This window comes from Bidens hawaiensis, unplaced genomic scaffold (assembly GCF_021521415.1).
Source record: "Bidens hawaiensis isolate Kalapana, Puna unplaced genomic scaffold, B.hawaiensis_p1.1 tig00004109_1, whole genome shotgun sequence".
Taxonomy (NCBI): Eukaryota; Viridiplantae; Streptophyta; class Magnoliopsida; order Asterales; family Asteraceae; genus Bidens; species Bidens hawaiensis.
Genome location: NW_027491243.1, coordinates 1,014,297 through 1,086,385, shown reverse-complemented (window position 1 = coordinate 1,086,385; position 72,089 = coordinate 1,014,297). Strand labels below are relative to the sequence as shown.

At 37.2% G+C, this 72,089-nt stretch overlaps 2 protein-coding genes across 2 annotated transcripts; one reads left to right on the top strand and one right to left on the bottom strand.

Annotated features, from left to right (window-relative positions):
* Positions 1–13,862: 13,862 nt before the first annotated feature.
* LOC143625560 (uncharacterized) lies at positions 13,863–21,038 on the top strand. The gene is made up of 9 exons (XM_077095863.1): positions 13,863–14,340; positions 14,426–14,499; positions 15,451–15,513; positions 15,588–15,689; positions 16,578–16,643; positions 17,300–17,374; positions 18,070–18,144; positions 19,751–19,823; positions 20,673–21,038. The coding sequence occupies exons 1-9, from the start codon at positions 13,863–13,865 to the stop codon at positions 20,999–21,001; spliced, it is 1,335 nt and encodes a 444-aa protein (XP_076951978.1). The 3' UTR covers positions 21,002–21,038.
* Positions 21,039–38,644: 17,606 nt separating this feature from the next.
* Positions 38,645–39,469, bottom strand: LOC143625559 (uncharacterized). The gene has a single exon (XM_077095862.1). It carries the CDS (start codon positions 39,467–39,469, stop codon positions 38,645–38,647), a length of 825 nt encoding a protein of 274 aa, XP_076951977.1.
* Positions 39,470–72,089: the final 32,620 nt, after the last annotated feature.

The following is a 72,089-nucleotide window of genomic DNA, read 5'->3' as shown; positions in this document are numbered from 1 at the left end:
AGCAAATCTGATATGACTTGTGAACAACGCGTCGTTGTCTGACTCAGATAGATTGACCAGCTACATTGGATCAATTACACATAACGTCTTCGTGTGTGACCCCTAGCTATAAACAATAACCGCTTCACCTGTACGATTATCATAATACCAATAATTAAATGAGGTGAAAAGACTCTGAGGGAATATCTTCATCGAAACTCTCTTCATCGTCTTTAGCGGTTTCACTATTAAAATTAACTTCCTCCATCCTGTGCGTGCATCTATCTCGTCAATATATTTATGTTTCGGCACCTGAGGCTGAAAGAATTTGAAACCAAAACGGGTTTCATGCAACAACTGCCTGTAGAACCAGCTAGCCCATTTATCGTCTCCACGATTAACAAACGGACGATTAGCTAAGGTTCGTACATCCCATCGAGGCATAGATAAAATATCGTGTGGGCGTTTGAAATAATAAATTCCATGCTCCCACTTAACGATATATACCTTACGATCTGAATCGTACTGCCATGCCACCATATCACCTTTAACGTCTTTAGCAGGCTTATACTCCTTCATCTGGTATGCAGATTCTCGAGCTTTCTTAACTTTCACATCTTCTCGGTCATAATATCTGAAATTCTCGATCATCTTATTCATATTTTCAACGTTATGCTCAAACATACCATCAAAAGCACGTTTCCTCTTCTTCTCTGTAGTGGACACATAGCTCGATTCAGCAGCTTTTAACTTAACTTTTTCTTCCTGTAATCGATGCTCTGCTGCATTGAAATGCTCAGTTGTAAAGAACGGAATACCCGAGTCATTGTTATTATCTGTGTAAAACTCAGTATATTCTTCAGCAGTAACATCTTCCACTTCCACTTCTTCAAAATCAGGTACATTCCCGTGAGGAAAACCTGTATCAGTACTATCTTCCATCTCCACATTCACATTTTTACCCAATTCCTCAATCTCATCATCATTTAGATCCAGAAGTAAGGCAATTTGTTCTTTTGTTAACCAATGATCAACAAATTCACCTTCTTCGATCTCATCAGCATTCACCATACTGTAAACAATCCCATCCATTCCTACAAACAGAAGCATACTAGCCGGAATAACATCTATTGGCTTGGCTCTCGTGTAATCTTTATATGGAACTATCTGTAGATTACTCGCTTCTGATCCACCACCAACACCAGCATCAGTCTTATTACCCGCCGACGGTGTAAAACTTCCGCCCGGTTGCTGATCTACCCCACCCCCTGCACCATCCTGGTCATCTTCATTATTTTTCAACTTCTTTAATTCATCTTCTTTGCATGTCAGTTGAAGAATAATCTCCTCTTGTTTGTCTAACCTCTCCCCCTGAGCAGCAACAAGGGCTCGAAGTTCTTTATTATCACGCTGAGCTGTAAGAAGATGTCTCAGTAAGTTTCGTTGCGCTAGCTCATTTGCAGCTCGATCTGCTTGCATTTGTGTGTGTTGTAAATGCAACAGATTCATCATATGAAACCATTGAGCGTGAGGAGCCATAAGACAAAAATTAGGATGTATTGGTTGCATAGGACCCTGAGGACGACTGAATGTCATAAAGGAATGCTCAGGCCTCGGCAACGATAAAGGTGTAATAGGAGTAACAGGTGTAGTTGGCTGCGGTGTAGGCATCTGGGCCAATACATTATGTAATATATCTCCAAACTGAATATCAGGCCTCATAGTAGTAAGAGTTGGAGGCATTGGAGACGTAGGCATTTGCACAGGTGTTGGAGAACGAGGAAAATCTGGTATAATATTAGGAGTAGGAGATCGTGGAATCTGTGCACCTGGAATTGGAGAAGCAGTAGAAGAAATAATAGGAGTAGAAACGGCAGTAGAAGGTACAAAAGGCTGGCTTGGTATCTCAATATCCGAACCCCTTCTAACTCTTTCTTTCTTGACTTTCTACCCTTCTGTCATTGGTTCTTTACCTTTACGCTTACGCTTCTGGTCATAATTTAACTCAGCTTGTGGTCCTGAACCACCATCACCACCATCATCTCCACCGTCATTACCATCACCATCTTCACGTTCCGAATCGGAATCGTCATGAATCCAACGATCATTAGATGGCGCGACATAATCCACATCTGCTAAATGACCAATCAAACGTTTATACCTTGGTCGATCTTCCAAACTCTGACCTCTATAAGATCTCAACCGTCTCATAGTTTCTTCGTTCATATGTTCAAGCTTCATAACATCAGCTTGATCTTTCTTCAAGTCTGGCACCAAGTCGTTGATCATCATTTGCAGAAAACAAGGATACATTAAGAATTTGTGTCTGCTGGTGATATTCTCCTTCAGATGATAGTAAACCAATTCAGAGAAATTGAATGGTTTATTCAGCACTAGGGCCACGAAAGCAGATTGTAACATCACCCTACACTCGTCGAAACCTCCTTTCCGACCACCCAGGCAATGTATAAGAACATGAAGCAGATACTTGTATTGTTCACACAAGTTCGCTTTGTTGTACATTGATTTACCTAAATCTCCATTACACTTTACTTGGTCGAATAATCCTCTTATCAACACTCGATCGAACTCACACATATCATCAATAGTATCATGAAAACCCAGTGAGTCTCGAATAACTCCAACATCTATCACAACCCGCTTATTCAGAACAACTGCTTCAATCTGATTTTCTGCTTCATTAAAGCTGGCAGTATACCAGAATTCCCTTATAATCGTCTGATATACAACTGTTCGGGTGGAGATGGCCTTGTAGATTCTCGAGCGGATGAGAAAACGAATCATACCCCCAAAGATAGGAGTATCTTCAAAGTTCGGCTCTACAAATGCACAAATGTTGTGGCTCTTATTCCAAGACAGTGCCATATCTGTTTAGAACAACCATACATTAGTAAAATATTTCAAAAAAAAAAATTGTTTAACAAATGACAATCACATTCGTTAAACACTGTAAACGAATGAGACATTCGTTAAACATGAAAAGGTTTATTTGTTATCTTTGACGAATTATCCTTAATCGTTAACCTATTCGTTACAAGTAACGAATCAAATATAACGAATCACTCTTAACAAAACCAATCTGATTCGTTATGACTTTAAACTATCCATTCGTTACTTTAACGAATCATACAGTCATTCGTTAACTGTCTTAACGAATCAAGATACATTCGTTATAAAGATAACGAATCATGCTTCATTCGTTATAAAACTAACAAATCAGTTTAGAGTGTCTGTTTGACTAATCTGAAAGTCAAAATACAAACAATTTTGACTAATATTAGTCAAAATCGTCGTGTTCATGTTAGAAACTGTTGAAATTTCAAACAATCTATATGATTAATCATTGAGTTTGTGTTTGGAAACTAAAAGCATGTAATCATCAATCAATTATCAATGCAAAAGTAATCTCATGTTTGAATATCATCGATTTCTTTATTCGATTATTTAATGAATCAGTTTGACACTTAAACCACCGATGAATCTTCATGAAACACATATAGTTATGATCGCCATTACCTGCCCACAAAGATAACAACCAATTAGGCAAATATGCAAGTAACAGATTTTGAGAAAATTTTGGCAGAGGTTTGTTAGAGAAGACAATGTAATAGGAATTAGGCGAATGAACCGTCATTCGTCTAACATTGGGATTATATACAATAATTTCACGTGAATCAAGGTCATTCGTTTAAAATTTGAACTAACGAATGAACTCATTCGTTAACTGTGAATCTCATTCGTTAAAAAAAAATTGTAACAAATCTTCTCTCATTCGTTAAATTGTTAACGAATAACTAAGTCATTCGTTAATCTTTAACGAATAATACATTAATCATTCTTATTCTTTAAGTGTTTAAACGAATGTCTTCCATTCATTATGCACAACGGAAGCGAATGTCTTTATAACGAATGAGAAACTCATTCGTTATGTTTAAATAACGAATGGCTTTACATTCGTTAAACATGTTAACGAATCACCAAGTTCCTTAGCGAATGAGACAAAATTCTCATTTTAAGGAATTAAATAATCATTAAAACCAATTAGGGTTTTAATCAATGAATTAAGTAATCAATTAAATCCAAGTTAGGGTTTAATTGCATACATTAAAATACCCGATCACCGTGGATCGGTAATACTTAACTTAAACGGATTTTTACATTAAAACATCAATGATTTAATTCTTTTTCCTGTTCCTCAATGATTTAATTCGCAAGCTTGGCAAATCAAAACTAAAGAAGAAGAATAAAAAGAATATAAAATCTTTTTGTATATTTTGAAAATTTTCAAGTAGCAAAGAACTAAACACAGTAAATGAAAAGCAGTACATATTTTTGTGAGCTGAGCAGGGAATCATATTGACTAATAACGTCCTAGACTACACTTCAATTTTGACATTATAATGCATGTAACCCAAAGATGATTGCAGATATAATTGTCCATTTTAAACTTTAGACAGATCCATCCGTAACTTTACGATACATTTTAAGGTTCAATTAAGCACAAATCTTATGTAAAACCCACCTGTTAGACACAGTTTCACATCTCTTATACAGTGAATTTCACATGTACATTTTTCAGTTTTCTTTGAATTGATTTGCTGTGACTCATACAAAAAAAAAAGTTAAAATTTTCTTTTAAGATCGGTATTACTACACGCAGATAAGGTTCCATTTTAACAAATTAAAAGATAAAATAAGTTGAAGTTGCATAAAATCTTAACTCTCAATTCGGATAATCCCGTATTATCGCGCTGAGAAAGTCCAAGATTTTATACGAAACACCAAGAAAATAAAGCAGAATATCCAAATCTTAACCCTCAGGTTGGATAATCTTATCGCGCAGGAGATGATCCAAGATTTGAATAAAAATAAAGAAAAAATGAAGTTGAATTTCTTTGCAAAATTAAAAATAAAATAAAACATAATTTTCTTCAAAAATAAATGCATGCACACACAGCAATCTTAAAATATTTTGATACTTAATACAGATATTAACTATGCATCAAGATGTAACACCACTAGATTTGACAAGCATTTAGGTTTATATCTTTTCAGTACTTATACGATCTGTTAAGCCTATCATACATATCATACAATTGATCTTACGGCACTTTTTAGTCTACTTTATTCATGTGTTAGGTCCGCTAAGTCAATGTACTATCATTTTCCCTTTTTGCTTCAAAACTCATTTTTGAGGAGCATTTTTTAATGTTTTTGGATTTTTCAATATTTGAATGTTTTTGGAGTTTATAAAATTTTTCTGTACAAACTAAAACAATATTTTTGTATTTTTCTATTTTCTCCCCCTAAAAACAGTAAAATTTGAAATAACAAACAAAACAAAATGATTTAACCAAGCTTTTGAATTTCTGTGAAAGATTTTAAACCGTTTATACCAAGCAAGTATTGAAAACACGTCTTGTCAAAAGCTTTGGTATAAAGGTGAGCCTTTTGAAAATCCGTATGAATTTTATCAATTGATATTAATTTCTTTTCATAACAATCACGAATAAAGTGATAACGGATTTCAATATGTTTTGTTTTTGAATGTTGAACCGGATTTTTGGTGATAGAAATTGCAGCAGAATTATCAATAAAAATAGGAGTAGTAAGAAACTTCAAACCGTAATCCCGCAAATGTTGCTGGATCCAGAGAACCTGTGAACAGCAACTCGAGGCCGCCACATACTCCGCTTCGGCTGTTGAAGTTGAGACCGCTATCTGCTTCTTACACTGCCAGGAAACAAGCTGGTTTCCTAAGAATTGACATCCCACCGTTGTCAATTTGAAATTGATCTTGCAACCTCCATAGTCCGAGTCAGTAAAGGCGGTGAGATCAAAGTTGTCGTCTTTGGGGTACCATAACCCGATGTCTGGAGTTCCCCGCAGATAATGTAAGATACGCCTTACTGCTGCCAGGTGAGTCACTCGGGGACTCGATTGATACCTAGCACACAAACAAACAGCAAACATAATGTCCGGTCGAGAAGCAGTCAAATACATGAGTGATCCAATCATAGCTCGATATAGGGTCGGATCTACAGTATCCTCCAATTCATCCGGTGATAAATTGTGACCCATGGGAAGAGGAGTAGAGGGAATTTTGCCATCGGATATCTTGAATCGTCTCAAGACATCGTTCACATATTTTGTCTGATGGATAAAGATCCCGGCGTCAGACTGGTGAACTTGCAAACCTAGAAAGAAACTCATTTCTCCCATCGAACTCATCTCGAATTTTGTCTGCATTGTTTTCTCGAAGTCTTTGCATAAACTATCGTTTGTCGAACCAAAAATAATATCGTCCATGTAAATTTGGACGAGGAGCAGATCATCACCCATATTCTTGTAAAATAACGTACAATCCACAGTTCCCCTCTTGAATCCACTTTCAATCAGATGATCGGCCAACGTGCTGTACAAGGCTCTCGGGGCCTGATGCAAACCATATAGAGCTTTGTTTAAACGGTAAACACGCTCAGGAAAGTCTGGATCCTCAAAGCCAGGAGGCTGTTTCACGTACACTTCTTCATGAATTGCTCCATTCAAGAATACCGATTTAACATCCATTTGATAAATTTTGAAGTTTTTGTAGGCTGCATAGGCAAGAAAGATTCGTATAGCCTCCAGTCGTGCCACCGGAGCATACACTTCTGTATAATCTATGCCTTCCTGTTGATTGTAACCAAGAACGACCAAACGCGCCTTATTTTGCACGATAACCCCACGATCGTCCTTCTTGCACTTAAAAACCCATTTTGTAGGAATCGCCTTTTTAACGCGATCGGGTTTGTCGATTAAGTCCCATACACCCAGTCTAACAAACTGTTGCAGCTCTTCCTGCATAGCTTCAACCCATGATGGTTCCTTGAGTGCCATTGCGACACTTGTTGGTTCTATCTGTGATAAAAAGCAGGTGTATTGTGCGATACTAAGGATACCCGAAGAGTGCAAATCCGCATAAGCACAAACAATCGAATCCTCAGTAGGAGATACATTATGATCAGATTGATCATCACATATGTTAGCCAATTGGTGCCTTGTGCGAACCCCGTCGTTCACATCACAAATTATCTGATCCTGTGGATGTTGCGAATGAATCCGTAAAATAGGATTCGCAGGAAAACAGATACATTATTACCCAAATTAGTAAAATTCTCCTCCGCAGTGTCTAAAGAGACAGATGATGAATCATCACTGATTAGAATAGGCTCGGTAGATTCTTGAGCGTCATCTACCAGTACAGACGATGAATCAACAAAATCAGCATCATCAGAATATTCAGAAGCATCGTTTGACATTTCAGATACATTAGAAGAGACTTGCATCAACCGAAGAAAACCTTGGACTTGGAAGACATTGGTCCTCCAAATACGATCTAACGAGATCTTCTGGTATGTCATTAACTGTTGATGTAAATGAATTAAATAATCGATCGTAGTCGAACATCCAATCGGGACCTGTACCAGTTGGTGGAGTCGTATAACTTTGACAATCAACGTGATACCATTCCTCTACGCAACCAGAAGAAAGATTGAAAATCTGCTTCTTCGAAGAGTTATAACCCAAGAAATAATCCTCAAAAGCTTTCTCATCGAACTTTCCAACATCTTTCTTCAACACAGTACATGGACACCCAAATGGTTCCAAATACTTTAATTTTGGCTTACAATTATGTAGAAGCTCATAACAAGTCTTCTTGAGCTTCTTTACTGTTTGTATGCGATTCAATGTGTAGCAGGCTGTATTCACAGCTTCGTTCCATAATTGAATAGGTAGCTTTGAATCAGCCAACATTGTACGTGCAGCTTCAATCAACGTACGATTCTTTCGCTCAGACACACCATTCTGTTGAGGAACATAAGGTGCACTGAATTCCCGATGAATTCCTTTCTGTATATAGAAGAAATCCAATACATTATTCCTGAACTCAGTTCCATTGTCACTACGAATTCGTCTCACTTTCAGGTTGTAAAGTGATTCGATCTTTGTAATAAGGTTTTGAATCAGCACAGGAGTTTGATCTTTCGATCCCATAAATAACACCGTTGCTTTAGACACGAAGCAAGTAGATGAGGGCGAAACTTTGATATCGTAACTCATGTCAAGTACATAAATATCATTTTATCGAGGTGATCGCATGACAACCATGTCATCTGGAATTGTGAATCCTGGTTGAAGAATAACACATTCCTTGTCGGTAAAAATGGTGGTAAACTTCTTATCGCAAATCTGTGAAACACTCAACAGATTGTGATCCATCTTTTCACAATAATTAACCTTTTCAAACGTAATTCTACCGTTTGAAACTTCTCCTTCTTTTGTAATCATCCCTCCTTGATTACCAGCAAAAACCACATAACCCCCTTGAATATCTTTAATGTTGTGCAGAAGGTCTATGTTACCGGTTATATGCCGAGAACATCCGCTATCTAATATCCATTTTTGAGTTGATACGGACCTAGATGTACCCTGCATAATCAAGTAAAATGATTAGTTCAAAAAGGCAGCCCAAGCCTCAGTCTTGGGCTCTCCCTTTGAAACCTTTGGAGAACTTAATAAATTAACACACATATTTGGTACTTGAGAATAAGTGGCAGTTTTCTTAGATTTCTTCTTAAGATAACCATCACGGATTCTTCCCGAATCTGTGTTTGAACAAATGGGTTGAGCACGGTCAACACATGTGTTCAATACATTAAGTGCATCAATCCGAATAACTTTCCTCGGATTGATGTTTGAATACATTATCTAAGAATCATCAACTTTATTTTCTTTTATGTTAGAAAAATCATTTGTTTTGCAAGTTGAATAATTTTTGATATTATCGATCTTTGCTTTGCATCGTCTTGAGACGTGACCCGGTTCACCACACTTGAAACATAGTCGAGAGTCTAAACTTCGTTGTGATGATGTACCAGTCGGTTGTGATAACAAAGTTTTCAGATTATCAGATTTAGGTGTCTCAAAAGTGGCCTTTGATGACTCATGTTTTAAACCCTTCTTCGTTTTGTAAAATTCAAGATTTGTCAAATTCGATGAATTTTCCAAACCTGACGATTTGATGAATTTTATAGGTTTAGAAACATTTGTTTTTTGTTTTTGAACATTACTAGTTTTTGATTGAAGAAATTTCCTCTCAAGTTCAGTCATTTGAGTAGTTTCATCTTGAAATACACTTTCAATCAATTCTGGTTTAAGAAGATTTAATGGAACTTCTTTGTCTGAGAACACTTTTGAGAGACATTTTAATTTAAATACTTTTCCAGTTGAAGTTTTCAGTGGAGGATTAATAAATTGCATTAATTCCTCATCAGATACTGAAAGCTTGTCTGTAGAAGTTACATTAACTTTTTCCTTTGGAATTACTTTAGGAAGCTCATTAGGAACACTTGAATTGTTTAAAGAAACATTTGAAGATTTTGCATCATAAACAACTTTTTCAAAATCTTCTGGTTCACACAGAATGTGATTATCAATTGGAATGTCCTTATTTTTAACAATCACATCTGTTTCAGTCAACTCCTCAATTGAACCGTCCATTTCATTTTTGGTAAACACCTTTTTGCCTTCAATAATAGTTGGTTCACGAGTCGGTTCACATGACTCAACATTTTCAGGTTTAACAGTAGGCATATTTAAAGAATTTTCTGCCTTAGGAATGCTACTGTAATCCTGATTAAATGGAGGAGGAATTTCGACGTATCCCAAACCTGCTTTTCCGTTCTCATTCAAAAGAAAAGAAAAATCTCTAAATTTACTGATTTTATGATTTAATTCCATTTTTTCTTGTTCGAGTTTGGAAATGCAAGTTCGAAGACGAAGAATTTCCTTTAAATGTTGATCCACTTCAATAATTTTACAATGAACCTTTGCTTTAAGATCATGATTATTATCTGATAATTTCTGGATTTTCATATTAGCTTGTTCAAGCAATTTTGTTTTCTGCTTATAGCATTCCTTGATCGTAATGTAATCATTAGTAAATGTATTGTTTTGAGTTAATGTTGTTTCAAGTTTGGCTTTTAACACAGCACACTCAGAACAATCCACTATTATTGATGCAGATTCATTTATATTACTTTGAGGTGTAAGACATACCTCATCAATCTTAGCCATGCAGGCATAAGAAGCAGTTTCTTCAGGAGATGATTCTAGTGAAGATGACAGAGATTGATCACTGTCAATTTCCGAGTCAGAAGAATCACTACCTTCTAATACATTATCGCTACTTGCATCCTCAAACTTCTCCACAGGCTCAACGATAGAAACGTTTGCCTGGTTTCCCAATAAACGCTGAGACCAATCAACTCCATCATTTACCAATAAAGCTTGAGTAACTGGAGATTTTTCTTGATCACCAGAGCTAGTAGTGTTACTTTTATCTCCTCCAGATGAAGACTTTGTAGAAGAACAGTCAGATTGCGTGAGCTAGAAAAATCTTTCTTCGGCTTGTCACACTCTTTGGCAAAATGGCCAAATTCACTGCAATTATAACATTTGACTTTTAAGTTATCAAATCTAACCCTTTTGTTCAACGTGGAAAGATCTTTTCCCGTTCGTTGCATGAATCTTTTAACCTTTCGAACAATCATGGCCATGTTCCACTTCAAATCCATAAGCTTAAGATCATCTGGGTCGATTTGATCATAGTCCTCATCTGTGTGAGATCACTCGTAGCAATCTTACTTCCCACCAGTTGTTTATATGAAGTCATGAACGCACATACAAAAGCGAACTGTTGTTCAGCTTCTTGTAAATTAACCTTGGGTAGGCTTGAAGTATGAGCATTTGAGTTTCCAGTTGCACCACTCGCCATGAAACAGACATTAGGAGAATTGTTTACGTTAGGACCCTCTTGAGATTGAGCAAAGAATGCATTAATAGGCACTGAGCTTATCGCATTGTTTGCCAGTAATGCACCACTATAAAGTAACGGATTCTGAGTTGATGACTACTGATTTTGATTTTCTTTCAAGGTAGATTGATATTTAAGATCAAATTCCCTTTCTTCGATCTTGTTAATGAATTGTACAACAGTCAGTTCAGATTTCTGAAAGAAACCGTTCTCTTTAAGCACGAACAAGAAAGTTGAATAATCTGTAGGTAAAGCATTCTTTAAAGTATCAATCTTATCTTGTTCAATTGGCTCAAGATCAACAGATGACATTTCAACAATCAAATGGCTGAAACGGTTGATCATTTCTTCTACAGTTTCATTTTTCATCAGGATAAAATTTCTGAATTGAAATTTCACCAAAGTCTTCTTGCTTTCGAGAGTATTTCCCAAACTTCTCGTTTTCAAGGTAGTAAACAGTGAAGCACAGACTTTGATCGTACTATATTAATGAAAAATATGTTCCGGTAAAGCCATAGTGAGTGTAGAATATGCTTTTGTTTCACTTTCAAAGTCCTTCAACTCATATGTTTCATAATCCTTAAAAGGTTTCGGAGTCCAACTTGTATTGTCATTACCGATCAGTGGTGCAGCATAAACATCATCAAGAAAACGAACACTGCTAGGATGTACGGATCCCAGATGTGCACGGAATCTTGGTTCCCAACGGGCAAAGTCCGATAGTTTCAACAGCTTAGGACACTTAATATGACTGCCAATCTCGTTATCCATCGTTAGCATCTGTTGTAATAAGATATTCTGTGATGCTAATGCATAATAAGATGAATTCTGAGCAGCCATGATAAACTTCAAGGATTAAAATTGTCAAACTTTCAAAGGTTATTCGTTTACTGTTCACACGAATGAACCAGTAACGAATGGGATATTCGTTAATACTTTAACGAATGGGATATTCGTTAAAAATTGATTACTTTAACGAATGGGTTGTTCGTTAAAATTTTGCTAACGAATGACAGTTAACGTATGTGGCTTAACAAATCAGGCTTAACGAATAAGATTGAACAAATGAGTTTTGATCTTGACGAATGAGATTGAAATTGTAACGAATGAGTGGTTAGGTCTTAGCGAATGAGTGTAAACAGTATAACGAATCAGGCTTCATCCTAACGAATAAGACTTCATCATAACGAATAAGTCTTCAACGATTCAAACTTCCAATTTCAACTTCCAACTCGTCCGAATCTTGCTGAAACTACTCAAAACTTATATCAAAACAATCCAAAACCAAATCCGAACCTTAATTGCCTAGTCCGAACTCACAATCATAGAACAAACTGGTTATGTTTCTACAATTATCAATTTACCTTAAAACTCAATCAATTCATCATGAAACGAATCAATTGAATACGATTAAAACTCGATTATGTATCATAGATCAGATCCAAGGCTCTGATACCACTTGTAAGAACCTGGATACGGATCTAGATCTTGATAACAACGATACACATGTTGATTGTTATACGATTAAGCTGGAATCGTTATGGAGATGACAATTTGACAGAGTAACGAGAGAGAATGATCACTGAACTGAAAACCTTTTTTAATGAATAATTTACAGACTATATATAGGGGATGACCACATTCGTTAACTTAACAGTTAACGAATGTGTCATTCGTTACATTAATCATACGAATGAACTCCTCATTCGTTAATACTTTAACCTATAACGAATAGCTCTCATTCGTTATCTCATTCGTTAATCTGGGTTAACGAATAAGCTTTCAATCAGGTTTCAATCTGGGTTAAAAAAGGTTTCAATCAGACGAATGTGTTACATTCATTACAGGGTAACGAATGTAACATTACATTAGAGCGAATGGCTCATTTAGCCATATTTACATTAAGACCTCTATACTTTATACTAAATACATTAATGCCCTGATAAAGACTGAGACATACAAAACGTGTATCAACATGACCGTTGGAAGCTTGATTCATGGGCTGTTTACCATCTTTTGCACCATTTCCTTGTAAAGGCAAATTAAGCCTTAGTATTTAACTTCTTCTCATTCCCTATTGTAATTGTAGCAGAAATCTCAATAATATAAAATTGTTCAATCCATCTCTTCTTTCTTATATTATGATTATCATAACCATTATACCTAACCAACCCCCCCCCCCCCAACTCCAATCACATTCAATATATTTTGTAGATCGAAATATCCAAGTTCCTAAAATTCTTCATTTTTAATTGAGGGGTTTGAATTAGCAGATTAGATACTTTAGACCACTTAAAGACATTTTTGACATTCACAGGTAAATATAAAGCATAAGAGAAAGATGGTTTAGGCTATAGTTATGGTGGCTTGTTGGTGCTTATGGAAGGCCCGTAATAACTATATACACTCAAACATGGCGATTAAGGTGGAGAGCATACTTAAAGACCTAAATGTTTTAAGATTTCTTGATTAAAAACAGAGTGAAGCGTTTGTATTAGATTGAATTGTCGGTTCTATAATTGATGGTGTTTTGTTTTATTGCCTGGGCTGCTAGCTCCTTGTTAGCAGCTGATGACAATTGTTTTTTTATTTTCTGTTCTTTTAATGTTCAACAAAAAAATTTTCATTGACTCTTCAAACAAAGCGCTAGAAGCAAACAAAGTGCATCCGCCAAAAGAAACAAAACGAAACAACACCAAAAAAAAAAAAAGAGAAAAGCTAGATATCGCACTACACCCGAAACATACACCAATCCTTCCAAAAAAGACAGCTTTCTAACTTGTATTTTTAATCCAAAAAAAATCCAGTTATGATAATTGTTTTGAATGGAGAGATCCTTTAGACCACTTAACTTAAAAAAATGGCTTTTAAAAATCTTTAGACGAGTATCACACACACAAACACCCATGGTCTTCCCGCCTTTCACAAAAACCTAACAAAATTCAGTAGATTAAATTGGTTTTTAACTACACTACACTACACACCAAAGTCAAATCATGAGACAATGGAGGAGCAGCAGCATTGGCATGAATCCCTTGATGTAGACGATTCCGACCTCCAACTTCTTACCCTCCGCCCTTGCAAACAACAACGCTTCACTACTAATCAAACCACCACCACTGACGTCGTCACCACCACCACCACCACAACCACCGCCGCCGCCGGATATATTTCTCAATCTGAAACCCCAGATACCTCACCATCGCTATCACAGACCCTAACTGGCATCTCATCTCCTCTAAACCTAACTTCAGAACCTCAAGCTGAACCACCACCGCCACGTCACACAATTCCAGGTCCTGCCGGAGTAGTTCAGGCCGCGAAGCTCCGTAAAACATGCGACACCGTGAATCGTTTGGGGCAAAACGAGCATCCTATGGCGACACAGGAGTATATTCGGAAAGCGGTTGAAGATCCGGAGGAGGATGAGGATTTTAAGCGAAATCCGTGGTTGTCTGCGGTTGAATTTGTTAATTCGGACGGTAGTATAACTTGTTTACTCTTATTTTCGTGTTAACTTGATGCTAATTAATAATTATTGCTTGTACATTGTTTTGTTGAATGAAGGTATGTTTGATTCTGGTTTGATTGCACATTTGGGGGAAATAAACAAGTGTGACGAAACCGGCAAACTAGATCAGGTATCATCATAGTACGTGTATTTTATTGATTGAGGTTCCTCTGTATTATGTTGTAATTTAGATAGGGGAAAATTCTCAAAATGTCCGTTTTGAAGAGAGAGAATCCAATTATGTCCCCAAATTGAGTAAATCCAAAAATGTTCCCTCTTGAACAGGTCTTGCAGACCTGTTTGGCCTCTAAACAGGTCGTGAAGACGTGTTTGGTGTGCAAACACGTCAAGATGTGTTTGCCCCCCAAACACTTCTTCACGACCTGTTTGAGAGGGGACATTTTGGGATTTACTCGATTTGGGGACATATTTGTACTCTCTCTCTTTAAAATGGACATTTTTGGAATTTTCTCATTTAGATATTGGTCAATGCCAATTTTGGTTTGAACATTACAGTTATATCAATTGCATGAATGAGGGAAAATCGCTTCGATTGTCTGGATTTTAGTCAACATGTAACAGTTTTGATGATAAAATTGTAGGTAACGAATGCTAAGATAGATTAAAATTAGCAACAAAAATATGATGCATGTGCCAGCGTTCAAGTAGTTTCAGTCACCAATTGTAGTTGGGACTAATGTCACTAATGATCCTTTAATCACTTGTGGTCTTCTTAAGATCAGAAAAGAAAGACATCTAGCAAGACAATGGTTTAAAAAATAGAGTAATCTATGAAGGGAGACAATAGAGGTTAGGAAAAGTATAATATTAATTTTAGTGTCAAGCAAATCTCATATATTGATACTTAATTTGAGTGATACAAGATGTCTAGTGATCCAATATTAATCTCAAACCTCAACATCGAGCAAATCTCTTTTGATAGAAAGTGATATGCAGGACCAGATTGATGGTTACACGCTTGAGTAAAATGTCGTGTAATATGGTTTGATTGCAGGTTATATAAGCACAATTTGGTATTCTTTTGTTCAACTGTTAATAAGTTATATATGGAATGTAACAGGTTGTTGCTGTTATCAAGTCTTGTACTCCAAATGGGCTTGGTGATATGATGGTAACACTGAAAGTAAGGATTTGTTATATCTTATATATCAGCAGGTGAAATTATTCTGTTACTTATTTGTTTGCTATAAGCTTTAGGATCCAACAGGTACCGTTTCTGGTACTATTCATCACAAAGTACTTACAGAGGGAGACTTTAGAAAGTGTATTTGTGTAGGATCTGTTCTCATACTTTACAAGGTTTGTTATTTCTGGCTATTCATATCTCCTTCACATGCGCACTAGAGGTGGCAAAATGGGCAGGTTGGGTAACTGGTAAAATGTGTTTGAGTTAGAACATGTAGTTTTAATTACATGGTCAAAACGGGCCGGTTTGGATTGACTGAAAAAACCGTACCGAAACAAAAACTGACGGGGTGGTTTGATGTTTTCTTAAAAACCGAATATTTGGTTTCAGTTTTCCGTGTAATAAAAACCGAAAAACTGAATCAAACCAGATGTATGAATTTTCAGTTTTAATTTTGATTATTAGGTGATTTATAAGAACTTAATTAATAGTGTGGTCAAAATATTTTAGCCAAACGTATAATAATCAATTTTTTTCTGTTTCAATTATTTCAAGCCCAAATGGTAAAACCGAAAAAGTTGAACCTAAAACTGAAAAAATTGAAACCAAATGGTTTTCAGAAAACGAATTTCCGCCTTTTGGTTTGGTTTTCTCTTAAAACTTACCTAAATTGGTTTGGTCAGAACATGTAGCTATTAACATTATCACAGGTCGGGTTTGGTTTACCTACAATAATATTATAATAATGTCATGTTCCCTTTTTTCTGAATTTTGAAAATAATTAATGTATTAACTGTTAATATAGTTATCAAACATTCAAACCTATATTATCAAAATACTATTTTATTAATGATAGGGTTCATAAGAGGTTAAAAGTATTTGAATGCATGTTGGGGCACTTATAAGTTATAACTTGTCTTGTCCCAATTTTAACCGAGTTGTTAAGGTTACCATTTAACTTCTTAAAATTAAATATTACACTATTTAATTTATTTTCTAGATAATTGGTAAAACTATCTGTTCTAATCCAACTAAATTTATACTAGTTTTATGTGATCTAGGTTTCTGTAGTTTCCCCTTCGCGGTCAACTCATTATCTTAACATTACGAAGAGGAATTTGGTAAAGGTACATGCGTTTTTTCTCTGTAGTTATCTTGTTAATTTAAGTGCCTACATTCATTTGTTGTTTGGATTTACTGTTGTGACACCAAGCATGCATAGTTCAACTTTATGTTTTATATTATTTTAAGCCTTAAAAATAGCTGTTTTATGTTATAATGTTTATTGATCTATGATTTGTGATGTTTTTTGCATTATGTAATCATCATCCGTGTAATGTAGAAAACATTAGGAAAGGGATTCTAGCTTTCTTAGCCAAATTCCCATGTTGTTTGACCATGTCAACTATTGAGTTGACTTTTTTATACTGCTTGGTGAAACTATGTAATAAATTGGTACTATCTGATTTCGAAGGAAAGTTAAAAGAACTATGAATCTATGGTGGGATCAAACGGGTTGAAAGTTGTCCAATGCCTATTTTAAATGCATAAAATCTCGTAAGTTGGTTTATTCAAAGATTTAGATTGTTATTACCATAATATTGTTAATAAATTCATAATTGATTAATTAAAATTTAGTGTTTGGTAACAGAGATATAATTTAGTAATGAAAAGTCTTCTCACTGGCCTGTACCAATTTCTATAAACAAGTAAAGTTGTAAAACCAAATCTAATGTTAAAATATTGTGAACTTACATGCTTTTTAAGCCCTTATTACTGATAGGTATTCTACAAGGATGGTGGATCATCACATAAACAGACATTTCATGGAACCATAAATGCAGCTCTTCCTTCACAGGTATTTTCTGTAGACTTTATATGTATCGCTTTCTAAAATATCTTATGAAATTGGCACTATCTGATTTTGAAGTAAACTCAAAAGAATTATGAATATATAATTGAGTCAAAAGGGTTGAAAGTTGTACAAAGTTCAGTTTTAGTGCATAAAATTTCTTCAAGTTGTTTTATTAAAAGATTTAGATTGTTATTACTATAATAATGTCTTTTAATTCATAATTAACGCATTATTTATTTATAACTAAATAAATGGACTTAAGTGCTAGTGGGCCTTTACTTGTCTTCATCATGTCATGATCATTTTCTCATGTTTTGGACCTTAAATCTGATTTCCTTAGGCTTTCACCATTAGTCAGTTTGCTTGCTATGTCGATTGGTACATGTTTGTTTTTGCTCATTTCTGTTTAAGATTCTTTGGAGAAATAATGTTTGATAAATTTGATAAAACTGAGTATGAAAAGGGTTTTTGGGGTGTTTATTTTAACTGGGGTTGATGGAGCATGCTCTTTGCAAAATAGATTATAGGCCTCGAGGGAGTGATTGATGCCAAGTGTTTGTTAACAGCGATGTAATAATTTAGTAATGAAAAGTTTTCTCACTGGCTTCTACCAATTTCTATAAACAAGCAAAGTTGTAACAAATCTAGTGTTAAGATATTGTGAACTAACATGCTTACCAAACCATTATTATTGATAGGTATGCTACAAGGACGGTGGATCTTCACAAAGACAGACATTTCATGGGACCCTTAATGCAGCTCCTCATTCACAGGTATTTTTTGTAGTTGTCTTATTAGTTGTGTCTTCATTCACTCATTGTTATGGATTTACTGCTGCGACAACAAGCATGCATACTACAGTTTTATGTCTTAGAGTACTTGACGCTTTTGAACATTGTTTTTTTTGCTGTAATAATTAAGTTTTATTGCTCTGTGATTTGGATAATAGTCATAATACCAAATATGAAGAATCTGATGTAAATTCAGTGCATCTGTTGTTATGTAATAGATATTGCATAAATACACTAATTGACATAGTGACTGTTGTGATATGCATACATCACATAAATTAGAATAGAATATCCAAGGAATTATATTAAGGTTAAGAAAGATCTAGTTTGACTTAAAAAAAAATCAAGTTGTGAGCAATTGTTTGGAACAGGATTCATTAAAGCCCCCAAATGTTTAATACTAGTACTACATAATTTGGATGTGGTTTCAGAAAACATTAGGAGAGGGAATCGGGCTTCATTGGCCAAACATGTTGTTTGACTAAATCAACTAGTGAGTTGACTTTATTTTTACCGCTTTCCAAAACTTTGTTTGACAATGGTGCCATCTGGTTTTGAAGGAAAGCCAAAGAAACAATGATTATTCAAACTAGTTGAAAGTTGTTGGAAGTCTAAAACCTCATAATTCGTTTTATTCACAGATTTAGAATGCTATTTTATACTTGTTTTTGTATTCAAAAGTATCTCTTTAGTTAAATGAGGATTCATAATTATTAACAGGGATTCTACAAGGATGGTGGATCTTCACTAAAACAGACATTCCGTGAAACCATAAATGAAGCTCCTCATTCACAGGTATTTTCAATAGTTGTCTTATTAGCTGTGTCTTCATTCATTCATTGTTATGGATTTACTGCTGCGACAACAAACATGCATACTACCATTTTGTAACTTAGATTCCTTTATGCTTTTGAAAATTGTTTTATGCTGCAATAGTTAGGGTTTATTGCTCTGAGATTTGGATGATACAAATATGAAGTACTGATGAAAATTCAGTGCAGTATTTGTTGTTAGGGCTGTAAGAGATATTGTATAAAATAAATACATTAATTGACATAATAACCATTGTGATAGACGTACATCACATAAGCTAGAATAGAATATACAAGTAATCATATTGAGGTTAAGTAAGATTTGGTTACTTAAATAAAAAAACATCAACCCGTGGGCAATGGTTTGATACAGGATTCTTTAAAGTACCCAATTGTTGAATACTAAAATAATTTGGATGTGGCTTGTGAAAACATTATATAGAGAATCGGGTTTCCTTGTCCAACCTTCCATGTTGTTTTACTATGTCAACTCGTGAGTTCAGTTGACTATATTGTTACCACTTTCTGAAACTATTGAAAATGGTACCATCTGGTTTGAAATAAAGTGAAGAGAACTAATGATTGAGTCAAAGAGGTTGAAAGTCGTCATCTTCTAATTCATTTTGTGTGATTAATGTCAAAGAGTTTAGTAACAGATATTATAATTTAGTAACGGAAATTTTTGTCAGTAGCTTGTACCAGTTTCTATAGACAAGCAGAGTTGTAAAACGAAACTTTCTGTGTGATGTTAAACGAAGATTCATAATTATTGGCAGGCATTCTACAAGGATGGTGGATCTTCACAAAGACAGACATTCAATGAAACCATAAATGCAGCTCCTGGTTCTGGTATTTGTCCATTCTTTCTTTTAGAGGTGGAAATTTCGACCCTTTTACTTATAAAGGTGTTGATACGGGTTGTGTTTATTAGTTAAAAAGGTTGTGTCAGGATCTACTTATTTAATGTGTTTACTTAAAACATTACGACTAGTTCACCCATTTAAAACTAGAATAGAAAGAATTTTATACAAGGTCAACTCATTTAACCCATTTATGACAACCCGCCACTAACTTGTTTATAACTAACTACATTACAATTCATTTAGTTCACCGTTTGACTTGCTTAACGGTCACATTTGGGTTAGTGAGTGTGTAAACGAGCCGAGTTGAACTCGGATCGTTTTAAGAGCTCGAGTTTATATTTCTAAAGCTTGAGCTTGGCTTGTGAAGTTGTGAGGAGTTTTTCAAACAAAAGCTGAGCTTGGGGTTGGGCTCGACTCATTTGATATATTAAATATTTGACATATATATGTATCGTAATGCATTTTGATTGTTAATTTATATATAACGTAATATAATTATTATTCAGTTATTTTTATCATAACATTATATACAACAGTTCTTTTCATATAAATATATATTTAGTATATTAAATAAAAATTATAACAAATAACAGGCTTGTTTTGGCTCATGAGATAATTCGAGCTTGATAAGTGAAGCTCGGGCACGGGCTCATTTATTAAACAAACATATTTTTAGGCACAGGCTTGAGCTCGTTTAATCTCAGGTCGGTTCAAGCTTTAAGCAAACTGAGCCGATCTCGACTACATCACGATCAAGTTCTTTGGATCCATTGCACAAACCGGTCATCATTTTCTTTAGTTATTCTATTCTAAAAAATATTACAACATCTAACAGGTTACAAGTCTACAGACCTTTTTTCTCAAGATCCTGGACAGGGTACCCCATTATTAAGCAGCGTGTTTTCTCTTGAACGAGGAGCAGAAGGAATCGTGAGTAGAATGAAAAGAAGTAATACTAACAATGAAAAAGAAAACACTAGTTGCACCAGCACTACTATATCTAACAATGACACAAATCTGAAGATTGCCAAAGACAAGGAAATCTTAAAAGAAGCAAATGTTATAGAAAACGTTGGACCGGGGCAGCTGAAAGAAGGGCTTCCAAATGTATATGGATGGACAGATGAACAGATACAAGAAATCTCAGATTGGGATTTTAACTAGCTATTACATAGATCTTGGTATGTTTCTTTTTTGTTCTCTGTGACACTCATTGCAAATATGGCGTTTGGGGTCACGATTTAGAAATGTTTTCTTATACAATATATTCTGTTGCTTCACTAACTGGTGATAATTTGAGAGGTTAAACTACGATAAAACGAAATGTTGAATAAAGATTGCAATAGGTCTCTTTATGTAGACTACAGTATTACACCTTAGTAAAACCTATTCGGCTATATTTTGTTTTGATGAAAAAGTTTGGCCACTCCTTTGAGCCCATAAGGCCTGAGTCTGGTACTGCTGGTTCAGATTTTGGTCTTTTCAGCCTGATCTAATATTGAATACCTCTATCTGAGCCCATATGTGACATGAAACATACAAATGTTCTATCTCATACATAGCAGCGTTATTGGTACAGTCCATCAGAGTTGTACACACCAGTTTATTTTCCCTGGAAACAGAACTGGTTCTGTGTTTAATCAACAAAATCAAAGAACCGGGCCCGGGTATGGTCGGGTTTTCACCAGGTTTTGTGGGTTTTTATCGATTTTTGACTGGGTGGGGTCCGAATTTTGACCGGGTAGAGGTTGGACCGGTTCTGGTGGGTCTGGTTTTTCTGAGGAACTGAAACCTGTTATGTACCCGCGGGTTGAATTCTCTGCGGGGACACCTGGGTTGGGTCCGGAACCAGGTTTTACGCCCAAGTCTATGGTCTATGGAGGGTGAGCCTATATGCAAAATGATGGCAGCTTAACCTTTGTTGGTTTTACAATAAAAGCCAAGACATAATGTTAAACCAAATCCAAACCAAACCCTTTATTTCCTTAAAAGGAACCATCAAACAAACAAACATTGGAGTTGTTATTTAGACTAACATAATAAAAAAAAGAATGTGAAGTGTACAAAATCAAATATCAGAATACAACAGATTCTGATTCTGTAACAGAGAATCAGGAGTGTAAAACGTGAACCGGTGAGGTGTAGGACTAAAATATGGATCAAATCTGGCCACATTGTAAGGTGGTGGCGGAACCACAACACCACCATCAACCACACAAGAATCCCCCAGAGGGCTGCCATGCTCCTCGGTCACCACCGAGGACGACTCATTATCCTCTACATTCTCTAGATCTTGATTTTGTCTCTGATCTTGGGCCGGTGGAGGGGTGTATCCGGTGAGTTTTTGAACCAGCGCCATAAAATCGCATGGGCGCGTATGGATCACTTTTGGCGAATGTGTGTAGATGATGACGGGTGGCGGGGGTGGTGGTTGTTGGGTCATGGATGGTCCGGTGTGGCTGAAATTAGTGTCTACGTTAATATTGAGTGGCTTTTGATGGTTGTCATGTTTTGCATGAAATTGTGTAAGGCTCATGGTGGAATTGAAGTTTAAGATTAAGATTGGTGGTGGAAATTGGGAAATAAATGTGGTAAGTTATATAACGTGAAAGGGGGTAGTGTTTGTTTGAAATTTCCTTTTTGTAAGGCGGTTGTTATGAAATAAAAGAATATAAAAGTGTTTTAAGTATTAAAATATTATCTAAAGTTAAAGTTAACTGTATCATTTTAGAGCTAAAGAAAAGGGTTAGGTTCAAATAATAAGTTTGATTTTTCTAAGAAGACTAGAAAGGAGTGTATTTTAGTCTAACACTTAAATATCAAAACCCACTTACATTAATTTTAAAAACCCACTTACATAAAACCTAATTGCATATTTACTCTCTACAACCACCACCACTCCACCGCTCACTGCCACCACAACCGTCACCCACCGCCACCATCTCGCCAGAAAAGTCTGGAAAAACACAATGGAAAAAAAACACAATTGTATGACACAATGTAAAAAATACAATGGAAAAAACACAATGAAAAATACTATTGTATAACATAATTTTGTAAAACACAATTTGTAAAAAAACCCACTAATTTTTTTAAAATTTTATATTACAATATGGTACTCATATGAAAGATAAAAAAGTCACTCGTTATTATGGTGAATTTGTTTTTCAATAAAAACGTCGTAAAAAAAGTTATGGACGTTTTAAAATGATGAGGGAATTTGGTATGTGTCTTGCATGTGGAAAAAGAAAGTCAACAAATATGTTATTTCTTTTATGCCATTTCCTTGTGTTCACACTTGATTTCCTCCTAAACTAATCTCAACCCTCCATATTCAAAATCAATGGACAAGATTACTTCTTATCCTTCCTACAAAAACTATACTTTCTATTATAACCTAACCCATTGAGAACAAACATGATTTGATTAGTTGTTAATTTTTAAATATACTTAAGTTATAAATAGTGTTCTTTTTTAGTTGTTAGATCCAGATTAACATAACCCTTTATTATTTATTAGAGCATTCATAATCAGTTTCTCATTTTCAAATCTAAAAGTACCTTAAAAGGTACTAATTTCTTCTCATTTTCAATTAAATTATATATTTTTATACCTTTAATATTATATTTTAATTCTACTTAACTCATCACTTTCAGAAAATATGAAAAAATTATGGATGATGAACAATGTTTCTCTTTTCTTTTGATCAAAAGCCCTAAAACATTTCTTTTAAATTCGGGAAAAAAAAACTTAATGACGTTAAGTGTTTTTTAACGAAGTCCACTAAGAGAAAAATAGTCGAAAGATTGAACCGTTGACAGATACTTTTAAAGGTGAGATTATTATCGATCAATAAATAAATTGTGAGATTATTTATTTTTAGGCTTAACTATGTTCAATCCGTATTAGATTTTTCATTGTCCAACCAAAACTCACTCAGCATCCAACATCTCGAACTTCTTTTTAGTTATTATCACCAGATGACCAACAACATCAGTCGAGTAACAATGTGATTGGGAACTTGAAGAGGTAGGTCCCAGCAGAGCCCAGTTGGACCCGCAAGACTCACCTTGAACAGGGACGTCTGCGCAACGACCAACTGCTCCCGCAGGACCCACCATGCTCAGAGAAAACCTTACGCGCAGTACGCCAGCTGTACCCGCAGGGAAAGCCTCCCAATGGTGAAGTACCCCGCCTGTTCCGGCAGTTGCGGATACAAGCCATCAGGGAAGGCTACCCGCACTAACAGCAAGGCTACACGCACAAGGCACTAGCTACTTCAGTAGTCACATGAAGGAATGAGCAAGGCGGGAATACTCCCGCCTAAATGAGCCAGTCCGTATGATTCTGGAAGATCTTTTGTACTATACCTACTAAGGTATGGGCAGAACAGACGATCTGACCAGAACATCCCATGAACCAATCACAGGGTGACAGCTCACCGACAACAGTACGAGGAGGAGCACCCTCTAGTACTGTTTGTCATTATTAGCCGCTGCCTACTCACCAACCCTTACTATAGGACGTGCGCAGCCTACAGTTGGTGGAACAGTGCATAGCCGGCAGTAAAGGAACAGTGTACAGCCGACCTTGTTACTGTCGGCCGTAGTCTATCCACCAACCAGCATGGCCTGTGCGTAGACCACTGTTGGTAGAACAGGAATACTATTCAGCCGGCTGTACCTTCTAGGAAACCTACCTTCGGCTATAAATACTCCAACACCTTGGAATGGTAAGGACATCATCTGATATCTCATTCTTATCTAGCAATCTCTTAATATACACTTATATTCAGAGCAATCTAGTCTGATTCTCACGCCGGAGGGTGGTCACAAGGAGGAACCCCCCCCTTCTCAGTGACGAGCTTACGGTGTCTGTTTTGCAAGTCACCTGAAGAACAACCTTCTCTGCTGGACCTCATCCTCGTGGGAAACATTACTTAACCCCCAGATTATCCATAATCTGCCCCGGGTCACTTAGTGTTTCTTCATTGGCGCCATCCGTGCATAAAAGCTAGAACTAATTCTTATTTTTTTCAAAATTTCTGACTCCGGTCCCAAGGCCAGTAAGCGACCAAGAAACCCCGGTAACCATAACCCCAGCAACTGGGGGGAACACCGGCGGTTATACAAATCTTACGAACACTACCCCGGTTACCCAAGTCGGGGCAAGTGCAGTAAATATTCCACTAGGGTTCACTGATGCCCAGTTGGAGAAACGAACGAGGGTCCCTCGCCAAACACTAGATCAAGTTAAGGCGTGGGCCGAAGCACGTCAGAAAGAGTTCCAAGCTGAGTTGGATGAACGCTTGCGTTCAGTTCAACAGGCTGACGAATTCGGCAGTACTCGCCAACATCTCAATATGAACAGTGAGTGCGAGTACTCAGACGATGAGCGGGAAGAATCCGATACCGACGCAAACCCTCTCCATAAGGCAAAAGGGAAGCGTAAGGAAACGGACTTCCAACCAAGGAATTTTGGGGAAGCCTTTAAACCAACGAATGCGGAGAAAAACCCGCGTGACTTCTCCAAAACCTTTAGACCAACTGCTGCAAATGCAGGAAAGTCAAAGTTCGCAAGGGACATTGCGGAAGCAATCGCCCCGAGAAGTGCCAAACAAATGTCCAACATCGGCACTTATGATGGTCTATCCGACCCAGACGACCACTTGAACAGATTCATTGCGGGGGCAACCGTCAGTAACTGGACGGAACCCACGTGGTGTTATATGTTCCAGATGACTCTGGTTTGAGCGGCCAGGGCATGGTTCGATCGTTTACCGGTCCACCACATATATGATTGGGCGGACTTTCAGAACAAGTTCAGCCAGCACTTCAGCCAGCAAAGGAAATATACTGAAGAACAGTGGACAATCCTCAACTGCGTTAGAGAGGAGGATGAATCTTTACTAGACTTCATCACTCGCTTCAACTCCAAAAAGCTAAGTCTGGGCAACATAAGTGAAGATCTTGTTCGCGCCGCTTTCATCCAGGGCCCCGAATACCCAGAGCTTATCCGCACATTGACGGGTAAGGACGGCATGCCATCCACATGGGATGCCATCATGACGGCGGCCAAGCGCTTTGCCGAGACGGAGAAGCAACTGGGAAGGGATCTTCCCCAGAGTACACACCTCTACACGCAAAGGACTAGAGAAAATAATGTTCGGATCGCCCGGCAGAACAAAAAGAGGAAGCTAGGTATTTGGCAGTCAAGGGTAAACTTTGACACCTCATCCAGCTCTCACCCTCTTGTTGGCGGAAGAAATAACACACACCCTTCAAGCCAAAAACACCGGTGGACGCCACTCACCAAAAGCGTCACGGAGATATTTGCCACTGAAAAGCTACCATGGCCAAAAGCTCCAATGATCCGGCAGCGACCCAATGCGGATCAGAGTAAATCCTGTGACTTCCACGGGACAAAAGGTCATAGTACGGAAGAGTGTACATCCTTGAAGGATATTGTTGAAGCATTCGTCAAGGATGGAAGACTTGAACACCTGGTGGCATCAATCAAGAAGGGAGGAAGGAACGATAACCGGTACCGAGGCAACGGACGAAAGCCCGTTGACATCAGCATCAACATGGTTCATGGTAAGATCAGAGGAAGAAAAAGCCGAATGACAGAACCATGCGCGTGGAAGGAAGCTGAGGTGCGCTTCCCGCGAGTGCCAGGAGGACCCAGCAAAGAAGGCCCTATCGTCATCAAAAGCCAGCTGGGCCACTACATCACTTCTCGCACTCTTGCTGAGAACGGCGCCTCGTCAACGGTGATGTACAGGCAGTTCTTCGACAAGCTAGATGACGGAGACAAGGAACGCCTGGAAACGATCTGCGCCTCGATGGAAGGGTTCGATGGCAGCACAAACACCCCCATGGGTATCCTATCTTTCCCCGTCACTCTTACGGACGGGAATCACTCACGCACAGAAGACGTGGATTTTGTCGTAATGAGGAAGCCACACCACACATACGACATTCTCTTCGGAAGAGACGGGATGGCAAGATTTAACGCCGTGGTATCCTCAGTCCATGGCATGATGGGATGGCCAACAGCTGAGGGTGTAGCGATGATCACCGGCATTCCCCAGGTATGCATCGCATCTGTCTCATCTAAACCCAAACCAAAGATGGCTAAACCAACCATCACCGAACCAGAAAGATGGGCCTTCAACGGCAAATACCCTGACCAGGCCGTTTCCATTGGCCCAACAGTTGTTGATCCCACACGCACCTTACTCAAGCGCTTATTACAGAAAAACGCTGACATCTTCGCATGGACACCAGCTGACATGACTGGTGTACCCCGAAGTAAGGCAGAGCATAAGCTCAAATGCGATCCGGCTGTTACGCCAATCGTACAAAAGCGCAGAGTAATGGGGCCAGAACAAACTAACGCTTGTAGAACCCAAGTCAAGGAACTCCTTGACGCAGGCATCGTACGCGTTAGTAGATATCAAACATGGGTTGCAAATCCCGTTATGGTACCGAAGAATAACAAACAATGGCGCATGTGCATAGATTTCAAGGACTTGAACAAAGCATGCCCCAAAGATTGTTATCCGTTACCCGAAATTGATCTTAAGGTGAATTCGTTAGCACCGTTTCGCCTTAAATGCTTCCTGGACGCGTATAAGGGGTACCATCAAATCCACATGGCCGTTGATGATCAGGACAAAACCGCTTTTCGGACGCCCGATGGCACATTTTGTTACCAAATGATGCCATTCGGACTTAAGAATGCCGGGTCCACATACCAACGCCTGATGGACAACCAGTTTCATGCCCAAATTGGGAGGAACTTGGAAGTCTACATGGATGACTTGGTCATCAAAAGCCCTGACGCAGAAGCAATGTTGAAAGACATCGAAGAAACTTTCAACACGCTCAGGAAGATAAACATGAAGCTCAACCCGAGCAAGTGTGCCTTTGGAATGGAAGAAGGGAAGTTCTTGGGGGTCATCGTCACTAAAGATGGCTTCAGAGCGAACCCTGAAAAGGTCGAAGCCATTATCAAAATGGAATCACCTACTACCATCAAACAGGCTCAGACACTGAATGGACGACTAGTCGCACTTAATCGCTTTTTGGCAAACCATGCGGATAAGTCGTTTCCTTTCGTGTCAACGTTGAGAAACTGTTTAAAGAAAACGCACTTCCGCTGGACACCAGAAGCGGAAGCAGCTTTTCAGGAGATTCGGTCACGCTTGATCGAACTCCCAACGCTCACAGCACCAAAAGCGGGAGAGGAGTTAATCCTATACCTTTCCGCAACAGATAGAGCAACCGGGGCAGTCCTGCTAGTAGAGCGAAAAGGCATCCAGATGCCAATCTATTATGTCAGCCGTATCCTAACAGACGTAGAAACCCGGTACTCTACCCTCGAAAAATTAGTCTTAGCACTTATACACGCTTCACGCAGGTTAAGACGATATTTCCAGGGTCACCCAATCACCATTCTCTCCAACTTCAAACTTGCAAACGTTCTAGGCAAACCCGAGTTATCGGGACGCCTAGCCAAATGGGCAATTGAGTTGGGGGAGTACGCGATAAAGTATAAGCCAAGACCAGCCATAAAAGGCCAGGTTTTGGCCGACTTTATTGCAGAAGTACCTGCATCGCGGGAAAAAGAGTGCCAGGAAGAGGCTCAACCCTCTCCAGCACAAGACATCAATGATGTCTGGCGACTCTACACTGATGGAGCATCCAGTAACGAGGGTTCAGGCGTAGGGCTGAAACTAACCAACCCAGCAGGCCAAGAATACACTTATGCTATTCGACTGGATTTTCCAAGTACGAATAACGAAGCCGAGTATGAGGCATTCTTGGCTGGGCTGAGAATTGCGCGTAAGATGGGAGTGAAAAACTTGGAAGCCCACGTGGATTCCATGTTAGTAGCCAATCAAATCAACGGGACGTACACGGCCGTGAACGACACAATGGCCCTGTACCTCGCACAAGCAAAATCCCTTATGCGCGATTTCAACGACTGCAAAGTCATACACGTCATGCGAAGTGAAAACAAATCTGCGGATGCGTTAAGCAAGCTTGCATCATTAGCCTTCACCCACTTAGGAAAGGACATTCGCATTGAACTCCTCGAGACACCTTCGGTCCTGCACAAGGAAATTTGTGTCATCCAAACCGGCACAGAAACGTGGATGACACCAATAATAAAATACCTTGCGGCAGGTACACTACCAGAGTCAAAAACACAGGCAAGAAAACTACGCTGTAAAGCACTGAATTATCAACTCATCGATGACATCCTTTACAGACGTAACTTTCTTGGCCCACTCTTAAGATGCGTGGACAACCAAGATGCTGACTACCTCCTAAGGGAAGTACACGAAGGCATCTGTGGAGTACACGCAGATCCCCGCGCTGTTGTAGCTAAGCTAAACAACGCGGGATACTTTTGGCCGGGGATGCATACGGATGCGCTGGCATACATCAGAAAATGCAGGTCTTGCCAGCTCTACGCACCCAACACGCACCGCCCGAAGAATGAACTTGTTCCAGTCACCTCTTCATGGCCTTTTCAGAAGTGGGCCATCGATGTGACAGGCCCATTCAAGTCCACTGATTGATTTCTAACGAAATAAGTGTTAAAAACTTAAAATTGTAATTCTTTGTATTTTTATCCCCATTATTTATTTAAGATAGTAAATAACCATAAAACTAGCTACAACAGAACTCGCAACATATGATTAAAAAAAGGTGCATCATATCAATAATATCTATGTTTCTTGTTATTTCAAATCAACCAAACTATAAAGAATGCAATTGAATACGTACATAATAAGAGACCCTAGCCAAATCCCATACTAACAAAAAGTTTCCAAGTCATCAAAACGTTAAATCATAGTTAACACCTTTCACATTGGTCGACAAATCGGTCCAGCCGGTAACTTAAAAAACCCTTCAACAACTTCATCATAAACACACAAGTGAAACTCCGGCTTCACACATTTCTTATTCGCTTGCATACAATCCTCACACAAAGCTCGAGTTTCCACCTGGGTTTCCGCCTTCTCAACCGTCGGATGAGTTTCCAAGGGGGTTTCCAACCTCTCAACTGTCGGATACGCCTCGCTAATACTCGGAAAATTCTCATCATTGGAACCAAACTCTTTGTTCAAATTATCATGCGTCATGTTATTATGTTTTCCTTTCTCCATCTCCAACTCATGCAACCAATATTCGACCTTAGAAGAATAATCAGAATAATCTGGAATATGTGTTGTAACTCTTTCGTAATGTGGATAATCCAAACCATAATCAAACAAGTCCGCAGGCGATAACTCGACGTAGTTTTGGCGGTAACTTTTCCTCCTACGTTCTCTTCTTGAACGCTTTAGTACCACAAGGAAGAATGCATTCCTTTCTTGCATTAAAACCATCAAATCGACTTTACTTGTGATGAGAATCTTGCGGGGAGTCTCCGGTCGCTGGCTTTCGACAAAGTAAGTGGTGAGATTATTATAGGAAATACCGATCATCTGTTTCAGCATTGTTCGGAACTCTTGAAAGTTAATGGTGGGGTGGATCACGATCTTGCCGACGTTTGCTTGGCGCTCTCCGTTGTATAGAACCACCGGGAACTCAACGGCTTGAGACATATTCTCCGATCGATGAGTTTCTTGTGAATTAAGGTTTAGTGGTTTGTGATGTTTCCTTCCGTAGGGGGTTTACCATATGTATAGGGTTTGGGTTGGTTTTAATATGGTAAGTTCTTAAAATTTAGCCTCTGGATCCTTGGGGCTCAAGTTATTATTATTATTATTATTATTATATATTAAGGGAAAAGCGAATATGGGTTGCTAAGCACTGAAGTTTGCATATGAAACCATCAAAACTACGTAGTTTTGATTAATGCTTTCTAAAAAAATCTATTTTTTTTTATTTTTGTTTCTTCTCCATTGGATTGAGATGGTTAAGTCCATAATTAATAATTTAGAGATTTAGGTTAAATTCATAATTAATAATTTTTTATCGCATCAATTTTTAATCTTCATCCACAATTCTCATATTAAAAACTTTCAAATAATAATAATAATAATAATAATAATAATAATAATAATAATAATAATAATAATAATAATAATCTTTCACAGGTTCTGGACCTTTCGCCATGAACACAAACACAAATTCTTAAACGATTGATATTTTTAACTTTTTTAGTCTTGCAACAAAAATGATTTATTTGTATATCAAAACAATAAGAGAGAAAAAAATTTGAACAAGTGGAGATTCATGGTGGATCATACATAAGGAAGTCATCACTCATCATAATAGCATGACGTATCTAGATGAAATGGACTTAGGAGCTTCTTTAATATGAGAATGTATTTGAGATTCAGAAGATGATTTACCAGAACTGAAATATTGATAATCGATGATGTTACAATTAGGGATTCAATCTAATTTTGCTAAATTAGTGGAGAGGAAACCGAGATAAGAAAAGAATAAATTCAGTTTTTTTAAGAAATGTTAATAAAAACAATGTAGTTTTGATGGTTTATGGACTAAAATCCTTCAAACCGGCGTACCCTGGAATAAACGTAAATCTGTTTAAGGGAATTGGCTTAAAAACAAGCCCGGTTCATTGTTAATGTCTATTGTTTTATTTCGTCTTGATACAGGTTAACAACGTCTATTATTTTATTTCGTCCTGATACAGGATAAACAACAGAATGTTGGCATTTGATCGGTATTTGTAACAACTCGGGTTTTCCACATACAAATTTACACCTACTACCCGACCCGTTTTATGTTCGGAAAATTTTAACAACGAAGTAAGCACGTTTATCGAGACATTATTATAAAATTTTAATTGTTTATATATTTATTTAATATATATAGATAACTTTGGAAAATATACATTTATAGCCCAAAAATAAACTTTAATCCTATAATGTTTCCACCTTCAATCTCCAAGGATTGAATTGCAACTTCTGAATAATATCTTATTAACTCATTAGGTCCCTGACCCATAACCAGTGACCTGTAATCCATTAAACCGGAACCCGTGACCCGTTTATTTTGCTTGAGCCCTAATCTTCATCATAAATTAGGAATTGAATCAAGTTTTTGATTCTTCTTGCCATTATCGGCCTAACGGTCGTAGTTAATTTAGAAACAAGATCAAATATCATGCGTAATTGATATATTTATGAACCGACTTTACCTAAAATCGATTATATATTCTAGGCTTAACCATGATGCAATTAATCTCTTCTGCACAACACTAAGACCGTCGCCAGCCAAATCCCTATAGTTAATTGGATTTTCGAAGTCTGGAGATACCTCGTTCGTCGCCATCTTTTCCACACTGTTTACTCGCGATTGACCCGTGTATAATCAACGAACTAGGTAATAATTTATATGTTTGAGATCGTCGTGATGTGCTGCACAATAGCCCTAACATTAATTTGTCAAACGAGTAACGCATTGATCGATTTATGATCTAGGGTTTTTATTTCAAAATTGGGTTTGTTTAATTTCTGTATATATATTTCCGTTTACAACCATTAACCAACTGACACCCTAGCCTAGCTGGCTAGGGTGTGTGTGTTAGACTTATGACCGGCCGTCCACGCGGGTTCGAGTCCGGCCAGCCAATTTTTGGTATATATTTATATTTTTGTTATTTAACTCTTTTAAATGATTTACAAAGTATTAAAATTAATATTAAATATCAAATAAATGTTATTTATTTAAACCGACATCGTTGATTCGTCGTTTTCTTGTCGATCAATTTCATTACAAGTTTTCGTGTGTATATATATATATATATATTATTAATAATAAACCGTCACTATTTTATTAAAACCCGACACTAATATTGAGGTTTCTTGTTGTTAAAATATTTTTATAAATTTGCTTATATATATATATTGCTATTCGTTTTAAACAAAATTATATTAAACATAATAAACATGTTAATATATTTTTAACATCGGATCTCGTTAAAAATTCCAAGATATAAATCTTACGATAATTATATATTTAAACGTTTATTATAATAAATCTCAACTTATATTTATATAAACTAATTATACGTAAACCCGATTTTGTGACAAACAATGATTTTTATAATAAAATAGTAATAATAATTCGTAGAGATCAGTCGTTCAATCCATAACGTACCAATAATAATTGTAACTCAATCCGCATCGAACTCCTAAATTCATCATACGCGTTAATTTAACTAGGATTCTTGAAGGTAATTTTCGAAGAGTGTGATTTTCACTTTCTTGTCGTAATCATTCCCGTTTGGCTTATTCGATCAGGTGAGTTTATCATTCCCCTATTTTACTCAATTTTCTAAACGTTTTGGGGACATATGCGTACGTATCCGTATTTCATACTATATATATTCAAACAAATGCATACGTGTTATTGTGAGTGATTTAATCAAATATACGTGCTACTTGTTTACTTGTGTTACCATTCAATCAATCGTATATTGGGATTACTATTCAATTAATCATATAGCGGGTGTTCCTGCTGTTGACCAATGCCCGATTCGCTTGGCAACGGTTTACATACTTGTTTGTGTTTTGATTATATTTACCGCACTTATCACGTTATGTTTATTTATTGAATTGTGTCAAAACTGGTGATATTCTCACTCAACTTTATGTTGACAAAACTCCATTTTATACGCATATGCAGGTTGCTTATGTTGAAGATTGAAGCTTGGACACATAGACAAGACTTTAGGATATAATCAAGTTAAAACTTTATTGAGCTTATATTTGTTTATTTAAATTGTTTATTGTATTTGGATATTGTATGTATAATTGAAATCAAATAACTAATTAGATATTGTCACGTTTATATCATGATAGTATCTTCGAGCTGTGAGCCATCGGATCACTCCCCGACATTTCTGCCTTAGGTTAGGGTGTGACAGATTGGTATCAGAGCCAAAGGTTATAAGATAGGTCGTTTGAAATTTTCCTAGACATATGTTAGGAACCCTATACGTGCTTATCTGAACTGCCTTATGTGCTATTTAATAAATTGTTTGCATCTTGCTTAGATTAATTATTTAATCGTATTTATCTTATTTGTTTAATGCACACACACAAATTCCAAGGCTATGTATCACATTCAAAATATTTTTTCAAAATCTTTTAATTTTGGTAGATTATATTTTATTATGGGAAATTCCTTAAGAATTTCCGTGTTCTGTTTTGTTCTTTCACCTTGAAGCATGGGAGTATGACAAATGTCATGCAACCATAACTCCAAGTGGTACTCGTAATCGGCTAAACGGTTACGTGGTAAACATAACCGTCTAAACGGTTATACTTCCAAATTGTGTTTTTATTTATTCTAAGTTTATTTAATTCGTTGATTCGATATTTAGTTGAGTCGGTTAAATGCCATGTAACGCTCATGGTCTGAACAACTCTATTGATTCGATAATTCGTTAATTAGTTAGGTCAGTTAATGCCATGTACACTCTCATGGGCCGAACAACTCAATTGTTTATTACTCATTATTTGAATTGGGCCAACAAATTGCCATGGAACGCTCATGGGAGGCCAATTCACAAACTTTATGTTGTTTTATCTAGTTGGGTCATTCAAATTGCCATGGAAAGCTCATGGGATTTCAACTAGTTTGATATGCTTGATTATTTTATTTTTGAAAAATCTTATAAACATTGTTTATTTATTTAAATGCTTCAAACATATACATATTATTTTAATTCTCGACTCGTCCTCGAGTCTTCACTGACATTATTTCATACACATGCATACACATATACATACGCATCCCCATTATTTCATATCAACTCATTCCTACAACTCATCTGTCATGTTACGCATTTTCTTTGTTGATCCTCATAGAATGTCTTCTCAACCTCATCGTCGTAATCGCCGTGTCATTCGTCAACCCCTCATGATCGCCGCCTGGCTGCTAGAATCACTAAGGAGTTCACTACTGCTTTACCCGAGATCGTGGCTCAACTGCAAAATATCAACTCCAACGAATCCGCTACTTCCGCTACACCAAATCATTACCACTACAAAAACTTCACAAGTGCTAAAACCCCTTCTTATCTTGGCGAGGAGAATGCTACAAGCTCCTCCGCTGGTTTGAACAAATGGGGAACAAGTTTATCCACTGCGAATGTCCGGAAGATAAGCGTACTAGGTTCGCATCGAGCGTCTTTGAAGAACGAGCTCTTACTTGGTGGAATTATTATAAGGCTCTACATGGTGTTGAAGAAGTTTTGGCTATGTCTTGGGAGGAACTTAAGGATGTAATGAAGAGAGAGTTTTGTCCCGAGCATGAACTGCAAAGGCTCGAGACGGAGTTTTGGGAGCTCAAACAGATTGGTGGTGACAATTCGACTTACTCGAACCGTTTTAAGAAACTTAGCCTGATAGTACCTCACCTTGTAACCCCTTTGGCTAGTGGTATTGCAAGTACATTCGTGGATTGCTGACGATCTTCCGTGATGCTGTGTGTAGTCGAGACCCTCTCTCAATCGAGGAAGCTATTACTCTTGCTGCTTCACTGTCTGATGATCATGTTAGAGATGGAACCCTGCCTAGTAAGGATGCTAAACCTACCCTTGACAACTCTAAAGCTGATTCCTCAACCGATGCTAAGGCTGAACCCAAACCCACTGGTAACCCTTCTCACCACAAACGTAAAGCCAACCACCGCAACTATGCTATTAACAAAACCAACCCACAACCCTCTAACCAAGATACTCCTAACAAGAAGAACTACACCGGACCTTTTCTCGTTATGCTCTGTTTGCAACTACCATCACCCGCCCCAATCACCATGTCGCTTGTGCACCAATTGCAACCGTTATGGTCATCTTGCTAACAATTGCCATGCATCGTCCGATATTCAAACTGCCCTACCTGCTCAAATCGGTGTTCCTAAAACCCGTACTTGCTATAATTGTGGAGATCCTAGTCATCTTTGCAATGTGTGCCCTCAACTTATCCATGCACATCAAGCTCAAGCTATGACTGCCCCCTACTACACCCCTAATGCAAATCAAGTCCTAAACCATCAACCATATCCACTGCAAGCTCCTATCACCAACATGGCTCAACCTTACCAAACCCTCTACCCGCAAGCTCAAGTTTACCCAACTCACTTCAACCCGACCCCAATTATGCAAGCTGTTCAAGTTCAACCTATCCAAGCTATCCCAAATCCATCTGCCGCTACTACTCAAGTCATCATGGATCCAAGTACCTCAAGTGCTCCAATTCAAGGGAATCAAGCCAACCGTAACCGAAGATCTTTGAAGACCATGAAGTTTTTATTGCTTTATTTATTTCCATTTTAAGACTAACTTATCTTATCTTTTTTTGCATCGTATTGACTCTTTGGTTGTTTGTGACGTTGAGTGATTTTACATAGAACTATGTTGCACGTTTTATTTTATGAATGACGCTTCGTTTTATACTTTGTTAGGCTTTTGTGCTCTTATCTTATTTCTATCCATAATAATTCATTATGGCGTCTGTCTCAAGAAATCCATTTTCCTTCAGTTTTCTAAATTTTACTCTTAATAATCAGGATATACTAAGTATTTCATGGTTTTATTAATCAAACTCGGATAATTATCACCTTTTGGATTTTAATTTATCAAAATGTTTGTTTCTTTCAAAAGGAGGATTTTAAATGTTTATAACCCACAAGGTGAAACGAGTTATGCGGACCATCCGACGATAAGAGTAATATGGTCCGGAACATAATTATTCAAGTTCTCGCATGGAAAGCATAATACGTGAAATTGTGTGTCATGATTTAGAACCTAAGGAAGCTAGGGTAACGGTACAAATGATGAGATGATAAGGACATGGTAGATATGCCGCTGGTACATCCTATATATAAGTGCCCTTATCGGATTGTCATTTGAAGTGCTGCTTTGGTTATTAGAAGTTCTATGTTATGATATTTTCGTTAAAAGTATAATTGTTTTCAAAACGATGATGTTGTGGTTTTCCTAAATTTCGGGACGAAATTTCCTAAAGTAGGGGAGACTGTAACAACTCGGGTTTTCCATATACAAATTTACACCTACTACCCGACCCGTTTTATGTTCGGGAAATTTTAATAAATGAAAAGTAAGCACGTTTATCGAGACATTATTATAAAATTTATAATTGTGTATATATTTATTTAATATATATAGATAACTTTGGAAAATATACATTTATAGCCCAAAAATAAACTTTAATCCTATAATGTTTCCACCTTCAACCTCCAAGGACTGAATTGTAACTTCTGAATAATATCTTATTAACTCATTTGGTCCCTGACCCATAACCAGTGACCCGTAATCCATTAACCCGGAACCCGTGACTCGTTTATCTTGCTTGAGCCCTAATCTTCGTCATAAGTTAGGAATTGAATCAAGTTTTTGATTCTTCTTGCCATTATCGGCCTAACGGTCGTAGTTAATTTAGAAACAAGATCAAATATCATGCGTAATTGATATATTTATGAACCGACCTTACCTAAAATCGATTATATATTCTAGGCTTAACCATAATGCAATTAATCTCTTCTGCACAACACTAAGACCGTCGCCAGCCAAACCCCTATAGTTAATTGGATTTTCGAAGTCTGGAGATACCTCGCTCGTCGCCATCTTTTCCAGCACTGTTTACTCGCGATTGACCCGTGTATAATCAACGAACTAGGTAATAATTTTTATGTTTGAGATCGTCGTGATGTGCTGCACAATAGCCCTAACATTAATTTGTCAAACAAATAACGGATTGATAGATTTATGATCTAGGGTTTTTATTTCAAAATTGGGTTTGTTTAATTTCTGTATATAATATTTCCGTTTACAACCATTAACCAACTGATACCCTAGCCCAGCTGGCTAGGGTGTGCGTGTTAGACTTCTGACCGGCTGTCCACGCGGGTTCGAGTCCAGCTAGCCAATTTTTGGTATATATTTATATTTTTGTTATTTAACTCTTTTAAATGATTTACAAAGTATTAAAATTAATATTAAATATCAAATAAATGTTATTTATTTAAACCGACATCGTTGAGTCGTCGTTTTCTTGTCGATCAATTTCATTACAAGTTTTCGTGTGTGTGTGTGTGTGTATATATATATAATTAATAAACCGTCACTATTTTATTAAAACCCGACACTAATATTGAGGTTTCTTATTGTTAAAATATTTTTATAAATTTGCTTATAGTGAAGATTGCTTATAGTGAAGATTGAAGCTTGGACATGTAAACAAGACTTTAGGATATAATCAAGGTAAAACTTTATTGAGCTTATATTTGTTTATTTAAATTGTTTATTGTATTTGGATATTGTGTGTATAAATCAAATAATTAATTAGATATTGTCACGTTTATATCATGATAGTATCTTCGAGCTGTGAGCAATCGGATCATGCCCCGACATTTCCGTTAGGTTGCGGTGTGACATATTGGTAGGGAGTAGGGACCAAGAAAACTCCAATGGGCCATCCTCCATATATATTGATAACATTTAGGTTTAATAGAGTAGGGACCAAGAAAAATCCAATGTGCATCCTCCATAATTAAACGGGCCGTCCCTTTTAGTCTTCTAATTGTCAACCAACAAGCCCGATTCAAAGGCCTTTACAAATGCTAACAATCTCCCACTTGAAGGCCCTGCGATAAACTCAAGCCCGCCATTGAACTACAAAGCTATCTAGATATTAGTAATAGCAGCAATCTTTATTAATAAGTCTTCCAAGCTTCCAGTTCCCATAAACAACCTAGACTTACGCCCTAGTTGCAGCAAACCCCTTCAACATCTAGTACCAGAACGTCCTGTTGAAGCTCCACCGAGCTCCAACTCATCAGCCAAAACTGAACCGTCCTCTATCTTAACTGATACGTACGATTCATTAGTTCCAGAGATTACCCGAGAACTATTACCCCTCTCCTGTGTCAGCAACAAAAGTTTCCTAGGAGAGATTTTATCAATTGGAATAACGGTCTTCAAAACCCAACGTTGTTTTGTAACTTTTCCCATAACAACACCCGTGCTCCCACTATCACCAAACTTCTTACCTGTTTTAGACCTACAACCCCGCTCAGCTTGAATCACCTTGGCACAAGGCTCCACTCTTGCAAATTGAACCTTATGTTGCCCCTTCGACTCATAGAACCCGACTTTTTTTTGAGGGACGGTCATACTTCCCTCAATAGGCACATCCACCATGTATAATGAATCACACCTGTTTTCACGAGCAATAACCAGACTAGCTTTAGTTAACTTCCATTTACCTCCACCGAACTTTACTTCCATGCCAAGTTCATCCAGTTGACTAACAGAGATAAGCCTTCTCTTCAACGATGGGATAACCCTAACATTCTTCAAGTTCCAAACGGTTCCCAATGGAGTTACTAAATTAACATCCCCCATGCCCGTAACATCAAGAACATCACCATTAGCGATACGTACCTTCCCAAAGTCACCAACCTTTTGATTCACCATCGTCTTCCCGTTGTGCATAGCGTGAAACGAAGATCCGGAATCCATGACCCAAGAGTCCACCATGCTATCAACACTACAAAATAATGCCTCGTCATCACTTATGCCTTCATTAACCTGTTTAGCAGTGTTCATCTTAGAAACCTTTCCTTACAATCTGTTTGGACAATCATTCTTAACATGTCCAACTTCATTACCCCTCCAGCACTTCACATTTTTTCCGAGTTCTAGACGAACTCCTCCCCCGGCTCCCACAGCTCTTGTTATTTTCTTTTCCCCTGCCTGCATAAAACATATCAGAAGTTGATCCGCCACTTGTACTATTCCGGCGAACGTCTTCGCCTAACACAATGTCTCGGACCCCCTCAAATGTCAATCTATCCCCGAAAAACTAGTAATGGCCGTTACAGTTCCACACCAAGTCTCAGGCAAAGAAGATAACAGTATCACAGCTGCCGACAGAAGCTTACTTGTACATAATTGAGTTGAAATCATTAACCTGGCCCGTGACTGAACTTTCCCGTGCATCCTTGTCATAAGCAATTCCCTCATCAAGGACACCTTATTGGTTGCAGATGGTTTTTCATACATATCTGACAGAGTTGTCATCATACCATGAGCCGCGGTTTCTTTCATGATATTAAATGCAACGCTCCTCGTCAAAGCCAATGTAATTTTACCTCTAGCCTTCTTGTCCTTTGAGTTTCAAACTGCTTCTTCGGCATTATCCATATTATCCGGCTTTTCCTCGAATACCATATTCAAATCATGTTCACCAAGTAATGCCTCTATTTGCATTTTCCACCATGCAAAATCAGTCTCGTTAAACTTGTCGATTCGAACCGTCTCGTCTTCAGACATCGTAAACAAGAAAATAGAGAAAAAACCAATAAACAAAACTCTAACCTGAAACCCAATGTCTTTTCTTGCAAAACTTGAAAACCCAAAACCAAAGCTACAACACAATTTAAACCCTAACCAGAAATTAAATAAATAAACCTGATTGGTGGCTTAGATAATTGTTGTAGGTTGCATTTCACAGCAGTTCTTCAAAAAATGGCGGAGATTCGGTACTCAAAAATCACGTCTCTAAACACAAATAACCGGCAACCCTTTTTTTTCTTTTTAGTTGTTGCAAACCCCAAGAAAAAAAACCTAGTATGCCTTCCTATTTATAGTTTGTTTCCTTCTGACCGACCCCCAAAAGAATCTTGGCGGTAGTAATAATATGTAGATGGCAGTAGCTTTTTTCCCAAGAAAAGAAATTAAGCACAAATAATAATGTACTTGTGCAGATGTGATTTTCTTTCCAATTTGACTAGCAAAAGATTAGGAACTAATTCCTCCTTAGTAAACGTGCCAAAACAACTACCCAAAAAAACCTCCAAAATCAATTGGAAAAAAAGAAAATCCACGACCCGACGATTCAAACCACAACCAGAAAACCAAGACCTTCTTTCGTCTCAATGCACCCGTGTATGTTAACAGACTTCGGCTCTGAAGGCACTTGTTAGGTATTAAACAGAGTCGGTACGCAGAGGAAACACAAACACACACGCACAAACAAAATCAATAAATATGAGACACAAGATTTTACGTGGTTCGGTCAAGGCGACCTACATCCATGGGTTGCAACTAGGGTATTTTTATTAAGCACAGTACAAAGATTGCAATACATGGATAGGTATATATACAGATAGTATTTACGTTTAATAGAGTAGGGACCAAGAAAACTCCAATGGGCATCCTCCATAATTAAACGGGCCGTCCCTTTTAGTCTTCTAATTGTCAACCAACAAGCCCGACCCAAAGGCCTTCACAAATCCTAACAATCTCCCACTTGAAGGCCCTGCGATAAACTCAAGCCCACCATTGAAGTACAAAGCTATCTAGTTATTAGTAATATCAGCAATCTTTATTAACAAGTCTTCCAAGCTTCCAGTTCCCATAAACAAGCTAAGACTTACCCCATAGTTGCAACAAACCCCTTCAACATCTAGTACCAGAAGGGCCTGTTAAAGCTCCACCGAGCTCCAACTCATTAGCCAAAACTGATCCGTCCTCTATCTTAACTGATACGTACGATCCATTAGTTCCAGAGATTACCCGAGAACTATTACCACTCTCCTATGTCAGCAACAAGAGTTTCCTAGGAGAGATTTTATCAATCGGAATAACAGTCCTCAAAACCCATCGCTGTTTTGTAACTTTTCCCGGAACACCACCCGTGCTCCCATTATCACCAAACTTCTTACCTGTTTTAGACCTGCAACCCCGCTCAGCTTGAATCACCTTGGCACAAGGCTCCACTCTTGCAAATTGAACCTTATGTTGCCCCTTCGACTCATAGAACCCAACTTTGTTTTGAGGGACGGTCATACTTCCCTCAATAGGCACTTCCACCGTGTATAATGAATCACACCTGTTTCCATGAGCAATAACCAGACTACCTTTAGTTAACTTCCATTTATCTCCACCGAACTTTACTTACATGCCAAGTTCATCCAGTTGACTAACAGAGATAAAACTTCTCTTCAACGATGGGATAACCCTAACATTCTTCAAGTTCCAAACGGTTCCCAATGGAGTTACTAAATTAACATCCCCCATGCCCGTAACATCAAGAACATCACCATTAGCGGTACGTACCTTCCTAAAGTCACCAACCTTTTGATTCACCATCGTCTTCCCGCTGTGCATAGCATGAAACGAAGATCCAGAATCCATGACCCAAGAGTCCACCATGCTATCAACACTACAAAATAATGCCTCGTCATCACTTACGCCTTCATTAACCTGTTCAGCAGTGTTCACCTTAGTAGCCTTTCCATACAATCTGTTTGGACAATCATTCTTAACATGTCCAACTTCATTACACCTCCAGCACTTCACATTTTTTCTGAGTTCTAGACGAACTCCTCCCCCGGCTCTCATAACTCTTGTTATTTTCTCTTCCCCTGCCTGCATAAAACATATCAGAAGGTGATCCACCACTTGTACTTTTCCTGCGAGCGTCTTCGCCCAACACAATGTCTCGGACCCCCTTAAATGTCAATCTATCAGCCCCCGAAAAACTAGTAATGGCCGTTACACTTCCAGACCAAGTCTTAGGCAAAGAAGATAACTGTATCACAACTTGAGTCTCATTATCCAACTTCATGCCCACAGAAGCTTACTTGTACATAATTGAGTTGAAATCATTAACGTGGCCTTTGACTGAACTTCCCCATGCATCCTTGTCATAAATAATTCCCTCATCAAGAACACCTTATTGGTTGCAGATGGTTTTTCATACATATCTGACAGAGTTGTCATCATACCACGAGCCGTGGTTTCTTTCATAATATTAAATGCAACGCTCCTCGTCAAAGCCAATGTAATTTTACCTCTAGCCTTCTTGTCCTTTGATTTCCAAACTGCTTCTTCGACTTTATCCTTATTATCCGGCTTTTCCTCCAATACCATATCCTAATCATGTTCACCAAGTAATGCCTCTGTTTGTATTTTCCACCATGTAAAATCAGTCCCGTTAAACTTCCCATCTTTAGACATCGTAAACGAGAAAACAGAGAAAAAACCAACAAACAAAACTCTAACCCAAAACCCAATGCCTTTTGTTGCAAAACTTGAAAACCTAAAACCAAAGCTACAACTCAATTTAAACCCTAACCAGAAATTAATAAATAAACCTGATTGGCGGTTTAGAAAATTGTTGTAGGCTGCGTTTCACAGCAGTTCTTCAAACAATGCGGAGATTCGGTACTCGAAAATCACGTGTTTAAACACAAATAACTGGCAACCCTTTTTTTTTTCTTTTTAGTTGTTGCAAACCCCATGAAAAAAAACCAAGTATGCCTTCCTATTTATTGTTTGTTTTCTTCTAACCGACCCCCAAAAGAATCTTGGCTGTAGTAATAATATGTAGATGGCAGTAGCCTTTTTCCCAAGAAATGAATTAAGCACAAATAATAATATACTTGTGCATATGTGATTTTCTTTCCAATTTGACTAGCAAAAGATTAGGAACTAATTCCTCCTCAGTAAACTTGCCAAAACAACTACCCAAAAAACACCTCCAAAATTAATAGGATAAAAAGAAAATCCACGACATGATGATTCGAACCACAACCGGAAAATCAATACCTTCTTTCGTCTCAATGCACCTGTGTATGTTAACGAACTTTGGCTCTGATGCCATTTGTTAGGTATTAAACAGAGTCGATACGCAGGGGAAACACAAACACACAAATACAAACAAAAGCAATAAATAAGAGACACGAGATTTTACGTGGTTCGGTCAAGGCGACCTACGTCCACGGGCTGCAACTAGGGTATTTTTATTAAGAACAGTACAAAGATTGCATACATGGCTAGGTATATATATATAGATAACAATTAGGTTTAATAGAGTAGGGACCAAGAAAACCCTAATGGGCATCCTCCATAGTTAAGCGAGCCGCCCCTTTTAGTCTTCTAATTGTCAACCAACAAACCCAACCCATAGGCCTTCACAAATCCTAACACATATTCCATTTTTTTTGAAAATTTTTAACGGGTCATTTGCTTTTAAAATTGGTAAGAATAACTACTTTTCAACAGGTGATACCAAGATGTATTTTGTTTTCGCATTCTTAAGACACTCAATGCGTTTAGTATCCAACAATAGGTATGTTTGGTAAAACTAGCTGGTAGCTGTAGCTGTATCTGTAGCTGTAGCTGGAAGCTGGTGGCTTGAAGTTGGTAGCTGGTAGCCGGTAGATGTAGCTTTTTAGATATATTTAGATGTTTGGAAGAGTAGCTGGAGCTTTTAATAAAATGTATAAAATGACGAAAATGGGCATAACTAAAAAAAATATTAAATGTACTTATTTTGGAATGTTATTTAAGTAATTAAAATACTAAAAGCTTGTAGCCTTTTCTAAACGCTACTAGTAGGAGCTTCAAGCTTTAAATTTTTTCTGATGACCTAAAAGCTTCAAGATCCTTCAACCAAACAAGGCCTTTAATTTAGTATGAGCTTTTTGTTAAAAGCTTGAAGCTCAAGCCCCTAAAAGCTCGTAAAAGCTACTTGCCAAACATACCCAATATCACATAATTTTCCATCTTCATAAGCATAAAAATTGAACAATCATAAATAACTTCTTTTACTTAAAAAAACCATATTGATTCCAACACTAATTAGATTACTATAAAACTACAAACAATATAGACAATAAGTTAAAACTGTTTTATGTAACCTTCCATTTAAACACTACGAAATTTTCTACTACTTAATAATTAACAGCTACGTAACACTTAAATCATGATTTACATGAAAATCACTCAAATATAACTTACAATAAAAGCCATTAATACCCAATTAATTTGTGCAGAAACATAACAGCCAATTCTCCTAACATACATTTTCTTTTGATTTTTTTTTTGTTTTTTTTTTTGTACATTTTATCTTGATGAGCTTGTTAGATATAATCAGGATGTTTCGGGTTGATTCGGGTCAAGTCAGTCAAGGGTCGGTAGTTAATGGTCAATTGGGAGTTGTGTTAAGCAGGAAAAGGGCTTTTAATTAACCCATGTTTTGAAGTTTGCTTTGAAAGAGTATGGTTGTTTTTATTTTATTTGTTTTGTTATTATTTAAGTAGATCAGTCAATGGTTGTTTTATTTAACCGTTTTCTTAGGAGAATATGGAGTTACTTGGTGAATTAGTCTTTTAGTACATTGCATGTTAGCCTATATAAAGGCGTGTTAGTTTATTGAAATAAGTGGGTGTGCAGCTTTTACTTTCCACTGCACTTTCATCTTTCTTGCTTCCTTCTTTATTTTAAGAACATATATTCTCTCTGCATATTATGTACATACACAAGTCATTCAAGTTTGTTTGTTGTTTGTTAATTTAGGGCCTAAACCAACATTTGGTATCAAAGCCTAGGGCTCATGTGAAGACTAAAAGGCTTGTGGAGAAGAACGAGACTGTGTGAACCGAGAAAATCGATCTGTGTGATCGAAAGACCTGGTGAAGACGAAGATTCTATGTGAATCAAGAAGAATCGAATCTGTGTGATTTAAATTAAATCGACAAACTGTGTGAGTCAAAGAAGTTGTTGTGCATGAACCATTTCTGTGAAAGTCGAGACCTAATCTATGTGATTAGGAAGTGAGGGTCTGTGTGATTCAGATCAAAATCGATCTGTGTGAATCATTTTTTTATTGAAGAGCATACTGTGTGGTTTAAAGAAAAGTAAGAAGAAGTGATCTGTGTGAAGCAAAGTGAGGTAATTCTATGCGAATTACATTTACTCGTGATTTAATATTGTGTGAGAAGAACAATGGCAAAGGGTGGTGCTAGCCAAATTGTGGCAAGTGGTAGCCAGGGTAGTAGTATCTTGTTACAACGTCCGAAGTTATCAGCAACCAACTATACGAGTTGGTCAATCATGGTGGAATTGATCTGACAAGCATACAATTTGTGGGACACGATTGACCCCATAACAGGAGCGTCCGTTGATGAGAAGAAGAACTTGATGGCAAGAGCATATGTGTTTCAAACCTTACCCCAAGATGTCTTACTTCAAGTGGCGAAGCACAAAAACGCAAAAGACGTGTGGGAGGCGATTCATTTACAATATTTGGGAGCCGACAGAGTTCATAAGTTGATGAGCGGGTAAAAGAATGTGTTTTTAATGTCTAATATCGTGTTTTATCTATTTATATATATCGAACACGAGTACTTTGAGATCTTTTATGATTGCAGGTGTTTTGGTTCTTAATGGAGCTAAATGGAGCTTAATGGAAGCTACTGGGATGACACTTGAAAGTTAAAACGAAGATGAACGAGACCGATAGTCAAGATATGGAGAAATAATGAAGAAGACCAAACAGGCCGCAAATTGTGCCGTCAGGGCCACAATATGTGGTCCTGTCTGATGAGGAGGGCCGCATTCAGGGGCACAGATCAGGCAATTTTGGTAAAGGAGGACCGCAAGTTGCGACCCTCTAAGCACAAATTGTGGCCTATAGTAAAAAGATGCGGATTTTAGGTTTTTGCCTCCATATATAAATAGAACCTTAGGGTTATGAAAAGGTGACTTCTCCCAACGTTTTGGGGTATTAGGAAGCCATTTTCCACCATCCAACACCTACCAATCACCATAATCATCCATGCTTTCATCCATCTACACCATAATCAAGATATTCAAGATGAAGATGCAAGGCTAAAGCTTCTGTGACCATCTCCGGGAGTAGGGTTATGTTTGTAAGCAAGACCATTTGTATTTTGAATCTTTACGTTGGAACTATAGTTGTTAGTCATTCGGTTGATTAATCTTTTACGTTTTTTTGTGCATTCAACAATTTTTCGTAATTAAATGTTTTGTGATTTTATCAGTTAATTGATTTGTGATCATCAACTTTTAGGATTAAGTTCTTAGAGTCATTGACCCGTTTATGTTTAGCCATTAAATCATTTACATTTACAAACCCTAAAACTGGCAATCAATTAGGCTATTATTCTACTAAGTCAATTGTTCGGATTAAGTTCTGACGATCAGTGAGGTCAAATATCTAGTCTTTTGATTATAGGTGTAAGCAAACGAGTTTTCCAAATAAGTTTATCAATTGGTCTAGTTGCTTCAAAGCCTGAAACCTGAAGTTTGGTTACTTTTCTCTAATTGTTTTACAACCAAATCAATATTTAATCGCTTGACATCATCTGTCCACCTAGCATAGTTAGTTATTAAGTATTAAACTTGATTAGCACTTTCCACTAATTCCCTGTGGATTCGACACCTTACTTGCCCTTGCTAGTAAAGGTATTTTACAAATGTTTTTGATTGACCTTTCGACATCGATCAGAAGGCAAGGCTTCATACTCTCAGAACCAAGTTAGAGTTGTTGAATATGAAAGAAAATGAGACGGTTGATGAATTTTCAGGCATACTAAGTGAGATTTCCACAAAATTCAAGAGTCTTGGGTCTAACTTGGAGGATGAGGTTTTGGTATGAAAGTTATTAACTTCTGTTCTAAAAAGGTTTTGCAGATTGTTGCTTCGATTGAGCAATATTCGGAGTTAGAAAACATGTCACTTGAGGAAGTGGTGGGTAGGTTGAAGGCCTATGAAATAGAATTAAAGTTTATGATGAGGAAGATAAATTATCAAGGAAAGTTATTGCTTACAAAGTAGGAATGGGAAAAAGAAAAAGGTGTGGTGATTTTGATAGACAAGGACAAGGTTGCGGTCAAGGTAGAGGTCGAGGAAGTGTTGGTAGAGGTCGAGGTGGTCGGTTCCAACCTAATGAAAACATTCACCCAGACATTACAAATCAAAAACAAAACTTACACCTAGGCCAGCCTAGCAAGCTGCTAAACCCAGCACAGAAAACACCAAAAATGAAGACATTCACCCAGATATTACAAATCAAACGAACTCCAACGTGCCCATGAGATTTCAGCCCCACCCAACCTACTTTTGATCCAAAGGAAACGTAACGTTTTAACACTCTCCATCACGCTTCCAACAGAAACAGCCATCCCATCTTGCACCATATCATTTCTAGCTTTCCGAAGACACAATAAAGTGATGAGACAAATCGCATGAAACGACTTCGCCTTTCACTTTGAGAGTTTTGTATGCTTGTACAAATCAAGAACGTCTCGGACACTGAAACATGTCACACTTGGCCTTCGGGCCTAGACGTGTGGCCAATAGTTGATACCAATTTTGTCAATTTATCAAAGTTTGCAGCAAAAAATGTTAAATATAATATTTTTCTTTTTATAATATAGGGAATTAAATAACCCCTTTTCGTTTCACAAAATTTCTTGTTTAAAACAAGTTTTACATATGCATCATTTACAATGCAACCTAACTTGAAGCCTTAACATGCAATGAGAAAATGTACTTGAATTATATATATGATGATACACATATGCTTTAACTACTCGTTTGCATAAGTAAGTATGTGAGTATTGTATACGATGTAAAGTTGCGTAAATGAAAGAGTTTAGTATCAGACGTGATAAGATTTGCCGAGGATAATTCATAATGAGAAGTTTACAAATTTATGGCAAAAGACCATTAAATTGGGGTAAGACACTTTATGTGAATATTGATCTAAAAAAAAGAATTATGTAGTGCCTTTTATTTCATAGTTGTGTGCAACGAGTCGAAATGCAAATTGGTGTTTGTTGTAAATTCATAAATGGTGACTGCTAAATACTTTAAGGTTGTGTTGAATTTTGGAAACACTATTATATAAATGACTGAATATATGTTGGTCACATGCTGCATCTAAGAAGTTGGTATATGATTCTCATGTCATAAATGAAGTATATATTTTGTAGAATTATGAATTTTTTATGACCCATATGTCAACTCGGTAATCAAAAAGTTTGTAGTTTGTATTGCTATCTTTTTGTTATATCATTACAAATGAAAGAAGCATCATTTAAATGGTGAAGCTTTGACCCTTACAAGGAAACAAAATAAAATAAAGAAGGATGGTGAATTCTTTGAATTTATGGTAGCAACGGTCCAAAGAAAAAGCTGGCATCTAGCTGTTGTAAGAGCTTAAAAAGGAAATGATGAGCATGTATTCATTCTGTATCTTTTTGTTATTATTTTATTTTCTAACACTCCCCCTTAAGTTGAGTAGTAAGGTTTCCAATACTCAACTTGCTAACACAATTGCTGAATATTTTTCCATTGATGGCCTTGGTTAAAATGTCTGCAAGTTGGTCTTCTGATCGAACGAATGGAAGTTCTATAATACTTCTTCGAGTTTTTCTTTGATTATGTGCCTATCGACTTCCACATGCTTTGTACGATTGTGCTGGACAGGATTATTTGAAATTTGTATTGCCGCTTTGTTGTCACACATGATTCTACTTGCTTCGGTTTGGAGGAAACCAATTTCTGCCAAAAGTTTACGTATCCATAGAACCTCTGTCACGCCTCGTGCAATTCCCCGAAATTCCGCTTCGGAACTAGATAATGCTATGACCTTTTGCTTTTTACTTCTCCATGTAACTAAATTTCCATCAAGTAGAGTGAAGTAACCCGATGTTGATCTTCCATCATCTTTGTCCCCTGCCCAGTCTGCATCAGTATACAATTGAATTTTTAGGTGTTTATTTGGTTAGAAGAGAACCCCGTGGCCTGTTGTCCCTTTGAGATATCTAATAATTCTCCGAACTGCTTCCATGTGAGTGTCTTGAGGTTGATGCATAAATTTGCTGACGATCCCCACTGCATATGCGATGTCTGGACGAGTATGCAAGAGATATATTAACTTTCCTACCAAGCGTTGATATCTTTCTTTGTCTGCCAGTTCTCCCCCTTCTTCCATGTGGAGTTTATGATTAACCATCATCGGTGTATCGGCCAGTTTGCAATCAATCATTCCTGTCTCGGCTAAAAGGTCAAGGATATATTTTTTTTGACATATAAAAATACCCTTTTTAGATCTTAGTACTTCAATTCCAAGAAAATACTTAAGCCTTCCTAGGTCCTTCATTTCAAATTCCTTAAACAAGTTTGCTTTTAGCTTCTTCATTTCTTCGTCATCGTTTCCTGTAATGATCATGTCATCAACATATATGATTAAACAAGTTACAAGGTTACCTCTGTTTTTAAGGAAAAGGGTATGATCGGAATTGCTTTGTCGGAATCCATATCCCTTCATTGCTAGGGTGAATCTTCCGAACCAAGCTCTGGGAGATTGTTTTAGCCCATAGATAGTTTTTAAGCTTTTTTTTAAGCGACAAACTTCCTTTGGTTTGAAATTTTCTGTGAACCCAGGTGGGGCTTCCATATATACTTCTTCTTTCAATTCTCCATGAAGAAAGGCATTCTTAACATCAAATTGATGAAGATGCCATCCTTCATTTGCAGCAATCGAGAAAAGGACTTTGATGGTGTTAATCTTGGCTACTAGAGAAAATGTTTCTTGGTAGTCAATCCCATATGTTTGAGTGTAGCCTTTAGCCACCGATCGTGCTTTGTATCTTTCAATTCCATATATACTTCTTCTTTCAATTCTCCATGAAGAAAAGCATTCTTAACATCAAATTGATGAAGAGGCCATTCTTCATTTGCAGCAATCGAGAAAAGGACTCTGATGGTGTTAATCTTGGCTACTGGAGAAAATGTTTCTTGGTAGTCAATCCCATACGTTTGAGTGTAGCCTTTAGCCACCAATCGTGCTTTGTATCTTTCAATGGGTCCATCTGGTTTATGTTTAATCGTGAAGACCCATCTACACCCTACCGGTTTCTTTTTTATTGGACGATTACATATTTCCCACTTATCATTTTAATTAGTGCTTTCATCTCTGTTTCCATAGCATCCTTCTAGTTCTTTGATTTTAAGGCTTGTTTAACAGAGTTTGGAATTTGTTAGGTGTATAGAGAAATGTTAAAGGCTTTAGCTTCTTTAGATAGCTTTGCTTCAGCTATGTTGGAAAAGGGATATCTGGGGGATTTGGATTGTTTTTCTGGTGAGTATCTCTTTGGAGGAATTCCTCTGTTGACTCTTGGTGGGAGGACATATCTTTCGGTTGTGTCTTCTTGTCTTGTTTCTTCTTGTACCGGCTCTTCCCGTTCATCTTGCACTTCTTCTTCTTCTTCTTCTTCTTCTTCTTCTTCATCATGATTGTTAGTATTTACATTATCATGAGTTATATTCTCAGTCTCATGAGTTATATTTTCAGGGATGTAATTCTGGGAATTACTTGCTTTAGATACTAGGTCGGGAGCATTTGCGCATGGAACACTAACTGAAGACTCATCAGGGTGCTGTGAGGTTGGTGACTCATCTTGAGTACTTTGATTAATTTTTTCGGATGATGAAGCCCATTTTGGAACCCACTTTAACCAATTTAGCGTGTCATGTTCTTTCTCCCCCTCACCACTATGTTGTGAGGTATAAAAGAACTCTGTTTCAAGGAAATCACAGCTCATGGTGGTGTATATGTGACGTTTTGTTGGACTATAACATCGATACCCTTTTTGGTTGACCCATATCCTACAAAAACACATTTTTCTGCACATGGGTCAAGTTTGCTTCGGTTAATTTTTGGTATATGGACAAAAACAGAATACCCAAATATCTATGGTTGAAGTGTAAGGGGGAGGTGGCAGTTTGGTGAACTCTGAAAGGGCTTGAAAAGGGGTTTTTAGATCGAGGGCCTTTGTTGGTAGCCTGTTGATAAGGTATGTAGTAGTAGCAAGGGCTTCAGGCCAGAAAGATTTTGGGACCTAGGATTCGATCAGAATGGCCTGAGTTATTTCTAGTAAAATACGGTTTTTCCGTTCAACGACGCCATTTTGCTCGGGAGTGTGGGAGCATGATGTTTGGTGAATTATACCTTTTGTTTGACAAAATTGTTTCATAGAATCATTTACGAATTCACCCTCGTTATCAGATCGAAGAACTTGGATATTGGCTTTGAATTGTGTTTGTATCATGTTATAAAACATAGTAAACTTCTCAAAAACTTCATGTTTATGTTTTAGAAAATACATCCATGTCATACGAGTGTAATCATCAACAAATAAAATGAAAAAACGAAAATTTTGCCCCCCCCAATAATTTTGCCGGTCCCCAAATGTCAGAATGGATAAGTGAAAAGGGTAAACTAACTTTTGTGTTATTTGGTTTAAAGGTGTGTCTATGGCTTTTGGCTAAGACACAATTTCACAGGTTAATGTTTCATTAATAGGAAATAATTTAGGAAATAAGATATGAAAATAATTGATAGATGGGTTCCCCAATCTCCTATGCCATAACCAAGCCTCTCTATTTATAGTTCCATGGGCTAACATCACGGTACCATGGCTAGTCACTTCTTCGACATAGTACAACCCTTGGCGTTCAGTACCACGCCTAATGATCGCTCCCGTCCTGATATCTTGTAAGATACAGAAGGTCGGGTGCATTAAAACTGTGCAATTTAATTCCTTTGTCACATGACTAATGGATAATAGTTTATGTGACAAGGATGGGACGTAAAGGAAGTTTGAAAGTTTTAATGTGGGCAATATCTCAATAGTCCCCCCACCCCTTACGGGGACTATTCTGTGACACCCCGTCAAACAGGGTTATTGTCCGTACGTCATTAAATAATAATTAAATTGAAAACATTCATGATAAGACTGATTATAAGAAATTATGTCATCACATGCATTAAAAATTCCACGCTTGATTAGATGTCTTGTTTCGGTAATCATTAGAGGAATACTTGATCACACTAGTCTGCCCAACACACACGAACGTTGGTGATAAATAAATCGAAAAAGAAATATGAATCACTAGTCTGAAAGGGGTGAACTAAAAATATACTTATCTTGGTAAAAAAATGAATAATAGAACACACAACGATAATACACATATTTATAATTATATATTGTATTACAAGGTTAAAACAACAGTATGCTTGAATATATATTTTATATATTTTATATGTATCAACGCTTAATGATTCGGGATCAACATGTATTAACTAATAATTAGTTTGGAATTAACATTTAATATCATTGATTAACAAATTAAATGACCACCTAAATACCCCAACAAAGCTATGGCCAAAATAAACCCCTTTCAAAAATCAGTTTCTTTGTTGATTTAAATGTAATATTTTAACAATTCCATACATTATCTTAAGACACCATGCATCATGCTCAACATCATTGTTTTGTTTTCTTTCTCTCTATTTGTTTATATGACATATTATATTTGTTACTGAGATTAAAGATGGAGAAGCCATTAAACTATTTTCATTTCCACAAAATTCAACCTACACTTTGTTAAAACAAGTAAATATGTAAACGTAAAAATATGTAGATAATATCCATACCTTGAAGTCAAAGACATAAAATACAATCTAAGAAAAATCCAAACCACCCCTACCCCCATGAATCTCGGCCGAAATGACCACCCCCACTCCCTTTGATTTTGTCACCTATTCACTTCATATTAATGATCACACCTTGATTAAAATAAGAAGCAAGCTATTCCATATTTCATTTTATAAAGAAATACTAGAGACAAGGACAACCACACATCAAGCATTACACTCTTTCTTGGTAACCCACTAACCATTATGCAAGAAATATATATATATATATATATAACATGTGGCTTTCTAAAACACACACTCATTTTACTTCTCTATCTCATCTCTCGGCCCTTCTACACAACATACACATACATTTCACCTTAAAAAACTACAATTACAAACAAGATGCTAGGAGTCTTTGGTGAGGTTTAAAGCTACATTGGAAGCCTAGAACATCATCTAACCATATTTCTTTCTAAACCTAGCACTTGTAAGTTAAGGCTTTATTGAACCTATGTTTTATTTAGCTTATATATCATTTATGGTCTTAAACACCCAAATAGTTAAACATATCAAGAGTCTAGCGTAAATTGTTGTGTTCAACAAACTTAAAGAGGTACTTTTTATGTAACACTTGGTTAAAACACTTATGTATTCATGTTTTGGTAAAACAATATTTTGTAAAACTACTACACGAACATACGCTATGAGCATTCTTTAAAATTTGCATATATAAAATATGAATCATATTGAAACATTTGGATTAGTAGCCTAAACATATATCAAAAACACTAACCATACTTAACTTTGAATATTGAGTTTAATGGAGAAATTATAAATAACAAGTGTGGACTAGATATTTCATGAAAGCCTTATGATTAAAATAAAAAAAAATACATAAAAGAAAGGTAAAGAAAAAGGACAAACTAATAAAAGCAAGAACATGTCAAACACAAAACAAAGTGGATATTTAGAACTCAAAAAGGTGATAACATGCATGCATATTATTACTCGATATGATTGAATCAATGCTCGATAAAAACAGTAATAATATGAATAATATTATTGAACCTATGTTTTATTTAGCTTATATATCATTTATGGTCTTAAACACCCAAATAGTTAAACATATCAAGAGTCTAGTGTTAATTTTTGTGTTAAACAAACTTAAAGAGGTACTTTTTATGTAACACTTGGTTAAAACACTTATGTATTCAAGTTTTGGTAAAACAATATTTTGTAAAAATACTACACGAACATACGCTATGAGCATTCTTTAAAATTTGCATATATAAAATATGAATCATATTGAAACATTTGGATTAGTAGCCTAAACATATCTCAAAAATACTAACCATACTTAACTTTGAATATTGAGTTTAATGGAGAAATTATAAATAACAAGTGTGGACTAGATATTTCATGAATGCCTTATGATTAAACTAAAAAAAATAGATAAAAGAAAAAGTAAAGAAAAAGGACAAACTAATAAAAGCAAGAACATGTCAAACACAAAACAAAGTGGACTTTTAGAGCTCGAAAGGTGATAACATGCATGCATATTATTACTCGATATGATTGAATCAATGCTCGATCAAAACAGTAATAAAAATGCTTGTCTTGTTGTCATATATTTGACGAAGAAAACAGAAATTTTATATTTAAAATATATTTGTAGTGCTTAATATAAAAATATTTGTTAATAATATTATATTGTCATGGTATAAAAGTTGAGCCACACACTAAACTTATATGGAAGCATGCCTAGTTAAAATAATGATTATGAACCTGTATATAATTGGAGATGTGTGAGCTTGTTAAAATTATGCATAAATGTATATTTTGAAGAAAAACAAAATAGGTGAAATGGACTCTTCATGAAACTCTATTTCAATATATATAACATAAGTATAGCTTATATTTTATGAGACTTGCGAACCTCTATAAACAAAACTATATATTGTTAACGATAATGGCGAAACAAATTGGATGTGAAGAACCCGACATAATGTTATGCGGCGAAAATTATAATTTAATACTTATATGAGTTCATATAAATAAAGAGTCATGTATCCTATCACCAAAGGGTCGTCGAAGTACGTTTAGTAAAATGACACTCGAATGAAACAAGTTTAACTAGTTGGGTGAAATACGGCCATGAAACCCATAAGTATCGAAAATGAAACATTTGACCTAAATTGTTGTTACACGTTATAGGGAAATTATAGGTCGAGACTTTGGCTTACATAATATCTAGCGCATTCAAGAATCATGTGAGTTTCACGATCCCTTATAATTTTACTGTTTTTGAAACTCTTGGGGGAGAATGCATGGAGAAACACATGTTCGGAAACGAGTAGAAACGCGGTCTCATTTTGTTACATCGGTTGGAAACAATAATGCACCGAAGTCCCCTAGAATCTATGATCATAAACTATTGTAGACGTGGCCAATGTGAATAGTACTATTCGGGATTAACACACCCCACCCCTGGTTAGTCGCACTAAATTAGATTGGAGTTCTAGCGGGTGATATTTGTCCAACAGATGACTTCGATGTTTTCGCATTAGAACATCAAGAGGAGCGCTCATAGAGACGCTGTTAAGTCTTGATCATATAGCTCATGGTAACTATTTGAGGAATTGTCTACATAGGACAATGTCGGTCGACTCGTTGAAGCACATATTTTAGATGTCATATAAACCTGTGAAACTCACCAACAATTTTGTTGACGTTTTTATACATGCATTCTCAGGTAATTAAAGCATTGGAAACGCACATGGAGTCACACACATTAGGATGCATTTTGGGAGTTTTCATCTTGTAGCCTCTAGGATGTAGGCCATATTTTAAAAACTCTATCTTTGTGAAACTCATTGTTATCTAAGACTTATGGTTTGTAAAATATTTTGAAACAACTGTGATGTAATCTTTTGGGACAAGATATGCGATGTATAATAAAACTTTTATGAAAACAAACCACTAGGGTTTGTTCGATGTAAACAGTGACTACGATCCATGACGTCATCATGCCCTCGCGTGTCCGTCGTTGGCAGGGGTGTGACATATTCTCCCATTGGCAGTTTTTATGTGGTTAACTTTAGGTTTAGAATTTGAAACAATGTCGGATAATTCAAAAGTCATGGTGTCGGTAGTACCATAATAAAAAATCCATATTAATTTCTCCCATATTTTGGTTTAAGTTATTTTTGTAAAAAAACATAACCTTGAGTGCCTTTTAAAGCAAAATCATTGTAATTTTGGCCTGTATCGGAATAGGCAACTTCCTTTGGATCTTTATTAAAATTAACAGATTGTTTAGGGGTTTTATTAAAGATAACAGATTCTTCAATGGGGATATCAAAAGTAGCAGATTCTTTATGGATTTTATGGGAATTAATATCTTCTTCAAGGGGATTATTTAATAGTTTTAGAACATGGGGGTCAATAAAGCTATCATTACAAATACAAGGGTTTGAGAATAAACTCTCAAACCCTTTACCTCTGTTGTCGATATTGAATGGATGTGTGATGGCGTCTCCAACCGTTGCCACACCACCGAAGACGCTGCATCTTTCACCATGGTGAGAATCCGGCGAGGCGATGTTCTTTTGATATTAGACCTAATCCGTTAGTATGGTCTGGCTCAGATGCAATTAACCCGGTTAGAGTTTGTGGTTGAGAGTTGGTTGTTTGATTATGGTTTAAGCAACACCCAGATTCAGGCATGACGGTTTTGCTTGGTGTTTGGCTGTTTTGTGAGGTAAATGATAATAGGTAAGAGTAGATAAAATGATCCTAGAGTTATTCACCACCATGTCAACTCGGTAATCAAAAAGTTTGCTATCTTTTTGTTATATCATTACAAATCATTTAAATGGTGAAGCTTTGACCCTTAAAAGGAAACAAAATAAAATATAAAGAAGGATGGTGAATCCTTTGAATTTATGGTTGCAACGGTCCAAAGAAAAAGCTGGCATCTAGCTGTTGTAAGAGCTTAAAAAGGAAATGATGAGCATGTCTTCATTCTGTATCTTTTTGTTATTATTTTATTTTCTAACACCATAAAGTTGTCATCGTGGGTAAATTGTGCAACATGGTTAAATAACTATGTGGAGTTGGTATACACTAAGATATGAAGCACGATTGTTAGAATGGCTGTTGATATGTTTTAAGATGTAAAGAGTTAACATTTCTATATATGATTCAAATAGTGGTTATGTGGTCTCCTTAATTATTGATTGAGAAAATAATGAGAAAATAAAGCTGATTCTTTTACTAAACATTTGGCGTTGTATGTAGATCATTTGTTTCATGAAAAAGTTACAGTTCAAAATTTATTTAAGAAACATGGTGCTACTAATAGAACCAACACAGACCTTGGGAGTGGCTCATATAAAGATTTCTTGTGTGGGCGAGTTTCGAAGCATGAAATGAATCTGACCTGATCCATGACGATGTTTCCACGGATTTTCGAGATGAACGAACCACGTCTTGATCTTCTTCTCCGGTTGCTTGAGACCTGCAATGGTTTTTCGGGGGTGTGGAGGTGACTGCTAAGAAATCTCAAAGATCTCTTGTTTACAGACACAAAAAAGTGGTGGTGGCTCTTATTGAGCATGACCCCTCCATAAGGAGGTGGAGATCTCCTTATATATAGAGCCTCATGGCCACCATCATGGTACCCTAATGGGCCTAGCCCAGTTAGGGTTACCTCCACAAAACCCCCTCAGCCCAATAACATTGTATTAGTCCATATAATAAAATAAGCCAAACATAATAAATTTAGGGTCGTAAAACCGGGTTTAGTACCATACCCCTACAAGCCCCCCAAGTCCAGCGTTGCTCCTGGGCGCGCAAGCGTCTAGGTGGAGCGCTGGACTTTATGAGGTGTGTTAGGCCATGAGGCGGTTTTTTCCCTTTTCTTCGGCCTTGTCTTTATTGTCTTTGAGTTTTGGGAGGTTTTCTTCATGATGGTGACATGTTGCGGTCCTTATGATAATGATGGTGCCCTGGCATAAATAAGATATAGCACGCATCATAGTGGCGCGAGGCCTAATAAAAGATGGAGCGCGCATCTCGATAATAATGTAACATAACTTACGCGCGAGGCAGCTTACGAGTTATGAGAATAATAAAGCCTGCGCGCGAGGCAGCTTACGAGTTATGAGAATAATAAAGCCTGCGCGCGAGGCGACTTACGGATCTATGAGAATAATAAAGCCTGCGCGCGAGGCGACTTACGGATCTATAAGAATAATAAAGCCTGCGCGCGAGGCGACTTACGAGCTATAAGAATAATAAAGCCTGCGCGCGTGGCGACTTACGAGCTATAAGAATAATAAAGCCTGCGCGCGTGGCGACTTACGAGCTATAAGAATAATAAAGCCTGCGCGCGAGGCGACTTACGAGCTATAAGAATAATAAAGCCTGCGCGTGAGGCGACTTATGAGCTATAAGAATAATAAAGCCTGCGCGCGTGGCGACTTACGAGCTATAAGAATAATAAAGCCTGCGCGCGTGGCGACTTACGAGCTATAAGAATAATAAAGCTTGCGCGTGAGGCGACTTATGAGCTATAGGAATAATAAAGCTTGCGCGTGAGGCGACTTATGAGCTATAGGAATAATAAAGCCTGCGCGCGTGGCGACTTACGAGCTATAAGAATAATAAAGCTTGCGCGCGAGGTGACTTATGAGCTATAAGAATAATAAAGCTTGCGCGTGAGGCGACTTACGAGCTATAATAATAATGGAGCTTGCGCGAGTTGCGGCTTACGAGCTATAATAATAATGAAGCTTGCGCGTGAGGCGACTTACGAGCTATAAGAATAATAAAGCTGGCGCGTGGCCATGTGGGATATTATTAGGCTCCCGCCCTAAGATTCGGATGTCTTCTATTGCGATAACGTGGTGGTGGTATACCACGACAGTCCCCTAATTCGTTGCTGCTAAATGAGGTTGTCCTTATCCTGATTTGGGATTAGACTACTCATTTGTTATGTCGCTTGCGCATAGGCTCTGGCTTTATGCTATGCGCCACGCGCAGATGTTGCATGCGCGTGCGCGTAGACTGTGCGTCATGCGACGCGCGTAGATGTTGCATGCGCGTGCGCATAGGCTCTGGCTTTGTGTTATGCGCCACGCGCAGATGTTGCATGCGCGTGCGCGTAGACTTTATGTCCCGCGCCACGCGCAGATGTTGCATGCGCGTAGACTTTGTGTCATGCGCCATGCGCAGATGTTGCGTGCGCGTGCGGGTAGACTGTGTGATATGTGTGAGCATGTGATGCGTGAGCATATGTGGTGCATGAGCATGTGATATGCGACTGCGCTCAAGCATCATGGTGGTGTGCATGTTGAACGGAGCGGAGCCGCGTTCGGTCTTGTACTCGGCGCGAAGCCGTATGGGTTTATGAGGATTCCCAACCTTTAAGTTTGGCGCTTGGCCTGATGGGTTTATGAGGATTCCCAACCTTTAAGTTTGGCGCGTGGCCTGATGGGTTTATGAGGATTCCCAACCTTTAAGTATGGCGCGTAGCCATATGGGATATTATGAGGATTCCCAACCTTTAAGTATGGCGTGTAGCCATATGGGATATTATGAGGATTCCCAACCTTTAAGTATGGCGTGTAGTCATATGGGATATTATGAGGATTCCCAACCTTTAAGTATGGCGTGTAGCCATATGGGATATTATGAGGATTCCCAACCTTTAAGTATGGCGCGTAGCCATATGGGATATTATGAGGATTCCCGACCTTTAAGTATGGCGCGTAGCCATATGGGATATTATGAGGATTCCCGACCTTTAAGTATGGCGCGTAGCCATATGGGATATTATGAGGATTCCCAACCTTTAAGTATGGCGCGTAGCCATATGGGATATTATGAGGATTCCCAACCTTTAAGTTTGGCGCGTAGCCATATGGGATATTATGAGGATTCCCAACCTTTAAGTTTGGCGCGTGGCCTGATGCGCGCATGCACGGCGATGAAGTGGTGACTCGCGAGCGAGCATGCGTGGTGGCAGTCTTCTGCGCAAAACCCACATGGTGGAGGTCTTTTGCGCGAAACCCACATGGTGGTTCCCGCGGCGGCACATGCATGGCTGCGGAGTGAGATTCCGCGGGCGCGAGTACATGGCGGCGGAAGTCTGGTAATTTTTGGATCTGCAATTTAAGAGTTAGATCTGCAATTTTAAACCTAAAATCCAGGTCTGTAATCTAGATCTAGATCTGTAAATCAGATCTAGATAGATCTGAAGCTCGGAGCGGATTTAAAACCATCACAGATCCGGAGACTTGATCCTTCGAATCAGGTAGTTTCTTTTTGCACAGATCTGGAAGCCTCCTTTAGATCTATGGATCTTTTTGAGCTTTAATAGAACAAGCCTTGAAGCTTTTTTCTGTAAACTTCCAGATCTGGGTTTTTCCTGGGAGAGATCTGACAACCGAGAGGGAGATCGAAGGGTAGTTCGTTGCCGTCCCACGGATGGCGCCAATGTCGAAGCATGAAATGAATCTGACCTGATCCATGACGATGTTTCCACGGATTTTCGAGATGAACGAACCACGTCTTGATCTTCTTCTCCGGTTGCTTGAGACCTGCAATGGTTTTTCGGGGGTGTGGAGGTGACTGCTAAGAAATCTCAAAGATCTCTTGTTTACAGACACAAAAAAGTGGTGGTGGCTCTTATTGAGCATGACCCCTCCATAAGGAGGTGGAGATCTCCTTATATATAGAGCCTCATGGCCACCATCATGGTACCCTAATGGGCCTAGCCCAGTTAGGGTTACCTCCACAAAACCCCCTCAACCCAATAACATTGTATTAGTCCATATAATAAAATAAGCCAAACATAATAAATTTATGGTCGTAAAACCGGGTTTAGTACCATACCCCTACAGCGAGCAATAATGGAATATCAAGATTAAGGTAAGTGATAAGCATACTCAATTTTTGAAGTAATACATTGACCTACTGTTGAGTTGTGTGTTAAGCAAATAAGTTCTTAAAAAAAAGATTTAATATACTCTGCTCCTCATTATGCATTAATTTTGTTAAACGTTGATTATGGATCTGCTAGTTTATGTTTTGGCCTATTCAGCATAAAAAAATGTCTTGAGCACATGATAGCATGGCATTATTAGTGTTGAAATTAAATCTCTAGACTAAACGGTAAATTTTTTTTATGTGAATAGTTGTAAATGGAATTAGAGGGTGAAAGTGACCAAACTTACTGTTAAAGATGTTAAGTAGGTTGGTATACAATAACTTGGAGTTGTGGATAAAATTATAAAGTTGAGTCTTACAAAGCTGAATTTTCCGCTGCTGTCCAGAATTCTGTCAATCTTTAAAATATCATATAAAATCAACCGATTGTCCGTTTAAGGTGATTCTTTGTGGGTTGGAAACCTTAATTAGTCTAGTTTCTCCAGAAATTTAGAACAAAGAAAAAATATGGTCTTGAATTGGGTCAACTCAATCGATTACAGCAGCTGCGCAGAATATAGTTGCACAAAATGTAGTTCTATAAAATAATTATTAGTGTCGGATGTTTGTAAGCCTTCGGGTTAAGTTTGTAATAATGTTATAATGGTATACGGAAACTATTGAAGGGAGTTCGAGTATTAAAATTGTTCAAATATGACATGCAAGTTTTGTACAAACGGATTAATTATTAATATATGCACATATATAAATGTATATTGATTATGCTAGATTTTGTTGAGAATTGACTACGCATGTGAAGTAATTAGCTGAGCCACCAGCTGTATTCTATGTCCAGTGATCTTCTATCTCCACCGACATATCCATCTCTATACTTTACTCCTGATCACCTGAAAACACTTTTAAAAATACGTCAGCTATATGTTGGTAAACACGCTGACACGATAAAAGGTTTTCACAATTCCTTATGACACAACATCAATAGCATTCAACGACTCAGTGGGTCTCAATCCCATCTCATCGGAACTAAACATACGCACAAACCACATAATAGGACTTCACTCGCCCTAGAGACAGTCACTAGCCTCATGGTCAGTATGTCTGTAATGTGCCCACTACAGTACATATATGTAAGGATCCAGATACATGTATATTTTAGCCTGAGTGTTAAGTACTACCTTGTATCAAAACGTTTTTAAACTACAACACCCTTTTAGCTTAGAGGTTAAGAATTTGAGAGCTTCACATACCATGATTTGATTATGTAGCATGAATCTGAAAGTGTAAGTGTAGGAGATTAAATTCAGATCTGTTAGCATCCTCATCTTCTATTTGAATCTTGGTTCACCCAAATATCTTCTCCTCTCTTGCATTCGTATGCTACCAGCACACACACACACACACACTTGACACACTAATTTGGGATTTACGTGTCTAGCATCTTGGGATTACACCCATTACAAAGATAAGCAAGTGTTACGAAATTTTATGTAGCAATATGTAGTACCTACATGTGTTTGTGCGTGTTGAAATGGTTAAAAAAATATTTTAACCCGTTTGGCAATCTAACCTCTAGCATACCCGTTTGTAATAAAATAAATGGTAAATGGTGATGTGGGTAATGCCATTAAGTATGAATTTGGTTTTGACAATTTAAAAGAAATATGGTAGATATTTGCATGACCCGCTTGTGAGGTTATGTCATAGATTGTGGAAGGGGATTATTCACAAAGAGGAAATGACATGAGGTAAACTTGAAATCACTAGCAAGATAGAGAAGTGAAGGAATCATATAATCATTATGTTAAACGATCACAAGGAACCAGATGGTGTAGGATGGGATCAATTTGGCACTTGGATTCATAATATTTGTGGCGTAGTTTACGTCCTGCCCAGCATTCTCTTTTATCACGTTTTAACGCAAACTTTCATACCATAAAACTTATATGTTATACAACTAACTTATGTGTTGTGAAACTTCAGGGAATGCTTCGCATAAGTATCATTGAGGATATTGAATTTGAAGATCAAGTGGTCGGGACGGAACACAAATAATGCATCACAGAGTTGTAATGTCATTTTGCGTATTTGTAAGTCCCGTGAACGGATCTTTCAATGTGATATCAATATACTCGATGATTAGGCGGAAACTAATCACCAAGCTGATTCTATAGGGCAACCAAAAACACAAGCAAAACATACAAAGAAGCTTCAAAACACACGTATGTTATACGTCGGGTGCTTAAGCCCTTAACTTACACGGTTGAATAATACAATGGACGAACAACCAACCAGCAACCTTGCAAATGTAAACATACATCCTATATATAGACTACTAACCTAGGCCCAATACATGCAAAGCCCACCGAATCCCTTGATTTCGGTTTACATAGTGTAGCCCAACAATAAGCCCAATATACAAAGCATAAACCACAAATATGACCTAACAATCTCCCCCTTGGTTTATTGCTTTATTCGTGCTCGAGAATATCTTCAAAAATCTGTTCTTGAGTTTGTTGAGCAACATTAGATGGGCCTTGAGGTGTCTAAGCTTCAATAGTAACAAGCTCAGCAACAATTGGTTGAGTAGTTGGTATCACATCACTAGCCCGCACACCTAGTCTCGAATCTTTCTTTCATCGTTTGCGTGGAATAAGATTGGTGGCTGGCTCTTCGTCAATATCATCTTCAACATGTGTCGCAGTGACTGATTGAGGAGACTTCAATGCAGTCAACTGGAGCTTTTTCTTGAACGCTTCAAACTCTTTAACTTGTTCAGCAGTAGGTACTGATTGTTGTACCTTTGAGCAGGAACCACATGTTCCTCAGCTACAGCTGCACCAACAGCATCAACATTTGTCTCGATCTAAGCAAATCTTCCAAACTTAACCAATGGATGAAGACCTTGATAAACCACTTTGACTCCTTTCTAAACTTAATCAAATCTGTAAACAAAACCTTTTGAACTTCTTAGATATATCCATCTAGGCCGAGAACCCAGATGGGCCGAGAACAGACATTTGGAACATGTTGGGCCAAACAGAATGGCCCAAAGGTCAAGACCAACAACCGTCAAATTTCATGATCTAAAAACAATCCCGATTCATGTGAAAAATGATTTCTTAAAGATATTAGTTTCAACATGAGTAAATATGAGGTAAATAAAAATAAAGTTAAATTAAAAATAAAATAGAATAAAACTAAACTTAAAAACAAAATTAATTTACCTATCCAGCATTTAGAGCATTTAACATATATTAGGATCAAATTTCAGCTGTTTAAAAATGAGCAACTCTTTTTAAGAAAAGATCCGAACATGAAATCATATTGATTAAGATACTTTCACAATGATCCATTTTCATCGTTATTTTGACATAGTGAAAAGGTTGATGGCAGGTATTTGGAACTTAGTATGACTTTCATTGCACCAGTGATATGATTAGGTTCAATTAGGCATAAAGCTAATATGTACATCACTTATGGACCCATGAAGTCCCTTATCTCTTCTCAAAACAAATTTCGCTTTCCCCAGATCACCCCAATTTGACTCCAACCTCCTAGTGCTTGATCAAAGAAATTTTCTATACAAAATAAATTTTAGGCTTTAAGGTTGAACGTTGGACTTACACGCCATCCGGACTTACAAGCCTTACATTCAGGGTGTTTAAGACTTACTTGAATGCCCCACCCCGTAGTTCCCTATGCCCCTTTAAGCCTTTAAAATTATTTAATTAATTAATCAGAAATAAGTTAGTTTTTTTTTTTTTTTTTTTGCGATCAAGTCACTAACGGGCTTGTGTATGTCTGGATAATTACTTTTCTGCTTATCATTCGGAGAGATGTACTTAGAGACATGCACGCATTTTCAAAATGACTCTCCACAAAAGTTTAGCAGATTTAGTTTATATCACTTCAAACTTTTACTTATCATAGAAAGCTACCATACACATCAATGACTTATTAAAAGCCTTTTTAGCCTAATAACTTCACATGTTAGGCACACAAAATCAATTTATCTATCATTTCTCAAAGGTTGGATCAATTTTCATTTGAAAATTTTTAAGCTTCTAATAAGCTTTAGCTGAATATTAATATCATTTCCCAGATGATTATCCCGAAGACAATTTTAAATCCAATCACCCCAGTTACCTTCAGTTTTCAGGTGAATGGCTATCCTATGAGTCTACAGGTAGACGATAGGACCAAACACATAAAATGTGTCCCTCAAAATTTAGGCGGCCGACATAGTTTTTAGTGTGAGAACTTAAAACGATAGTTAAACAAAAACAATTTTTTATGTATATTCAGTTGCCCCGATCACTTTCAGCCCTAAGGTTAATGGCTATCCTGTGAGTCAACAATTGATGACATGACCAAACATATGAAATATGTCCGTTGAACTTGAGTAACCGGTATGATTTTAAGCAGAGGAACAAAACGTTTTTTTTTAAACACACACACACTCTTTTTGTATTTTTCTTTTTCTCCCCCTAAATTTGTATAGAAATTTTACCGAAAACCGAAAAACTTTTATGTACAAATTTACCTCACGTAAGACTCAATCATCAAACCGAAGCATCCTAAGGAATCCCACAAGCACATTGAACCTGGCTGTTCCGACTGGTTTTGTAAATAAGTCCGCCACGTTATTATCGGTGTGGACTTGTTCAAGATGAATCAGTTTCCGGTCGTAACAGTCACGAATAAAATGGACTTTGATGTCAATGTGCTTGGTTTTGGAATTCTGAACAAGATTTTTAACAATAGCAATAGCAGCATCATTATCACAGAAAATAGGAGTTTTAAGAAATTTCAAACCGTAATCCAGCAATTTATGTTGCATCCATATGACCTGAGAACAGCAGTCTCTTACACCTTTCTGTGTAATCTTTCCCTTCTCTCATCCCGCAAAGGAAACATACCCTCCATTAAAAATTTGAATGTCGTGTAGTTGAGAGATGTCTCCTGTCATGTGCCTGGAACAACCACTATCAACATACCATGGTCTGATGATATTCTTCCATAGCCGTTCCTGCAATATGTGCGAGATCAGTTAGTCTTGGGTACCCATTCCATAGTCGTTCTGGGTAAATCTAACTTGTTCAAACGTGTCACAGGTTTCCATGACATGTCTTCCTGATTATCAAAAATTGAACCAGAGGGCTTTGAAGACTTTGTTACCAGAGACTTGGGCAACCATTTGTAGTTTGGTTTTTAAACTTTGTGATTTACACAACGGTTTACCTGGTCTCCGTTTTGCAAATGGGATACACATTTGACTTTGTTCTTCTAAACGATTTCGATTCTGAGGTCCACTTGGGTCTCGGAGCCGAACCCGAGTTTCTATTTCGCTTTTGAACCGAATAAGGCTTGGTCTGATGGAAACTTGACCTGTCAGCCTTGTTTCTCCTCCAATCACCGTCAGAGGGCTTTGCCTTATAATACCTTGTTTTATGTGAGTTATAATTTTTGTAGGTATTTTGAGGCATAGTCCTCTGATGGTGTCTGTAATATGGAACATACAGGAGACGAGAACAATTTCTAGCAATGTGACCGGGAATGCCACAGTTGAAACAAGTTTTCCTTTTAACGTAAAAATCGTAGTGGCCGATTCCCGGTCTTGCTCTGTTGTGTGAGCTTGTTTGTCCTCCTTTGGACTTAGCACTGGATTTCTCACAGTTACAAGTACATGAACTTCCTTCTTTAACAAACTTGGGTGATGAATATTTATGAAAATTCTTAGTTTTATCAAGTTTATTAGAAAGCAGATCACTGTTTTTAGATGTTTTAGAGAAATCAACCACACGATTGTCTTTGTTTTTTAAAACAGAGCCCACACAAATATTTGTAGCAATAGTATTCAAAACAGGCAAGTTCAAAGAAACATTAGAATTAGTAGGTGACATCATCCTCATCAGCCCAATCCTCAACTATTACTTCATCTGCACAGGAAGTAAACACATTAGAATTGTTCACTTTCACAACTGATTGAGGTGGTTTGACAAACCCGGGTATTATCTTTTCATTAATTTCAGGTTTGCCATATTTCAAAGATTTCTCTTTATCTTCCTCAATAAAAAAAGGAGAGGGAGTATAATTATCATTATATGGAGGTGGAACCTCATTATACACAATTCCCTCACCCCTCTTTTCTTTCCATCTCAATTGCTTTTCAATCATTGACTCAACGACGGCACTAGAAACATCAAATTTTTTAAAATTGAACTCAGCGTTTTCAAATTTATTCGTTAATTTAGCGTTTTCCAAAATAGATGCTTCAAGTTTGACGGTTAGATCAGCAATTTTCTTATTGGCATCTAAGATGTGACAACACTTGACACTGAAATCACTTTGCAGTTTTAAAAAGTCTTTGTTTGATGCTTCTAATTTTTCTGTAAGACCCTTCTCAAGTTTCTTAAGTGTATAGTTTTCGTGTTTTATATTTTCCATTTCCCTAACAAGATTACTATTATGCACACGAAATAGCTCTACCTTTCTAATGCATGCTTGAGAACACAAATTAGAGTTTACCTCAGATGATTTGGTGGAGGTGAAGGCCTTGAAATTACCTCGGATGACAGGCCCAATGAATCAGAAGCCCACTTGAACAAAATCCAAAGCCCAACTAAGTGAGCCCAATGCTTTCAAAAGCCTGAGAACCTTGAAACTTGACCGAGAACAAGCAAAACTAGCCGAGAACGTTGAGATTTAATCGAAATTTTAAACAGTAGCCGAGAACTTTGATTATTGACAGAGAACTCTGATAGTTAACAGAGAACTATGATTATTGACAGAGAACTCTAATAGTTAACAGAGAACTATGATTATTGACAGAGAACTCTGATACTTAACAGAGAACTATGATTCTTGACAGAGAACTCTTAAATTTTCCCTAGAACCCAATAAAATCAGCCAAAAACTATCAAGGCTTTTGATATGAAAATCTTTGAAAATTTAGTCAAATCCTGAGAATTAAGGAATGTTCTTGATTTGGTAAACTTAAAGATAAAATCAAATCCCGAGAATGAAGGGATTTGAATTTAATTCGAAGATTGACCCAAATCTTTTCCAAAACAACTTCAACGACCCGAAGAACACGAAGAACAGTCTATCTTCAAGATCCAGAATTTTTCAACCACGAACACACCCGAAAGTCACCAATAAAATCCTTGATGTCACCTTAAACCGAGCCTAGAATAGGTCAATAGGCTCTGATACCAATTGTAAGTCCTGTGAACGGATCTTTCAATGTGATATCAATATACTCGATGATTAGGCGGAAACTAATCACCAAGCTGATTCTATAGGGCAACCAAGAACACAAGCAAATCACACAAAGAAGCTTCAAAACACACGTATGTTATACTTCAGGTGCTTAAGCCCTTAACTTACACGGTTGAATAATACAATGGACGAACAACCAACCAGCAACCCTACAAATGTAAACATACATCCTATATATAGACTACTTACCTAGGCTCAATACATGCAAAGCCCACCGAATCCCTTGATTTCGGTTTACATAGTGTAGCCCAACAATAAGCCCAATATACAAAGCATAAACCACAAATATGACCCAACAGTATTTCCCGTAATCTTTTGTTTAAGAAATGGTTAACGAATTCAAATTGTGAGATTAAATAAGGTTATAAATAAAAGAACATTTATGGGACCAAATTTCCGCAATTAAATAGCGTTAACGAGTCAATATCCGATGTTAGGTCGTTACAAAACAACAACTGAGGAACCTTGCACTAGATAAAAATAGCTTGCCAAACTGCTTGGGCTAGGCCGCAAGACACAAAGATATGTTCGGTCGTTTTATCAAACAAACCACACACATGATACTTCAACGATTCAACACCAATGCTATGTTTCGCCAAAGCTTTTAAAACCGGGTCCTATCCAACTCCGCTCTCCAAGCTAAAATACTGACTTCACTAGTAACCCAAATCAAACCTATAATCGACCGGAGTCAAAGTAAACTCTTTTTAACTTATCTTTAATACTTGAAACAGAGAAAGCTCCGGACCTATCCAATCCTCACTCTACCTTACCCTCACCAACAACTAGGGCCATATTTTGACAAAGAGTCAACAATTCCCTAAACTTTTCCACCTCCAACATCGATGCCTTCTCCAATTCCAAATACTACAAATTACCTCATTCACATCACCAACCTACCTGCCACAGTGTATTATTTATTCTTTTCCAACCCAAATAACCTTGGAAATTGTACTCTCAAGCCGTCACCCCCAATCCAAAAGGTCTAACCAAAATAATGTCTTATTTTCACTTTTAACAACTTGCTTTATCAAAAGGTTGTGAATAAAGATAAGGTCTAGAGAAGCAGGTGTGAAAAATTTTGTAGTAAAAAGGAAAAGAAAAAAAAGAAAAGCTAGATCTGAATTATATTATAGAAACATATCCAAAACAAAATAGATTACATCCTAATCAACAATCGTAACTTAGTCTAACAATAATAATAAAAAAGATATATAAATAGATAGCTGACTGTTTCTAAATGACACACAGTCACAATTATTACGTTAGGAAAATAGAATACGGGAAATGCTGCCAGCTGTTCCAAACCATCACAATCCTCAAGACTAATTGCTATTATAAAACACTGATATTCCTGTTATTTTTCTTTACAGCTAAAGCTGATAGTGTATTGAAGGTCGATTGATTGCTAGTAAAACCCAGCAAAGGTATTTTATTATTTATACTAAACCTCTAAATATTATACTTCAATATTGGTGCATGTTTTTTCTAACAAAAGAACACTTAGGTAGCGTTTGGGATTTACATGATATTAAAACACAGAAGATCGATGACGGTGGAATTCACACTTCATTCATATAAAGTATTTTTAATTCCGTGAAATTGAGTTTTGTTTTATAACATCAAATATAAGAAAAAGTATCATTCAATCTTTAAATAAAAAATACCTGATACAGTGATCTTTGTTAATCCCATGGTTTTCTTGAAAAGAAAAAAAAAGAAAAAGAAAAAAACACAACAACCTTGCTTGGATCATGTTAAACAAAATACTTAGGGATGTTTGGGATTGCTTATTTTCATCAGCTTATAACTTATTAACTTTTTAAAAAGTAATAAGATGTTTGGGATTGCTACTATTGTGAGAGAAAGTTTCATAAGTTATACTTTTGTAACTTATTAATTTGATAAAAGGTTATAAGGAGGTAAAATAAGGAATCCCAAAGACCCCCTTAAGACCTGCTTACTAAAGAATAATTAGATATGCTAATAAAACACTTAGATTTTATTTAGTATGCAGAAATAAGTGACGAAATAGAATGAATTGCTGTGACTGAATGAAAAAAAGAATGTTTGGTTGGTTAGTGAAATGAAATGATTTATTACTTAGTCTATTTCATTCCCTTTATAACACTCCAAAACATACCATCCATCGCTCTTATTTTTATTCATTCAATTCCTTTCTGTCTTCAACACTACATCACCTCCACCACCCTCCCATTACTACCACCGTTGCTGCCACCCACCTTCATCATCGACCAACATCGTCAACCACCTCCGCCTCCGACCATCACTGCCACCCACCACCACTGGTTACTGTCGCCGCCTGATTTGACCATTGCCGCCATCGATTTGACTCCGCCACCCTCCTAGTGACAACCGCTACCCACCAAGTAGCATTACCGCTACCCACCACCGCCAACCATCATCGCTACCCACAACCATCACCAACCGCCGCCGCCTACGACCATTGCCATCGTCCGTTTTCATCCACCACCACAGCCTACCGCCGCAGCCACCTCTAACCACCGCCGCCATCCACCATCGCGGCCAACTACCACTATGCAGCAATACCCCACGAACACTACAACCTCGAGTCACCACAAATTTTATTTTTTTTGTCTTTTTATGTCTACCTAACAAAACAAGGCAATGATTTATTCCATTTCTACATGGTAACCAAACAATATAATAAAATCGTAATGATGTGTTCCATTACCTCGAAGTCAATGTACTTAGTCAAACAACTCGGAAATTGAAATTTAGGAAATGATTTTGAATTTCAGTAGCAAAACATTAACAAAGGGAATTAGAATCCATCACCAGGTCACCATCTACCTAGTCGTCAGATGTGCTAAGAGTAGTTTAATAAATATTAACTAAATTAACTAAAAGTAAACACTAAATAATACTCTAGACTCTCTAAAACTCGACTAAACTACTAACCGGCAAGTGAACCGATCGACTCTAGTAAAGCTAAGTAAGTCTGGATATCGAACCCACGAGACTCTCTAAATTACGTTTATTAGCTAATTAGACTCGACTACAAACACGACTTATTAATTTATATTTGTTTGGGGGGTTTTTATTTAAAATACTAATTTAATACTATAATTAAAAACTAATTAAGAAGACAAGTAATTTAAACGAAAGCAAAAGTTTGTTTATTTAAAATAAGATGATGATAAGAAAACTACCTAGGCTAGAATCCCCTAAATTTCAGTAATGAATTAACCAGGAAAATATTTAGGGTATGTTTGGTTGGAGGTAATGGAATGAAGGGGGAATGGAATGGGAGAAGGAATGGAATGGACAAGGGAATGAAAAGGATCATTACTATTCCTTTTCCTTGTTTGGTTAACCTATGGGAATGAAATCAATTATTAATTTTTATTGTTTGGTATTCAAAAAAATTATAGAAATGACATAGAAATAATAAAAATACTTCTATCTCAAAATACTTTTTAACCCAAAAAAAACCCTACAATGGCGACGTGGTAGCTTCGGCGACGAAAATGGTGGTGGCGGTGGCGATGGTGGTGGCAGCGGCAGTGGTGCCGACGGAGTTGGTGGTGGTCCGATGGTAGTGGTGGTGGTTGTTAGGTGGTGGTGGCGGTGGTGTTGAGAAAGTATGATGAAGGAGGAATGGAATGAAAAAAAAAAGAACGGGGGTGGGAAGGAACGGTTTTG

Coding starts and splice junctions, on each gene's coding strand:
- LOC143625560 (XM_077095863.1), top strand. CDS start 13,863: ATGGAGGAGCAGCAGCATTGGCATGAATCCCTTGATGTAGACGATTCC. Junction 15,690..16,577: donor CTGTTCTCATACTTTACAAG/GTTTGTTATTTC, acceptor TATGTGATCTAG/GTTTCTGTAGTTTCCCCTTC. Junction 18,145..19,750: donor ATGCAGCTCCTCATTCACAG/GTATTTTTTGTA, acceptor AATTATTGGCAG/GCATTCTACAAGGATGGTGG.
- LOC143625559 (XM_077095862.1), bottom strand. CDS start 39,469: ATGAACACTGCTAAACAGGTTAATGAAGGCATAAGTGATGACGAGGCA.